At 48.6% G+C, this 60,948-nt stretch overlaps 1 protein-coding gene across 2 annotated transcripts; it reads left to right on the forward strand.

Moving 5' to 3' along the window:
* The first annotated feature begins 10,309 nt into the window (after positions 1 to 10,309).
* On the forward strand, positions 10,310 to 57,902 carry GFPT2 (glutamine-fructose-6-phosphate transaminase 2). 2 transcript variants are annotated; one of them, XM_042981869.1, is made up of 19 exons: positions 10,310 to 10,404; positions 26,152 to 26,259; positions 27,600 to 27,698; positions 28,232 to 28,357; positions 31,932 to 31,990; positions 32,633 to 32,767; positions 35,325 to 35,386; positions 38,083 to 38,162; positions 38,606 to 38,723; positions 43,233 to 43,396; positions 45,010 to 45,105; positions 45,186 to 45,283; positions 45,563 to 45,683; positions 47,876 to 48,033; positions 48,196 to 48,310; positions 51,825 to 51,952; positions 53,722 to 53,889; positions 54,985 to 55,146; positions 57,026 to 57,902. In XM_042981869.1, exons 1-19 carry the CDS (start codon positions 10,398 to 10,400, stop codon positions 57,068 to 57,070), a joined length of 2,049 nt encoding a protein of 682 aa, XP_042837803.1. In that variant the 5' UTR covers positions 10,310 to 10,397; the 3' UTR covers positions 57,071 to 57,902. The 2 variants fall into 2 exon arrangements, with proteins under 2 accessions (XP_042837803.1, XP_042837811.1); XM_042981877.1 differs by lacking the exon at positions 10,310 to 10,404 and adding an exon at positions 12,791 to 12,852.
* Positions 57,903 to 60,948: the final 3,046 nt, after the last annotated feature.

Genomic DNA, 60,948 nt, shown 5'->3' on the forward strand with positions numbered 1-60,948 from the left:
ACCCTCATGACCTCATCTAAATCTAATCACCTCATCTAAATCTAAGTCCCCACCTCCAAACACCATTACACTGGGAGTTAGGGTTTCAACACAGGAATTTTGAAGGGATGAAGACATTCAGTCAAATGGCCAGTTTGAGGTGCGTTCTTGGTCCAAGAACTGAACAGAGGCCTGAGGTCAGAACTGTGTGGGACTCCAGGCCAGCCTCGTGGCTGATTTAGGGTTTCAGGGGACAGAAGGCAGAAGACGGCCCGCCAAAGTCCTGTGCTCAGTGGAGATCTTGGAAGTCCCATCAAAATGGAGCCATTGAGTGGCCCCAGTCACAGGATTACAGGGATTTCTTTGATGGCAAATGAGAGAACACAGAGTCACATCCCCCAGTATCTTCATTGTGCCAGGTGTGAAAGACTGGTAAGGGCACCTGGGTGGCTCAGTCGGTTAAGTGCCCAACTTCAGCTCAAGTCATGATCTCACAGTTTGTAATTTTGAGCCCCAAGTGAGTTCTGTGCTGACAGCTTGGAGCCTGGAGTCTGTGTCAGATTCCGCGTCTCCCTCTTTCTCTGCCCCTCCCCCGCTCACACTCACACGCGCTCTCAAAAATAAATAAACATTAAAAAGTAATGATAAAAGAAAAGCACCTGGTATGAAGTCCCATGGTCAGCCAGCATCCCTGAAATGGGCAATCACGGTGACCTGCCTGTGTGTGTGTAGGGTTGGTGGGAGCCAAGGCAGGGCTTTCCTTCTGGGAAAGGCTTTTCTGTGCTTGCTTGTTAGCAGTATCTCTGCCATGATTCCATCTGTGCACATCGGCATGCCAGGCTGGAGGGCTAAGAGTCTGGATGTTGGCCTATTTTCAGTTATTTTTGCTCACCAACATCTGCAGACCCACGAGAAGATCCAAACTATTTCGCTCCATAGACTGAAATTGGTCAGCCTCGTGACATGGGACAATTTGCATCCCTGGAGGACACAGACAGCCTTGTTCTCCCTGCCCTGGCTTCTCCGCCACAGAGCAGGTCAGCCAGGCGGGCTGTGCCAAGAGGCCAGCCCCGCGTGTGCCTCCACAGCCTTTGGCCTCACAGGGCTGGCCGGGGCCTAAGTCACAGGCCTGCAACTGGTCACTTTGCAGGCATGACAGGAGGCCCGCACTATTCTTCCTGGGCTGGGGTGGGGCTGTCTGCTTCCCAGGAGCAGGAGGCCCTTTGGACAAGAAGCCTTTCCTGCCAGGCTTGAAAGCTTTTGATTTCTTCTTTACGGGAAGATGATGAAAATATTCTCCAATGGATTGCAGTGATGGTTGCACAGTTCTGAGAGTATACAAAACCATTTTACGCTGCGTGTCATTGGATTATATGCCAACAAAGCCGTTATCGTTATCAATACAACCAAATGCAGTGAGGAGTAGACACTACATAGTATCTTTGTAGCCCTTGTTTCCTCCCGAATCACACAGCCTGTGCTCACCCGATTCTCAGAGTTGCACAGCATTTCATGGTGGAATGAAATGTTCCACACTCTTCATGAAACCAGGCCTCTGTTGATACATATTGCCAAATTGGTCTCTGGAAGGCTGTACTAACTGACACTTTCTTAGTGTGTCCGATAAGCTGCTATCCTCCATTTTATGGAAGGGATGCTGTTTTGCTCAAGGCCATACCTAACAAGGCAGCACAGAGCCGGAGTGCAAACCTGCTTAGTCCGGCTCTGGGCCGGAGGTCTGCTCCCTGGTGTCCACATCTGCCCCCTCTGGGCCCTGGGGTTGTTGTTTTACCAGAAGTCTGTGGTCTGTACATCTGTCTGTGTCTGGAGGGGCGCCTGGGTGGCTCAGTCAGTGAAGCGCACACCTTTGGCTCAAGTCATGATCTCACGGCTTATGGGTTCGAGCCCCCATGTTGGACTCTCTGCTGTCAGTGCAGAGCCCTCTTCGGTTCCTCTTTTTCCCTCTCTCTCTGCCCCTCTTTCACTTGCTCTCTCTCAAAAATAAGTAAACATTTTTAAAAAACAAAACAAACCAAAAAACACTTGCTAATATCAGACCATCACATGTGGGGGAGGGAGGTTGTATATGCTGTTACAGATTATAAATTTAAAAGTCGGGGCGCCTGGGTGACTCAATCTGTTAAGTGTCCGACTTCGGCTCAGGTCATGATCTTGCCATTCAGAGTTCGAGCCCCATGTCGGGCTCTGTGCTGACAGCTCAGAGCCTGGAGCCAGTTTCGGATTCTGTGTCTCCCTGTCTCTCTCTCTGCCCTTCCCCTGCTCGCGCTCAGTCTCTCTCTCTCTCTCTCTCTCAAAACTAAACATTAAAAAAACTTTTGTTCAAAAAAAAAAAAGTCTTCAAGACATACCAACCAAAGGCAATGGGTAAATGGTGTTGGTATCCTGATTTAAACCAACAAGCTATAAAAAGACGCTTTTGAGACAATAGAAGAATATTGAATATACTCCAATACGTATCAATATTAAAGATGAGGTGAGTGTTAGATAATATTAATACATTGCTATTAATTTTGTGTGGTGTGATACTGCTATTACAGTCTTAAGAGCTTTACACATAATGAATTATTAATGAATCAAATCATAGCAGGATGTGTTCCAATAAAACAAAAACTGGAAAGAGAGTTAAGACAAAATCAGTTACACATCAATAATTGTTGACTCTGGGGAATGAGTATGAAGGGGTTCATTCGACTATTTTTGAAATTTTTCAGAACAAAAAAAGCACATGTGGACGTGTATGTCATTGCGTGGGGATACATATTTGCCGAGACCCAAAATATTTTCTGAAGATAATATTGCTAAGGTTAAAAACTGCACCCTCTGGTTTCCATTTACAAGAAAAGAAAGACGGTTTTTGGAGACAGGTCGAGTCATTCCAGAAAGTGTGCAAGACCTGGACGTGCTGGCAGAGTGGAGAAGCCCTGTGAGCTGGTAGATCCCCCCTTACCTCCCACACTCCACTGAAAGTCAAAGTGAGGGTGACCATTGGCTGTCAGGTTCTAGAAACAGGCGGTGGTACCACCCACATCCCAGGAGGAAGCTCAGGCAGTTCACAAAGATCAGTTCTTGGAGGACCACATCCCAGGAAGGACACGCCTCCACGGTGCATGGCACGTGAAAGTAATGAATGCAGTCTCAGTGACTGGGTGGGCCACCTGGGAGCCCCCAGACACAGCCGAGAGCAGAGTGACAGGGACCAGGGAGAGGGCAAGCATGCACAAGGGTCAACCTCCCCAGGTGAGCCAAGGCCCCCACCCACTCAAGGACAAAATGTGTGAGTGGTTCAGGCACACCTGCCTTCAGGCAGGGCTGGAGCCAACACAGATCTCCTTTCCTGTTTTATCTACACTCTTGGATTCTCCCCACTGGGGTGAAGCTGGCACAGGCAACACCCCCGTCCTATACCCTAATACCTGAGGGACTGGAAGAAAACTTTTTTCTGATGGTTCCGGCCAAACTCCTCCGGGATGACACTCACTGGTTGTTATCAGCCCAGGTCCAGTCCAGACTCCATCCCTATGTTCCCAGTGGTGCCCTCATTGTCCAGACCTGGGCCATGTGCCCACCACAGCAGCCAGGAGGGAAGGCAGCCCCCTGGGATCCAAGAGGCTAAGAGGAGAGAAGGGATAGTTCCACAGAGGAATCCAGGGTGTTGATCCCAGAGGGAAGGAAAACAGGCCCGAACTCCCCCACTGCCCATCAGTCGCTCCAGAAGTCGCTCCACTGCCTACGTGCCAAGTAAATGCCCAGGCAGACCCTCCCTGAAGCTAGAAGGGGCCAGGAGGTTCTTGCGTCCCCACTGCCTTAACAAACATGGAAACCAGGACACACATGACATAAGAATGGCTCTGGGTCTGCTCTGGGGCCCAGACGCGGCCTCATGGAGCTGGACGGACCCTTGTATAGGATGGTTTTCACTGCCCTATCTGCATGGCCCACCCGGAAATGCTCCTCTCCATCAGAGAGTGGAGAGGGATGCCAGAAGAGTCCTGGACCCCAAACCTTCACCCTCTGTCCCTGCCCCAGGCTCTAAAAATCATAGCCAAATGCCGCTGCTAGACTGGACAACATGGAGGTGACATTAGCCACCACACTCAAAGAGCCCCTCCTCTACCCACTCCCAGAATCTACAGGACATCAGCAGTGTATGGAATAGTCAGTTCAGCTGCCCATGGGGCCAGGCAGGAAATCAAGGCTAAAAGGACAGCCAGCACCCAGCCTGGAGGGAAGCACAGGGAGGACATGGAAGGCAAGCCCCTCTCAGGACACAGCCACACTCAAGCACTGGGAAACCATCACCAGAATTGCTAGCTCATCTGATTGGTGACGAGAAACTGGAAGCCCAGGACACCCCCTGGGCCCTTCTTAGTCTCATCTTAGTAGACAAAAAGTTAAGAAAGCAGGAATGCAGCATCAGAGTCGACATTAGTGGCCCTAGAGTGACCAATTGCCACCCCCGCCTGGCTCACCCAGGACTGAGGGGTTCCCTGGGGTGTGGGAACTTCAGTACTAACCCCAGGACGGTCCCAGTGAAACTCAGACAACTAGTCACCTTGGGTTACACCCTCAGACAGGATGACAGAGCATTTCCTAAAGGGAGTGGGGAGGGCTGGGTCAGCCTCAGAGGTGCCCAGCCAGAGCATTACCATTCTGAGACCTCAAGGGGCAGGATCCAGAGAGGGCAGTGTGGGAGAGGCCGCCAGACCCAAGCTGAGGCCTTAGGGAGAAGATTTCTATCCTGACCTCACCCCCTCCTTCTCCAGACCTCCTGCTGGCCAGAACCAACCAGAAGCCAGAGGGCCTGGGACCCCTGGGAAGGTCAGCCTCCCAGGGCACAGAGCGGGGGAGGGGTAAAGAAATGGATCTGGTGCCCTTTTGTCCCAGAGGAGATGCTTGCCTGAAGTGATGGGGCCAGAAAGAATTCACTGCTCGGAGTAGGCTGAGCTTCTGCTGCGCAGGTGTTACTATCACCAGCTCCTGCGTCCCCAGGGCCCGCACCTCCTGGGGTCAGCTGCTGCTCTCCGTACACCAATGCCAACAGCCAATGCGTGCAATCCCAGATTTCTGCTCGCCCGCAAGGACAGACCCCCACTGTCTCCTGGCTGGGCAGACCAGAGGCCCAGCTCTGCCTGGGTGCAATGGCACCGGAAGTGCGTTGACAGTGCTGGCATTTCTGGGCCACATTCGGGCTTCTTCACAGCACAATTCTTTCTTTCTCTTTTTCTTTCTTTCTGTCCCTCTTTCTTTCTTTCTCTCTCTCTTTTTCTTTCTTTCTTTCTTTCTTTCTTTCTTTCTTTCTTTCTTTCTTTCTTTCTTCTTTCTTTTTAATTTTTATATATCTAGGGGAGCCTGGGTGGCTCAGTCGGTTGGGTGTCAAACTTCAGCTCAGGTCATGGCCTTGCTGCTCTGTGCTGCAAGCTCAGAGCCTGGAGCCTGCTTCGGATTCTGTGTCTCCCTCTCTCTCTGCCCTCTTCTCTACTCATGCCTCTGTCTGTCTGTCTTTCTTTCTCTAAAATAAATAAACATTAAAAAATTTATTTTTAAGTTTTTATATATTTATTTTGAGAGAGAATCCCAAGCAGGCTCCATGCTGTCTGCAGAGGTGGATGTGGGGCTCAAACTCACGAACTGCTTGTGAGATCATAACCTGAGCCGAAATCAAGAGTCAGACGCCTAACTGACCAAGCCACCCAGGCGCCCCCACAATTCTTTCTAATCCAAAGATCAAACTCTGGCTACAAAACAGTATTTGTGGTATAACCATATTATTGTTTAAATAATGACTACCAATGCAAAGAATATTGTTTTGGGGCGGTCGTAAAAAAACTTGACAGGATTAACCCTTACAAGATTCTTTTTTATTTCCTTCCTAAAATGAATGTGTATCTTTCCTGGAAGAACAAAGTTATACAGATTTATAATTAACTTTGTTATTTTGTTAAATTAATTTCCAGTCATAAAAGAATATGGGAGCTCAGGCTTGTGACAGAACTCCTCCTCAGTCCCTGCAGAAGAGAGAAAGAAGTTGGAAAAAGTCCGTGGCTCCAAGGAACTCTTTAGGAAGGTCACCTCCGTGCTGAGCTGAAAGGGAAGGGAGGGCCTCTCTTGCCTCAATGCTGGCCTTGGGGCTGGGAGAGTGGGGGCAGCCATCTGGTGACCCAAAATGAGCCGGACAATGCTTCCCCTCTCCCATGCCCCGGCCAACCTCCTGAGACCTTACTCCCTCCAGGCCTACACTCAGGGCAGAATTCCTGCCTCAGTTTCCGATCCAGATCTCCATTGCTGGCTGTCCTCGAACCCTGGTCCTGGGGCCAGTCGTTAAAACCCTCCCTAGCCTTGCGCCTCTGCACCCCACCCCACCCCTATCCACTCCACCAGAACCCAACCCCATAGAAGAGAAAAGGGAGGAGTCTGGGGGGCATGGCTTCCTGCCCCAAGCCCAGGTCTGGCCTCATACCTCGCTCTGCTTGTGCTCCCCACCACAGATCTCAGCTGAGGATGAGCCACCCTGAGGCAAGGAACTCTACCCAGGTAGTCTCTGGCCTGGGTTCCCTGAACCTTGTCTGCCATGGGCACTATTCCAGGTTCCCTAAGAATCTCGTGCCCCAACCCCTGGAGGGAGTGATCCGATGCAGAGCTCCAGCTACACACCTCAGCACCCTGCCCCCCCCCCAGCTCCCTGGACCCTCTGCTGAAGCTTGGGAAGGCCTGCGCCGCATGGCTCTTGGCAGGGCTGGGTCCCTGGGACCTTCAGGAGCTGACATCGAGGTCTGCCTGGCATTTCTGCTTTCAGAGGGGAACAAGAAGATCAGGAGGAACCGGTGACTACCCTGGGCCACCCAGTGGCCACAGCCCAGCTGGGATAAGTGGAGACTGGTGGTGAGGGCCCCGATGACAGCATGGGAGCTGTTGAAAGCCCAGCTAGGAATCCCACAGGAGTTAGAGGGCAGCCCTCATCATAGCTGGAACCCTATAACCCACTCCAGGACCCAGTGGAAACGTTAAAGGAAAAAAAAAAGCATCTGAACAGACGCTGTGGCCCAAGGCTAGCAAGCACATTCCGTGTCTACCAGGACAGCCGTGGGACTTAGTGGACTATGTGGAAAGAGGAGAAGGAAGTAGATTTCTGGGTTTTTTGGGAGAAACCAGTCAGTGAACAAATTCCCCCAGTTATATAAAAGTTGACTTGAGATCTGAAAAAAATGGGCAGGTGAAGAAACCACATCTGTGGCTGCTCTTACCTAATCCAGCATGTGGTCTTATTCTGTTGGCCAGAATGGTCAAGGTCACTCCTGGAAAGTGAGGCCAGAGCCATCCATGGTGATCAGCCAGGCCCTGTGGGTTTCTGGCTCCAGCTCAATTCTCAGGCACAGAATTCTCCTGGGAGCACAGGTATGGAGCCAGGCTAGGCAAGGCATCTACCCATGGTCTTGTATCCTTCTTCTGAGAGGGGCCACGCCTGGGCCTCCTGATCCAGACCAGCCCCCTACTTCCTGGCTGTGTGACTTGGGGCAGATTGTTTAATCTTACTAAATCCCAGGGGCCTCCTGGGTTGTAACAAGACAGGTCCCTGACCAGGTTGAGGGCAGGAAGGGGCAGCACCTTATAGGTTGGGGCCACCAGCTGCGTAACTGCTTCCCTGAACCTCAGATCACAGTTCCAGGAGGTTGAAGCAATCAGGACTCAATTTGGTTGCGAATGACAGAAGTCACTTTGAAGTGCCTCCAGTGAAGATGGGAATCAGGACTCAATTTGGTTGCGAATGACAGAAGTCACTTTGAAGTGCCTCCAGTGAAGATGGGAACTTATTGAGCCTTGATACCAAGAATTCCAGGAATAAATCTGGCTTCAGCCCCAGCTAAACCCAGGGGCTCCAAAAAAATGTGCATCTTCAGGGCTCCTGATGGCCCAGTTAGTTGAGTGTCCTGATTCTAGATTTCAGCTCAGGTGATGATCTCAGGGTCATGGGATCAAGCTCCGTTGTCAGGCTCTATGTTCAGTGTGGAGCCTGCTTAAGATTCTCTGTGTCTCTCCCTTTCTCTCTTTCCCTCTTTCCCTCTGTTCCTTTCCCCTGCTCGTGCTGTGTGTCTCTCTCTCTCTCTCTCTCTCTCTCTCTCTCTCTCAAAAAACAAATGTGCACCTGTCTCCATCCTAGAGATCTGTTTTGCTCTGGATTGCCTCACTCTTGGACAGCTTCTCCCCACCCCACCCCAAAGTTGACAAGAGGGTCCCCAGCATCACCAGTCTACCTTCCAGACAGCTGTGCCATCAGACAGGGAAGAAGCTCATCTTTTCGGATCTCTCCCATGTCCCTGAGCAGGTTGTCAAGAGCTCAGCATGAGCCACATGCTGATTCCTGAACCAATGCCAGGGCCAGGGGGACCTAGTGGCTATGTGGTCCAGGTCACATAACTAGTCCCAAAGCAGGAGGGATAATGGGCTAGCAGATGCAGATACCTCCACAGGGGTCCTAGCATCCATGCCACTCCTCACTGGGGAGCTGGATGGGAGATAGATCTGGAAGCTGCTAGGATCCCAGGGCTCCTGGTGTCTTGGTGCTTGCAGAGGGCCTGATGACACCATGCTGTTCCCACCTCAGTTACATAGGGTGGGACTCGAGTTCCCATCTCTGGGCTGGGGCAGAACAGCCTCATCTCCAGACTCCAAACTCCAGCTATCATCGTCAGCAGTGGGACCTTTGCACATGCCTGAACTTCCCTTCTCCAGTCTGTTAACTTCCTCTGGCAAGCTGCCCTGGGTCTACACTGACCTGTACCAACTCCAGCCCCAGCCCAGTCCCAGGCAGAGTCTGGCCCCCTCCCCACCAACCTGCCCTGCCCCCTCCCTGTCTCCCAATCCCAACCTGGAATTTTCTTGTTCTCCTGGTGTCACTGGATTAATGTCTGCCTCCCACCACTCGGTAAGTGCCACATGAGTCCCTGGAATGGACTATTTCCACTCATCATTAAGTCCCATTAAGCATCAGGACAGGTATGAAGCAGCTGCTTAGGAATGAGGGAATGAATGGATGAACGAAATGAAAGTGACCCTGCAGAGTGAAGGGTGAAAGGCAAACACAGCTGCTCCAGAACCGGTTCCACTATTTCCCAGCAGGATGACTCAACCAAACCCCTTCCTTACTGTGGCTGAGCCTCAGTTTCCTCAACGGGCAAGTGGGTAAACCAAACACCTTCTCCCCCGTAGGACCTGCAGAGCCCTGGTGAAGCTACAGAGATTAATTACATCAGGAAAAATGCCAGAGACAAGACGCAAAAAGTTTCGTTTTGTGCTCTAACACGACTGGGGAGGATCTGTTTAGAATATCAAGATTTTTTTTTTTTTTTAAGTAAAATAAAAAACACCAGATGGCTTCAAAGTACGCCAGTGTTGGGCCAGTTCTCGTGACCTTCCTCGGGAGACCGAGGCCCGGAGCGCAGTGGGGAGGGGAGGAGACGGCCGGGAACCAGGGCGGAGGAGCTCAAGTCTCAGTGACTCACAGCTGGGCCCCATTCGGGCTCCAGGCGGGTGGGCGGAGAAGCCCCTGGCTTGTGCAGGCCAGTGCGCTGAGGACAGGTCCGCCAGCGCTGCTCCAGGAGGGGTTGGTTCCCTGGGTCGCCCCTGCTTGGCTCACGACCTGGGGGGAATCCTCATCTTGAAGCTCCGGCTCTCCAGGAAATCCCGGGTTCGAATTCTGCCACTGCCGGAATTTGTCAATTCCGGCTGCCCTGTTTTGGCAAAGTCCCTTTCCACCTCGGAGGGGGCCTCAGTTTTCTCATTTATCAATCAGGCTCTAGAGTTCTCTCCTTACAGAGAGGGGACCAGGCTTGAACACCTACAGTGTGCAGCGATTCTGGTGCCCTCGGAGAAGCCCGGCAAACAGAAGGGCGCACAGGGGAACACGTGCGTCACGCCCGCCATTGTGCTCTGCGTCTTAATCCTCATCAGGACCAGGCAGGTAGGTTCCATTGTCATCCCATTTTACAGACTGGGAAACTGAAGCACAAAGCGATTCAGTCCCCTGTCCAAGGTCCCACGCCTAGACCGAGCCTGAGTCTGGGTCTGAACTCAGACGGTCTCCACCCCCCCGGTCCATCTTCAGGACCCGACACCCAGGCGTTACAGACCGAACTTGCGCCTGGGAGCCGCCCCTCGCCCAGTTCCCTGACTCCTGGGGGCCCAGTCCCCACCGTTGTCACGACAACCGGGGACCAATGGGGAGCAGGCAGGCAGGAGGAGGCCCCGCCCCGGCCCCGCCTCTGGCGGAGGGCTCCGAGCTATAAGGTCCTGAGGCCGAGCGGCGGGAGTCCAGGCCCGCGGAGCGTCAGGCGCGCACGGAATTCCGAGTGTCCAGAGCGCGCAGAATCCCAGAGCCGCGAAGGGCGCAAGCAGCAGCCACGATGTGCGGTGAGTGTGGTGGCCGCGGGTTCCGGCTCCCCAGTCTCTCGGCGCCTGGGCCCGAGAGCCGGGCGCCGGGGACCCGGAGGTGGTGCGGGATGGGGGCATCGATCTGTCCAGGTCCGAGAAGGGGCTTTCACCGGCCGGGCCTGCCTCCTTCTGCCTCTTGTCTCCGAGTGGGTGTCCCAGGGAGGGGTGGGGGAGAAGGGTGCCCAACCCTGGTGTCGGACTTGAGGGCGACCCGGCCCGGCCGCCCACGGAGGGACGAAATTGGTCCTGTCCCGGGCCTGGACCCTCACAACACAGAGGTATCCTCCCTCCCTCCCCCCATGTCCAGTGAGAAAAGCACCCCAAGTCGCCCACAAAGGCGGCCACGCGCAAGCTCACGCATCTGGGGCGCGGGGTGCCCAGCACTGCTCTCAGCCCACCGCGCCCACCCAGGAGAGGCGACCCCACCTGCAACCTCCCGGCAGCCGGCCGGGCTCGCCCCGTGGCGTCGGGAGCTGCCCTCGTGCGCTCGGGAAGGGCCTGTGCGTTCTCCTCGCGTGCCAAAATGAACCTCTTGTCCCTAGAAGGGTCGATTCCATGTTGCCGCCTCTTTGCTGAAAGAGCTCTCGGCGAGGCTTGGGGGGAAAGGCAGCATGGACCGCCGAGCCTCGAGGCAAAGCTGGGAGAAGGAGTCCGGGACGAGGAGTGGGGCTGGGCTCCGGCGTCCTGAACACCGCGGCGCCTCGGCGCTGTCCCGGGAGACTGCTGGGCCATGGCGAGGGCTGCTGCGGCCCTGCGCGCACATCTGCAATTCCTTACTCTCCTGGCTGGGCCGCCTCCGCTGGCTGGGGAGAGGGCCGGGAACTTGTGCTGGGACAAAAGGTCACTGTGCCTTTTTTATTTTTTTTTTCCCTGAGTAGGATTCAGTTACCCATTCCAGCCTCCTGTGGCTGGAGGACCTGGTGGAACTTTTGAAGCCATGAAAGGCCTCTGTCTGACTTCGCCCAGGGCTGTGGGGCGGGATGTGCCAGCGGTGAGCCCTGGGCCAAGATCTGTACAGGCCTTGTTTCTGAGGCCAACGGCTCCTGAAAGTGTAAAAGAACCACTGACCAAGGAGCCCACAGCTCGCTTTGGGATGCAGACTCCCCCAGGCCAAGCGGGCATCAATTTAAATTCCTGAACTTTCAGCCAAAATCTCCGGGCTACAGGGCATCGTTAACAATGTATAGGGCTGCCTTGGATGTTTCCCGAGAGAGAGAGAGAGAGAGAGAGAGAGAGAGAGAGAGAGAGAAGAAGCAAAGGTGGCAGTTTTGCCAGAAGCCCTTTGGGTTCTAAACCCTTCAGTGTGGCATTCAAGGCCCTTGGCCAACTGGTGGCCTTAGAGCCAGACTAGTGCACTGACCAAGACCCTTGCTCTGCCTCTCCAGCACTGGCAATTTCCCTCCTTTCTCCTTTCAGGTGCCCTTCTGGGCCCGCCTCTCCCCCAGCCTGCCTTCCTGCTTCCAACTTGCATCTAGCTTTCTCTGTTGTCTCTCTGAGCCCATCTCTGCAAAGAGAGATGGGCTCAGACTCTCCAAATCTGGGGTCCAGTTCTGCTCTCTTAAAGGGCTGCACATGTCTTGTCCCCTAAGGAAAGGATGAGCTTTGGCCCTGTGACTACCTATATCCTTACATCAAGCCCCCCCACCCCAGCCTATCCCACCCACCTTGCAGCCCTTGGTTAAGTCAGGGAGTGATATCCAACGTGGGAAAGTTATTTCTTTTCACCTGGGTGCTAATGTGTCATTTACAGAGCCCCTCTCCCCCCCGCCCCACTGGCTGAGCACCCCTTGCATGGAGAAGGCCGTCCCAAGTCAAACCTGACAACAGCTGCTGTCGAGAATTAAACACGTTGTTCTCGTTTTTTGTTTGTTTGTTTCTGGATAATGGCCTGTGTGTGCATGACAAGTGATACTGGTTTTCCTTTTTATGGTTGTGTTCTTTTGTAGAGCATTTATGTCAGTTTTCAAACACTTGGTCAATTTTATAGAAAAATGTTAAGGCAATGATTGCGTACTTGGTACAAGGACAGGGCAGAAATTGTGAAGAAGCTCCTGGAATAAGTCCCTTACCCTCATCAACTTTCCATTTGGGGAACTGGAAGCCGAAGGGGTCTGCTCATGCCTCTGTCTGAGCAGGAGCAGTCTTAGGTCTTCTCTCTGGGCTGGCTGTGGCCCTGCTGTGATCTGCCACCTCGAATGCCACCTGTGATGTGGTCACATCTTCAGGGCTGTTCCGTCCATGGTCAGCAGGGGTTGAGCTGAGAGCCTTCCCTTCAGCTGCTAATGATCAGGCTTAGGTTGGCTCTTACTCCCCGTTGTCTACTCCACTTCTCCCGCAGAAACCTGGACCCAGTGCTAGCTGACCCTGCACACACTGAGAAGATGCCCCTCAGAGCTTCAGTGCACTGAGAGTTTAGCTGAGGGACAGGTAGGTTTTGTTGACATCTGAGAGACGCTGGCATGTTGCTGTCTGCCAATAGAAAGGTTACTATCTTCCCATTCCTCCTCTCCTTCCTTCTTTGCTCGGCCATTAGTGAAGTGCTGCTCCTGGAGAAGTCCTGTGTTTTCCAGGCCCTGGGGCCACATGGGCACGAGCCTCCCCTCAGAGAAGGGGCAAGGAGTTGGAGAGGCAGGTGGTCACCAAGCAGGGATGGGGTAGCTCACTAGGTAAAAGCTGCCACAGAGAGAAGACATCTGACACAAGCCACAGCCTGGTAACTCTGTGCCAAACCAGTCGGCAGACATCTTTCTGTGTGGTACACAGGGCTTAAACTTTATGTTTTAAAGTCTTCCATTACAAAATTGGGAGATTTCACATAAGTAGGGAGGATTTTCAAGTTCTCTTGAAAAAATCTGATGAGCAGCCTTGAGTTATATATATCTGAATATTGCACTGTGGCCCCTAGGATGATGGGTGCTAGCTCACCAGTCCTCCCGCCCAGCTGCCTCACTCACTGATGTTACCTGATGGCCCACACGCAGTCTTAGTTGAGACCCCAGCACTGCAGAGGCAGGGAGCACTAACTTTCCCAGGAACAGTGCTGCAAGAGCCTGGCCTCAAGTATGAGCTCCATAGAGAGAAGAGGGTGACAGGTGTGCCAGGCTGAGGGCACAGCATGTTCAAGGGTATGGCGGTGTGGACCACGCACGCATGAAAGTTTGGCAAAAAGGATTGCACTTACCATCCATGAATTTTTTTTTAATGTTTTATTTATTTTTGAGAGAGAGAGAGAGCATGCAAGGAGGGGAGGGGCAGAAAGAGGGGGGCAGAGAATCCGGAGCAGGCTCTGCACTGACAACAGGGACCCCAATGTGGGACTTGAACTCACAAACCATGAGATCATGAGCTGAGCTTATGTCAAGTCAGACGCTCAACCAAGTGAGCCACCCAGTTGCACCCCCATCCATGAATTCTTAAGTCTGCCCTATCCTTTACTCCTGCATTTAGTAATTTATGAGAGGGGTGGAAAAAAACTTGGCCATGGAAAATTAGCAAATTCTTAGATTTTGCTAGAAGGTAAAAAGACTTTGAAGCCGTTACCTTTTGTCTTAGTTGGTATATTAGTTTCCGCTGGCTGCTGTAACAAATTACCACAAACTTGTTGCTTTAAAACAACCTAAATTTATTTTCTCACAGTTTCGGAGGCTAGAAGTCCAAAACTCAGTTTTATGGGACTAAAATCAAGGTGTCAGCAGGGCCCCACTTCCTCTGGACACTCTAGGAAAGAATCTGTCCCTTGCCTCTTCCAGCTTTGGTGGCTGCCAGCATCCCTCAGCTTGCATCTCTTGATTCCAGTCTGTGCCTCTGTGGTCACCTCACCTTCTCTTCCATGTCAAATGTCCCTCTGCCTCCCTTTCATAACAATACTTGTGATTGCATTTAGGGCCCAACTGGATAATCCAGGAAAGTCTCCCATCTCAAGATCTTTAATTTAATCATATCTCCAAAGACCTTTTTGCATCAAGATATTTTTATAGCTTCCAGGGATTAGGACCCGATATCTTTGAGGGCCATTGTTTATTTATCCATTATCCAATAATTTTTAAAAACATTTTTAATGTTTATTTATTTCAAGAGAGAGAGAGAGTATGTGATCAGGGGAAGGGAAGAGAGAGAGGTAGACACAGAATCCAAAGCAGGCTCCAGGCTCTGAGCTGTCAGCACAGAGCCTGACCCAGGGCTTGAAGGCTTGAACTCATGAACTGTGAGATCATGACCTGAGCTGAAGGCAGACGCTTTACCGACTGAGACACCCAGCTTCCCCTATCCATTATCCAATAATTTATCCATTATTATTTGGGCTCTGGCTTTTAGGTGCCTTCCCCAAGAATAGTCCAGTGTTGCTAATCTCAGATGGTCAAGTCATGGCCACAGGGATGTTGGCCAGAGGCTACCAGTCTCCCCTCTATGTCTGACACACACATGGAAGTGCCCTGGTCCCAGAACTTGCAGACTGGACCCACCATAGTCAGAAGGTGAATGTAGGCATCAGTTAAAGACCCCATCCTTCACTGGCATGGTGCTACATACCCCATTTGACCAAATAGTTTCCAGTTTTTCTAGAAGTCAGGGCTTGTGTCCTGTAAATATGGCACTCACTCCATTTGGCCTCCATGCATGTAGATATTCTTCCTACTCATCTCTTCCCTGTGAGAAGCAGGTGTGGTTTCATTCCCCAGAATCAAAAGGGGCCAGGACACACACATACACACACACACACATCTATCTGCTTACACAGCAGTCTTTAGGAGAGCTTGTCATGTGCTTAGGGAGGTTGTCTCTCATTTCAGCTGAGGAAACAAAGTTCCAGGGAGTTTACAAGACACAGGGGAGAGCTCAGACTTCTTCTGGCTCTGGGAACCCTGTCATATCTAACACACTCCTTTCCTCCCTGTAATGGTTCAGTTCATGGAAGGGTACCTCAGAAGGGGCTGGACTGGAGTTCTTGGGGAACAGACTCTGGGGTCAGATTGCTTGCCTTGCTATGTCCCCAAGCCACAAGAGCCTCGCCAAACAGAGCCCCTGCTCAGGGATGTGCTGCTAAATGTTTGACCACTGGCTCACCATGGCTAATTTCAGGTCATCAATGTGAAGTCCCTCATGGTGGAGTTGAGAAGAGGTGCATATGGTTGGCTCACGGAAGCCAGTCCTAGAAGTTCCCGAACCCTGCTGGCATCCTGCCCACAAGACCACTGCATGCACTCTCAGACAGACGGCTTCCCAGAAACCATCTGGGGAGGGGCTCAGGGCTGGAAGTGATCTTCCCACCTCCTCCTCCCCTTCATCACGCCATTCCTCCATCAGTTGGTCTTATTCACTGGGGGTTTCCCAAGTTCACAGGAACCTTCTGGAAATTCGGTGATGTAACATTAGCAGACAGTGCTTTTACATTGAAGGATTATTTTCATATTTAGTGAAATTTGCTCGTAAAGGGAGATGGACTGGAGGTTACAAACACCCTTGGGAGAAAGTTCTGGAGATTGATGCAAAAAGAAGCAAGTTGATCTGATCGGCTGCCTCTTTCGTTTTCCAAGGGAGTATTTCACCAAAAAAAAGTTTGACTTTATTTTTACGGCCAAATTTTGGCAGTTTAAACAAGACTTCACACTTTCTTGAAAGCGTGTTTTAGTACAATTTAGAGTATATGTTGTTTCTCCCTTTGCTCTTTGTGAAATCCTGAAATGACAAGGACAACAAGAACTTTTTTCTTAAAAATAGAAATGCCTTGCCCACATTTACTGCAGGAAGTGGAGTCTCCTGTTATCACAAGGATTCCAGTGGTGTGGTAAACTTTAACCCATGGGGTCCCAGAGAAGCCAGAGGCAGGGTGAGGCCGTCCTCAGAAGATCCAGTTCCCTCCTGACCTTGAGCCAGGCTTTGGGGTCCCTGTGTCTTTGTGTGAGAACACTGCCGTGGGACCTCTCGTCCTCTTGGCACCTCTGCCTTTGGTCTTGTTTCTGCGAGGAGGCAGCAGGAATTGTAGTCCCCACGCATCAATATGGTGCTGCCCAGAGAGGTCACAGCCTCCACTGTGGTCTTCTTGGTTGGCCCAGTGGCCTCCCTGACCTGGGGGCCTCACCCAGGACAGTAGACCTGCTCCATAACTAGCACACCACATACAAATACCCAACAGTCAAACCCACACTCACAGCCACATGCACTCACACACACCCAACACTCAAACCCACACACACCCAACACTCAAACCCACACTCACACATATACACACTCACACTCATTCCACACTCAAACCCACACTCACACCCATACACACTCACACCCACCCAACACTCAAACACACACTCATATCCACACCCACCCAACACTCAAACACCCACTCACACCTATACACACCCAACATTCAAACACACACTCACACCCACACACACTCACACTCACTCCACACTCAAACCCACACTCACACCCATACACACACACACACCCAACACTCAAACCCACACTCACACCCACACACACTCACACTCAAACCCACACTCACACCCATACACACACACCCCCAACACTCAAACTCACACTCACACCCACACACACTCACACTCACTCCACACTCAAACCCACACTCACACCCATACACACACACCCCCAACACTCAAACTCACACTCACACCCATACACACACACACCCAACACTCAAACCCACACTCACACCTATACACACTCACACTCATTCCACACTCAAACCCACACTCACACCCATACACACTCAACCCACCCAACACTCAAACCCACACTCATATCCACACCCACCCAACACTCAAACTCACACTCAAACCCACACTCACACCCATACACACACACCTCCAACACTCAAACTCACACTCACACCCACACACACTCACACTCACTCCACACTCAAACCCACACTCACACCCATACACACACACCCCCAACACTCAAACTCACACTCACACCTATACACACACCCACCCAACACTCAAACCCACACTCACACCTATACACACTCACACTCATTCCACACTCAAACCCACACTCACACCCATACACACTCACACCCACCCAACACTCAAACCCACACTCATATCCACATCCACCCAACACTCAAACACACACTCACACCTATACACACCCAACACTCAAACTCACACTCACACCCATACACACACCCACCCAACACTCAAACCCACACTCATATCCACACCCACCCAACACTCAAACCCACACTCACACCCATATACTCACACACACAACAGCCAAACCCACACACACATACCTAACACTCAACCTATACTCACACCTATACATGCTCATACTCATACACACCCACAGACACCCAACACTCAAACCCACATTCACACCCACACATGCTCATACTCATGCACACTCACACCCAACACTCAAATACAAATTCACACATACACATGCACACTCATACTCTCACACACACCCAACACTCAAACACACATTCGCATCCACTCATATATATTCACACACCCCAACACGCTCACTCACACACATACACACCCTGATACTCAGACACTCACATGTATACACACACTCTCACAAACACACATGCTCAGGAATTTTGTGAGAAAGAAATCCAACCGGCATGTCTTCTGCCTGGGTGGAGAGTAAGCCGACTTGAGAACTGGACTAGTATCTAATCTGTACTAGGCTCGTGGACTAAGAAGGTCAGCCCCTTCAGTGCGGAGAAGCATGGGATGGTGGTGGAGAAAGCACCCTCAGTCCTGGGAGGGGGCGGGGGGGTGCCCAGCCCGGCTGGGTGGTAATGTGCACCCATGGAGTGAGCCCCTAACCCTTGGGGGATGCAGGCTGGATCTCTCCCTTGAACCGTCCACCCTCACTTACAGTGAGGGCAGGCCTTTCATTGGGAAGCTAATGCCTAGAGGGAAGGAAAGATTTTCCAAAACTAGTCACAGATTCATAATACAGACTCCAGCCTGCCCACTGTGAATTTGACCTCTTCCCTCATCCTCCAGGCCTCAAATAGCCCCTGCTCCTCTCCGCCACCCCAGGCATTCCAAGGGTTATAAAGAAGATTCTAGGAGTTTGGTGCTCTCAGTTTTGGCTATGTGTCCAGGGGACTTGGCCTCCCGATTTGATCATTGTCATCATCTGTCACTCCAAGGCTGAGAGTCCCCTGCCTGCATGGAAGGACCTCATTGTGGTGCCTTTCATCCTGAGTTCCAGTATGATCTTTCATGCTGTTTGCAGAGGTTGTGTTGGATCCCCCAAGACCCCAAGGTGAGCCAGGCAGAGGGGCCACTAGTCTCCATCCTGCCTTCATCTGGAGCTTTTCCTGGGGTTTAATTTGGCTTTTCTCCCTTTCACTCACTTTCCCCATGTGATTTAAGAGTAGGGCCCTGGGAAGCTGTTTGGAAGCTCTGGATGCCAGAGTGGGGTGTGGGCACGGGGCAGGTGCTGAGCTGGGATGGTTGGGCCAGAGTGGCCTCTGTCCCAGGGCTAGGCATTTCTTTAAGCCACCTCAGGAGGGATCTTACCGTCTTGGCTGTGCAAGGGAGGGAGGGACACAGGAGGAGCCAGACTTGCTGTAGTTGCCGTGACCCGGAGGGGCAGAGAAAGTGGAGTCAGAAGCAGGAATGTCTGGTGGGGACCAAGAAGGAGTCTCCCAGGGATCGAGAGAGGGCATGGCAGCATGGCCTGGACCCCACCAGGGGAGCTCAGAGGTTTTTTCATCAGGGTGGGCATCTCCCCCCAAAAACCAAGTCACCTCTATGGGAGCTATTTCTCACTCCTTGGGGTAGGACCGTAAGACAGGGCTTATGCTGACTTGGGGGGAGCACCAGGGAGACAACCTGCAGTCACTCAGATAGACCCGGCTATGACTCACTACAAGAGCCAGAGGTACTCTGTCTGTCCATGGGAACCACAGCCTTGGCACAGGACGTCATGAGGATCAGACAAGATAAGGTTCTGAAAGTATTGGCTTCCTGTGCATCCCCCGCATTTTCTACATGGGCACCTCACACTACCCAGAAGTGGGAACACCCCTGGGTGACCCTGAGCCCGCCCTTTTATACATGGGAAGGTGTGCTCAGGCAGAGTTTCCCCTCCTTGTGGCCATCGTTCTTCTGGGTGAGCGGGACTGGGGAGTCATGGAGAAGTCTGCAAAGTCAGACTGGGCTGGATGACAATCCCATACCTCCCAATATCTCATTCATAGAGCCGCACATGGTAAAATAGAATATATGGGCACGTGGCGAAATATTGTAACCTTACAAAGAGCACATGTGGAGTGGAAAGGAAGTTTCTGCCCTACATCCAGTCCCCTCCTCAGGGGCAACCACGGCCCCCACCCCCACCCAGGTCTCGGGTGCCCTTCCAGAAATACGTGTCTCCCCACCCCTCCTTGCATAATTTACTCCTGTTCTATGAGCTGCTTTCTCCCCTGACACATCTTGGAGATGTAGCTAGTTTTCCAGGAAAACACCGAGCTTCACTTCATTCTCTAGGGAAGGCCACTTGCCTATGGTCCCATAGGGGCCCCACCACATGGCTGTGCTGCCACTTCCCTGGTCCCTGCCACGCAGCAGGCTGTCCCCAGTCTCCAGCACTGAGCGACCATCCTCCTGCACTCATACATACCCCACTGCGGAGTTATCTGTTGGATACGTTCCTAGCAACAGCTCTGGCCAACAGATGTGTACATTTTTAATTTTGAAAGATTGCCAAATTGCCTCCCAAAAAGGGTGCACAAATTTAAACTCTTGCTTCTTGTCAAACTCTTGGATCTTTGCTGATCTCATAGGTGAAAAATGGATCCTCACTGCTGTTCTTTTTACAGATGCAAGGGATTCCAGACAGGAATTCTGACGTGCATGGCAAAAGAAATGCCTGAGAAAAGCAGCTTTATTCCATTTCTTAAATTAAAAAAAAAAAAAAAATCTTTTGGGCGCCTGGGTGGCTTGGTCGGTTGAGCGTCCGACTTCGGCTCAGGTCATGATCTCGCGGTTTGTGAGTTGGAGCCCCACATCAGGCTCTGTGCTGATAGCTCAGGGCCTGGCGCCTATTTCGGATTCTGTGTCTCCCTCACTCTCTGCCCCTCCCCCATTCACACCCTGTCTCTCTCTCCTTCAAAAATCAATAAACATTTAAAAAAATCTTTTTTTGATGTTTATTTATTTTTGAGAGAAAGAGACAGAGCACAAGCCGGGGGGGGGGGTGCAGGGCGGGGGCAGAGAGAGAGAGGGAGACACAGAATCCAAAGCAGGCTCCAGGCTCCGAGCTGTCAGCACAGAGCCTGACGCGGGGCTTGAACTCACGAACTGTGAGATCATGACCTGAGCCGAAGTCAGACGCTTGACCAACTGAGCCACCACCCAGGCGCCCCAAATTTTTTTAAAATAGTAAGAGCATGGTGTCAAGGCCGTTTTATTTACTTCATCTCAGTAGAGTGCAGGGAGAAGCCTGCCAAGAGGGAGAGCTGCAAGGGGAGAGAGATGGTGCTTAGTTTAATGAAAGAGCTTATTGAATAGATGTCAGCATGCAAGAGATTTTATGTTGAAATTAGATTTATGCCTTCTTGCGCAAAGACCTCGGAAACCACTCCTGGCAGCTGCTCCCCCGCCCCCCGCCCCCCCCAGAATATTCTCCCAAACTGTGCCCGAGTGGCTGGGTGTGGACACAGCTGGTGGTCCTCAGGACAAGGGCGCTTTAACCAGCCCAGCCGCCGCTGGGGCTCTGGCAGCAGCACCCCCACATTCCCACCAAGAAGGCTACTCTGGATCTGAGAGCCAGAGACACACTCGAAGAACATACATGCCTGACAGGAGTTCAGACTGTTGGCCGGCCCGGAGAAGGGGAGTTGCAGGAGACAGGTGGACAACAGAGGCCCTAGAGCACTCTCATGAAAGTGTCTCAGATTTAAAACCTTTCCAGAGTTTGTACAGGGGCCTTCAAGTCATCTGCAATGCCTGTCAGCTCCCCTTCGTGAGGCGCAGCTGTAATTCTAGAAGGATTCCCGGGATGCCAGGGAAGACTCCAAAAATGATCAGACAGAATTGTCTCACGTAGCTCTGTGGTCTTTACGGTGACTGGAATTTGACCACGTTCCCCTCCCCTCCCCCCCCCCCGAGAACTTTGATATTTTGCAGAATAATTAATATTATGAAAACTTTCACCCACACAGAGATTATAAAAATTAATGTTATGAAAAGTCTCACCTGGGGACACCTGGGTGGCTTAGTTGGTTGAGCGTCTGACTTCGGCTCAGGTCATGATGTCACAGTTCATGAGTTCAAGCCCTGCGTCGGGCTCACTGCTGTCAGCACAGAGCCCTGCTTTGGATCCTCTGTCTCTATCTCTGTCTCTGTCTCTCTCTCTGCCCCTCCCCCCTCTCAAAAAATAAATAAACAGCAAAAAAAAAAAAAAAAGAAAGAAAGAAAAGTTTCACCTGAACATAGATTGTAGTGATGGTTGAACAACTCTATGAACACAGAGTTGACCCTCGAACAGTTGGGGAGTTAGGGGCACCAACACTCCACACAGTCGAAAATCTCCAGATAACTTTTGACTCCCCCCAAACCCAGCTACTAATAACCTACTGTTGATCGGAAGCCTCACCAATAAGCAGTAACACATATTTTGTATGTTCTATGGAGTCTATACTGTGTTCTTACAATAAAGTGAGCTAGGGAAAAGAAAACGTTATGAAGAAAAGCATAAGGAAGAGAAAAAGATATTTACAGTACAGTACTGAAGTTATCAAAAAAAGTCCACCCGAGCACTTCAAACCGTGTTTTTCAATGATCAACTGTACTGAAAACCACTGAACTGTACACTTGAAATGGGAGAATATTAAAGCATGTGACTTATATCTGAATAGAACTGTTCAAAATTTTATAGTATTTCCATTAGAAGGTAACTATTCGGTTGTTTTTTTTTAATGAGCAAGGTGACAAAAATACATCATCTGCCCAGATGTGTTGAGGTCTGAAGTGTAGGGTAAAGTGTGAACTCCTGTGACCCAAACGCTCAGCAGCCCTGTGGGGACAGGCGCCTTCGCTGGGGAGGTGCCCCAACTATACACAAGGCCTTACACTCAACGCCTCTCACCTGATCTAGTGTCAGCCAGGAAGACAAAAATAGCTGACCACCAAAATTACCCTTAGCCATTTTAAAAAGAAAGCATCTGTAACTGCTCAGAAAGCACAGTGTTCATGTTTTTTATAGAGAAATTCTGGGAGCACGTGGGTGGCTTAGTCAGTTAAGCGTCCGACTTTGGCTCAGGTCATGATCTTGCAATTCACGGGTTGGAGACCCGCATTGGGCTCTGTGCTGACAGCTCGGAGCCTGGAGCCTGCTTTGGATTCTGTGTCTCTGTCTCTCTCTGCCCCTACCCCACTGTGCTCTGTCTCTCTCTCTCTCAAAAATAAATAATAAAAGAAATTATATAGAAATTCTGCACTTTAATACTTGTGTGCAAATATATACTGTGTATGGTAACGCACAGGACGTAAGAATGAAAAATAGCATTAAATTTTTTTTTAATGTTCATTTATTTTTGAAGGAAAGAGAGACAGAGCGTGAACAGGGGAGGGGCAGAGAGAGAGGGAGACACGGAATCTGAAGCAGGCTCCAGGCTCTGAGCTGTTAGCACAGAGCCCGACGCGGGGCTCGAACTCCTGAACCATGAGATCACGACCTGAGCTGAAGTCAGATGCTTAACCAACTGAGCCAGCCAGGTGCCCCTCAAATTACCATTTTTAGCACCTCTGAATTTCATCGCCTCTCTTTTGTCTACGTCTAGAAGAATGAATTTTAGCAAATTAAATGTTCATATAATGTGACCCCACTCACTGCTTAGGGATACAACATTCCTTTAATGGACATTTTGTCATTCATTCAGATACACTATACTGATTTGAACCTAATCTTCTTAATGACTGGAGATATTACGGGAGGTTTTGTGTATAATTGTGGTCAGCCCTCAGGCAGGTTGTCCTCTCTGTGGTTCATCTTTGGCATTTCCCCCTTCCCCCCCCCCCAGTTTTATTGAGATATAATTGACATGTAACACTGTAAAAGTTTTAGGTGTACTCAATGCTTTGCTATATGTATATATTGTGAAATGATCACCACAATAAGGTTAAACAACCATCACTTCACACAGTTAACATTTTCTCCTCCTGATGAGAACTTTTTTTTTAAGTTTATTTATTTATATTTGAGAGAGAGAGAGAGAGAGCACGGAAGGGGCAGAGAGGGAGAGAGGAAATCCCAAGCAGGCTCCACACTGTCAGCACAGAGCCCCATGCGGGGCTCAAACTCATGAACCGTGAGATCATGACCTGAGCCCAAGTCGGACACTTAACCAACACTGAGCTACCTAGATGCCCCCCTCCTGATGAGAACTTTAAGGAGCTACTCTTTTTGCATCTTTCAGATGTACAATACAGTATTGTTAACTATAGTCAGCATGTTGTACATTACATCCTCAGGACTTACTTATTTTATAACTGGAAGTTTATACCTTTTGACCATCTTTGCCTAATTCTCCCATCTCCTACTCCTCCACTTCTGGCAGCCACCAATCTGATCTCTGTATCAATGAGTTTGGTTTTTTTCAGATTCCACATATGAGATCATACAGTATTTGTCTTTCTTCTGTCTGATTTATTTCATGCAGCATAATGCCCTCAAGTGCCATCCATGTTGTTGCAAATGGCAGATTTTCTTCTTTTTTATGGCCAAATGATATTCCATTGTAAATATTTATCCATCCATCTGTGGATGGACACTTGGGTTGTTTCTACGTGTTGGTTATTGTAAATAATGCTGCAATGAACGTGGGGGTGCAGATATCTGGCAAATTTTTAATCCTGGTCAGACCTTTCCAGCATCCCAGAAAAACAGTAGGAAAATTAAAAAATCAAATCATTGGGTGCCTGAGTGACTCAGTCAGTTAAGCGTCCAACTTTAGCTCAGGTCATGATGTCACAGTTCGTGAGTTTGAGCCCCGCGTCCAGGCTCTGTGATGAAAGCTCATAGCCTGGAGCCTATTTCAGTTTCTGTGTCTCCCTCGCCCTCTGTCCCTCCCCTGCTTGTGCTCTCTCTCTCTCAAAAATAACATGAAAAAAAATTTTTTTTAATCAAATCATTAAAATTTGGAAAATAAACCTTTTAACTCCATTCATCCCTGAGGAAGCCCTGCCTGGTGGTTAGGAGCATTTAAGTCCTAAGGTCAGGTCTCCTTGGTTCTCAGTCACAGCCTCCCAAGCTTCTGTTCTAGAAAGTAAAGGGAGGTAATGGTAAATACAGCCTCTGAACTTTGATTGACACCTGTATGGGAATGGTTGGCCCAGTGCCTGGCACATAGTGAGTTCTCAATAAGATGAGTTACTATGGGGTACCCTGGGTGGCTCAGTTGGTTAAGCGTCTGACTCTTGGTTTTGGCTCAGGTCATGATCTCACAGTTCGTGGGTTCGAGCCCCATGTCGGGCTCTGTGGTGATAGTGCAAAGCCTGCTTAGGATCTCTCCCTCTCTCTCTCTCTCTCTCTCTCTCTCTCTCTCTCTCTCTCTCTCTCTCTCCCTACCCCCCCATCTCACTCTCTCTCTCTCAAAATAAATAAACTTAAAAAAAAAAAGATGAGTTATAAATATTCCTGAAGGCCAGTATTGTTCATGATCCATACTCTTGCTTCCCTGATTAATGCAGATTTACAGTCGTTCTATTCCACATGCATTTATTGAATAAGGACGGTATGCCAAGACACAGTGAGAAATGAAAAAATAGAAGTGCCAGCCTGTGTCCTTGTTGGCGGATGTAGATGTCTCAGGATGCAAGAGCACTGGGGTGGCCCAAAACCGGGGAGGCTGGGGCCTGAACAAGCCTGCTGGGGGGGGGGGGCGGGATCAGAGCTGAGCTTTGAGGACGGCAGGTTTTCCCAAGTGGAGCAGGGAGGACAGAAGGACAGAGGGACGTCAGGGTAGGGAACTCGCAGGGCAGGACAGAGACAGACCAAGGGTCCATAGTCTTAATCAGGGAGGGAGTGGAGCAGCTTAGAGAGAGCCAGTGTGATGGCTGTTACTTCCTATTTAGGAAAATGTTATTTCGAAATACAAATATGGAGAATAAAGCCAAATAAAATCTTGGAGTGCAGGCCTCCCTTGAAGGTAGGGATTCTCCAGGGGCCAAGAGATGATTTTGGTTTTGCTGTTGCGAAAGTAGCATTTATTGATGCTAAAGCTCCAGGCAACAGGGCTGAGCAGGAAGGAGTAAAGGCCTCAGCCCCTGTCTTCACCTGCTGCAGCCTCCTTCACCTGCTGTGACCTCCTTAGGACCCTTCCCGGGCATATTCTGTGCAAATCAAGGAATCCACATGGGTTGGGACCTCGAGATGTCCCTAGGTGGTTGGGTGGTTTAGCTGATCTTTGCTGTTATAAATGTTGCCATGGTGAAAGCCAGGTCACGTGACTGCGTCCGTAGGATAAATTCTCTGCGGTGAAATCGCAAGGCCAAGGCGTACGCATTCGTTCTTCACATGCTACGCGAGACTTCTCATCCCTGGCTGGGCTGCTTGCTGGGCTGTCCTTCCGGAAGCAGAGGGGAGCACATCGTTCTTCGGCTATGTCAGGGGAAGGCCACGCACGCAGCCGGCAAGGCCTCCCGGGATGCCAGCTGGGTGGGCGTCCCCAGAAGTATTTTTTTCCCTCAACACCAACCGAGTGATTTACAAACATGTTGGTTCCCCCTCTGTCAACAGGAATCTTCGCCTACATGAACTACAGAGTCCCCCGGACGAGGAAGGAGATTTTCGAAACCCTCATCAAGGGCCTGCAGAGGCTTGAGTACAGAGGCTATGACTCGGCAGGTAGGCCCCGCAGACTGCCCTCATAGATACAACGCTTGTTCCTGTCACTTGAGAACTAGAGAAAAGGAGGGGCGCCTGGGTGGCTCAGTGGGTTAAGTGCCCAACTTCGGCTCAGGTCATGATCTCATGGTTGGTGAGTTCAAACCCCACGTTGGGCTCTGTGCTGACAGCTTGGAGCCTGGAACCTGCTTTGAATTCTGTCTCCCTCTTTCTGCCCTTCCCCCACTCATGCTCCATTTCTGTCTGTCAAAAATACATTAAAAAACATTAAAAGTTTTTTTAAAAAATAAGGAAACTAGAGAACAGGAGAAAGAAGAAATAACGGTAAAAAAAAAAATCTCTACCAAAGCTCTCGCATTAATATCTTTGTGTCCCTCCTCTGGTCATTGCTGTGCGTATGTTGGGGTGGTATGGGGATGTGGGGGTGTCACACGTAGCTACTTTTTGTTTTTAACCTGATCGTAACTATAGAATTATAATTTTATGTCCTGTTTTCATTTATCTCCCACATCTCCCGTTACCCTAAACTCTTCCTAAGGATCTTGCTCAGTGGCTGTATAATCCTCCCCTGGGTGACTATCTCAGAGCTTACCTCTTCATCCATCTGACTGGTGGATATTTAGTCCACTTCCCATTTTTAATTAAGCAGCCTTAGGAGAAAGGGGGAGCCAGATATTTTCATATCCCTGTTAATTCTTTTTTTTTTTTTTTTTGTATAGTTTATCTGGAGAGAGACAGAAACAGCACGAGTGGGGGAGGAGCAGAGAGGGAGGGAGACAGAATCCAGAGCAGGTTCCACCCTGTCAGCACAGAGCCCTGCTCAGGGTTGGAACTCACTAACTGAGAGATCACGACCTGAGTCAAAACCAAGAGTCAGATGCTTAACCGACTGAACCACCCAGGCTCCCCTCCCTGTTCATTCTTAACGGAAAGCATGTCAGATGTAGGATCTTAGGAACACTAATGCAGTAGGGATGTCAGCACAGGGCATGGCACCATCAGTGCCCTCAAGCGAGCCCGCCACCTTCAGTGGTGGGCGTGGAGGAACCTCCCTCACAGGCAGGCTCCCGGGGATGCACCCTGGTTCAAAGCCAGGTGAGGCGGCCACAGCCCAGGTCCCAGGTGCGCCTCCCCTGTTTGCTGCCACATCATAATCTTGCTGAATCAACATCCTGAACGCTGTGTAGTTCTCTTCCAGGCTGCAAGCCTGGCCAACGGGAACGGACAAATCCACAGCACTGTGCAGCCCTCACCCTGGGTTGTACTCTGTAACAAAGTGCAGGAGACCAAACAAATCCCAATGCAAAAAAAAAGGAAAAAAAATCATGTGTGTCCCACAGGTGTGGCAATCGATGGAAATAATAACGAAGTCAAAGAAAGACATATCCAGCTGGTCAAGAAAAGAGGAAATGTCAAGGCTCTTGATGAAGAACTTTACAGTAAGTGGGACACATGCCCATTCAAAGCAGCATGGGTCAGTTTAAAGTCTTTTATTCCAATAGCATTCGAGACTAAAAATATTCACTATCCAAGCATGGATAAATAGAAGGAGAGTTAAGCCTACATCGTAAAACTGTGTTTCTCAGAGTGTAGGATTTGTTTTTGTTTTTGTTTTGTTTGGGGGAAGGTTGGTTTTCTGGGGTTTTTTGTTTTTCTAGGAGGTGGTGCATGAGAATTTTTTTTAATATTTAGTACGTATGTATTTATTTTAATTTTTCTGGCAAATGATACTATTTTTCCATTTATAGTTATGATCTATAATATTCTTTTTAAAGTAAGCTCATTTTGGCTGGTGACTTAGGTTACTGATAAGCACTAAGTAAACTACAGCAGGGATCTGGCAGAAATCCCCAGGGTAGGGCCTTTGCAGTCCAAGGTGGGATGTGCTTTTGACGTGGCTGAGGTGTGTCCATGTAATCATGCCACCTCACCATAACAGTAATGTGTCAATGATTATTTTTCTTGCTTCTAGAACAAGACAGCATGGACTTGAAGGTGGAGTTTGAGACCCACTTTGGCATTGCCCACACGCGCTGGGCTACCCATGGGGTCCCCAATGCTGTCAACAGCCATCCACAGCGCTCAGACAAAGGCAACGGTATGTAGCGTGGCCCTGCGTCCCCTTCCTGAAGGTTCTGCCTGGCTTTGACCTGTGCCACTGTGGATCCACACCCACTGCCAACTGGCATGCTTCTCTCCCTGCCTCATCTTCCCCGAGGATCCAAACAGATAGCACTGGGCCTTAGACAGGAGGTGAACTCAGCCTGGCTCCTGGGCAGGGCTGACCCCTACCCAGGCCTCTACAGGAAAACAGTGGCGACTTCCCATGACTGCTCCCAGCTTCTGAGACCCAGCCTGAGTGCGACTTGGCAGCATGAGAGGTCTAAGAGTCGGGCACTGTTCTGCAAGGGACTGTGTTGTTCTGGAGGGCTGGGTGCCCGAGGGAGGGATGGGTTTCATTTCCCCAGAGGAGAGTGGTCTTGAGCCAGGGTAGTGCTGATCTCGGTTAATGTCTGAAGTGCCTGCTCCAATCCTGGGCCCTGCCATGAGGCCTCAGCTGCCAAAGGCTTGAGGTTTGGAGAAGCAGAGATTGTAGCAGGCAGCCCAGGGCCTCCCTCCAAGCAGCAGAGCCCTCTGCTTGGCTTGTGTCATGTTTTTTAAATATGAGAATTACCAAACCTGAAAGTCCAGACTTTTGTTATTCCTTGAAAAACTAGAAGATATGGTAACTGGGCTCACAGTACCTTGGAGTTCCACTGAAAAAGCAGTGGTCTAGGGTCACAGAGAGTGACCCCACAGAGAGTGGGGACATGGTGACTGCTCAGGGCAGTCACGGGGATACCAGGCCCTCTTTGGTGAGCTGCAGGATCCCTGGTTCTCCCAAATGCCCCAGCTCGTGGGTCCATGTCCCATGCCCGGGCCCACAGGATAGTTCTCTTCAGTGACACCCCCAGGCCCTCTCATCAGAGAAGGGCTGGTAGGTCTGGAGATTCCAGTGGGTCTCCTTTCTAGGTTAGGCCTGATTAGGTCAGAAGCCCCCAGTGACCCACCCCTGGGCATGATGGGGGAGGGTGACCGGCAGAGAGAATGACCTCTGGAGTCCCTTGGGCCCCCCACCCCAAGACATTCCCTGGCATAGTGTCAGTTTTTACCAAGCCCCATAGTAAAGTAGAAATCAGATCCACCAGAGTCGTTGAGGAGTGCTTATTGGCAGGAAACTTTAGCTAAACACTTGGCAAGAGTCACTGCAGTTCATCGTCGTGGAAGTTGGGCCATAGGAGAGACTGGCACCTCTCTGCTCAATGTCCCTTACTCCTGGGAACACTGGCTCATCCTGCCCAATTTGGAAGGGAAGGACTCCTCTGGAGAATGGAAGGAGAGCCCCATACCTCCTGCTTGGCAGAACAGCTGGAGAGAACCCTGGGGGCTGGGCTACACGTGCATCCACGTGGTCGGGGTCTTGGGTAGTGAGGACAGATCCTTGGATCTGGTCCATGCCTTGAACCATAGGGCATCCCACTTCCGGGGTCAGTGCCCCACATCCAGGAGGGGGACAGCAGACCCCATGGTGCTGAGGACCTAGAATGTTATTCCAGCCAAATCCCAAGCCAGATACAGAGGTTGACCCCCGGAGCAGTGGGGCTGGTGGGAAAAACTGTACCAAGACCATGTACCCTGAGAGGTTGCCACCCTAGGTGATAAAGTGAAGCCTCACTTCAGTGTAGTCGGGGATTCTGTGTCCCCAAAGCAGGGAGGCTCCAAGCAGATCCCCCTGCCCCACACCCAAACTTGAAAATGCCTGCCCTGACTCAGGGTGAGTAATTGAAAAGAAAAACACGAGAAGTAAGCAGAGATTCGTAGAATTTCTTTAGCAACTCATCAGGGATAACCGAAGAGCACATTTTTGAGGAACACTTACACCCAGGAACAGCGTTGCACAAGAAAATTACACAAAGAAGCATTCGTAAAGAAAACACAGATTCTAGGAAGCCAACTACCGATGAGAAGACAATTAAATGAAAAAATGGGACAAGGTTAAGAAAATAAAGCAACTGTGTCACAGTCAATATGAAAACTATTGGAGAGGTGGATGAATATGGAGACAGTGAATAGAGATCCAATAGGTGAGTTACTGGTGTCCCCTAAGAAGAGAACAACACAAGTGAAATGGTAAAAATAAAATAAGATAAAATAAAATAAAATAATAATAATAGGTAAAGCCGTAAATGAGTTCAGCTGTGCCCAGCACACTTGTCGAAAATGGCTTTTCTATTCAAGCCCTTCCAGTCTGTGTGTGACTTCACAAGTATAACAATAGGCTGTAAAAAAGAGGGAGAGAGAGAGAGAGAGGAAATTATGATAAAAACAAAGAAAAACAGTAAAGGACTAGCCTGTACTGACCAAAAACTGAATTAGAGATCCAGAGTTTCACTGAACAGTAATCTTTATGAAGAACACCCACCTTCTAGATGCATCCTGGTGGAATTACTGAATGCCAAGGATGATAAAGGGTCTATCATCTAGGCTCAGGAGGAAAGGGAATTCCTTACCCAGAAAAACTCTCAGGCTGCTTTTAGACCTTCATGTTATCCATCAGCTATTTATTGAGGAAATGCAGTGGTGACTGAGGCATATCCCTCTTCCAGGGTTGGCCAGGGGGTCCCCTCCCCCCGCCAGCTGGGGGCAAGGAACCCTACTGGTGCTCAGAGAGCAGGGAGGAGCCACAGCAGGCAGACCCTGTAGAGAGAAATGCTCATGGCCATACAGGAATGGGGGTGAGCCCAAAGATGCCAGAATTTCTGGGGTCACCCAGAAATTTTTAAGTTTATTTATTTAGAGAGAGAGAATGGGGGAGGGGCAGAGAGAGAGGATCCCAAGCAGGCTCTGCACTGACAACAGAGTGCCCGACCTGGGGCTCAAACTCACGAACCGTGAGATCATGACCTGAGCTGAAGTCAGACCCTTAACTGATGGAGCCACGCAGGCACCTGAAAATCAGGATTCAAAATTTCAAACTTCACTCTTTTCACAATGTGGTGTGGATCAAATGGAACACGTGTGGATTGCTAGCTTGTGGCCTCATTGAGCCTAAAGCCATTTCAGAATGCCTGAACTAGTTTCTGGATGCCAAAACACATTTGACGATACTGTAGGCCACAGGTCAGAGGTCTGTGCGTAGTCAGGTTGGTAGGTGCTTTTAACCCAAAGAGAGCAGTGTATTTCCTCAGGTTTAAATTGTAGTCATAGGGGCACCTGGGTGGCTCAGTCAGTTAAGTGTCCGACTTCGGCTCAGGTCATGATCTTACGGTTCGTGAGTTCAAGCCCCGCATCGGGCTCTGTGCTGACAGCTCGGAGCCTGGAGCCTGCTTTGCATTCTGTGTCTCCCTCTCTGTCTGCCCCTCCCCCACTTGCGTGCACGTGCTCTCTCTCTTTCAATCAAAAATAAATAAATGTTTAAAAAAATAGTTTAAAAAAATTAAATAAATAAAAAATAACTTGTAGTAGATGGTAACACGTCCACTCTCATCACCGCTAAGTGATGTTTGCTCACAGGAGTCTCTGTGGGAGGAAAGCTTGTAGAGAGTTTCAGACTGTCAAATCGTTGTCCTTCACTTCCGAATTGAACTTCACCTTTTCATGGCATTTCTCTCTTCACCAAACTTTTCTTCCAGAATTCGTTGTCATCCATAATGGGATCATCACAAATTACAAAGACCTAAGGAAATTTCTGGTAAGCTACTTCCCCTGGGTTAACATGTAAGTCAGATGGTGTCTATCTTCCCCAGAACTTTCCAACCAGCTCATTTCCCTCTGGAAGCAAAAGCAGGAGCTGAGTAACACCCATGTCACCACATTGGACATAAACCTCATCCTGGCTCCGCCACCTTTCCAGATCTTGCAGGAGAAGATAGCAGGGCATTTGCATGTCCCTCAGGGACCACCGCAGATTCACATAATCAAAAGAACATGAACTTCCTTTTATTAAAGTATCTGCACTGCCTAACATATCGACTCATACACCACATGGAATGTGGGGTGAGAAGACAGACAGTGTTTGTCTCACATATGAAAATGTTGCGGTGTTGGTTGGGATGTGGGTGGGTTTGACTCAACATATTTGATCATTTTGACTGCTGTTATTTTGCAATGTCCAGATTAATGGCGAGGACAGGCTTCTGAGGCAGGATGATCTCAGGGAATACTGGAATGACTCAGCTTGCTATGTGATTCTGGCCGACATTTCTTACCCCCCGTTTTCCTTGTTCTTATCTTAAGTCACTGTGAGGGTGGATCATAAGGGAGGAGAGGGAGCTGGCCGGGCAACATTATGCAATGACCGTTATCTAACACTCTGTCCAACGAAATATTCCAGGAAAGCAAAGGCTATGAGTTTGAGTCAGAAACAGACACAGAGACCATCGCCAAGCTGATTAAATACGTGTTTGACAACAGAGAAACTGAGGACATTACGTTTTCAACACTGGTCGAAAGAGTCATTCAGCAGCTGGTGAGTTACCAGGCCCACCTGTGTACATAAATCGCCCTTTCATTCCTTCACTTTTCAGTAGCATTTATGAGCCGAATTTGTGCAAAGTACCTGAGGATTAAAGATGGCTTGACTACAGTGGTGCCTGGATGGCTTAGTTGGCTAAGTATCTGACTCTTGATTTTAGCTCAGGTCTTAATCTCGGGGTCATGAGTTCAGCCTCGCATTGGGCTCTGTGCTGGGCGTGAAGTTACTAAAAACAAAAAAAGTCTACGATGTCTGGCCTTAAGATGTTACATCATGGAGAACTGAGAGAAATCCTGAGGTTTTGGTAGTAAATATCGAGTAAGAAGTGGCTTGTTCCATCTTAACCCCTCTGAGTCCGTGATCAGAACTTCCCATCATTGGTTCCTCATGATGGCGCATTGCACGCGGGACCTTTGTCATCTTGTCCACTGTGTGTGCCATTAGTTATATACCCAGGGTGCATTGAACTGATGTTGGAGACTCAGAATTGTAGTTTTTCCTCCAGTTTCAGTGAAGTGATTGTTCATCAAGGGGCAGAAATACCCACATATCCTTACTGAGCAGAGTTGGAAGGAAAAGGAAGTAAAAGCAGGTGTGAACTTTTGAGAAGTTTGATTCTAGAAAAAGAGTGTCAGGAAATGGCCCAGTGGTGGTGGGAGAGGCTTGCAGTTCTGAGGGAAGACTGTTTTTTGTGATAGGAGATACCAGATCAGGTTTGTGTGCTTATCCAGGAAGAGAGAGAGAGATTGGTGATGTCCCAGAGGGCTGGACCCACAAAACTAAGCCCCAAGAAGGGGCACATGCTGGGGCAAGGGCGGGGTAGAGAGGGAGTTGTCCACAAGGATGAGGCACAACAGACTCAGGCCGTGTATGAGATGGTAGGGGGAGGAGGAGTGGTCTCCAGATTTCCCAGAGTCCATCCTCCTGGGCATCCCTGCCATCCAGGAGCTCCTCCAACACAGGGGCAGCCTGGAGACAGCATTTGGGGCCAGGAATCTGGAATATCCAGGGTCAGAGGGTACAACACTATGGTTTAAAATATATCACCCTCTGGTATTTTCAGAGCCTTTTTCATAAATAAGTCTACTGTCAAACACTTTGCTCCCATTTTTGGAAGTCATAATTTAGAAGACATTTATAGACAAGAGCCTGTCCTATACGTAATACATAGTATAATTACTATGTAATTTACAGTAAACCAGTTTGGTTTTGCTGCACAGTATCTTCTCATTTCCATTTGTAATTTTAAATTTTGGAAATACCTCCCCAGTGATGACAGGTGTAAATTTCAGTGATTTCTCTTAGCTGAAGCAATGAGGGGCTCTTTGGGGCTCTTTGGGACTGGGAAGTGTTTTTCTGTTCAGTACCACGTTATTGTTTACAGAACTGGCAGGGTAAACATCAGGCTTCTGGGCAGTTTGAAAGGCCCCTAGAGGCCTGGGGATGCTGACTCTGGGTCCCTCTGGCTGTGTGACTGAGTTGGCAAACTGGCCAAGGCTGCGTGGGGCCTTGGGTCTGCCCAGGATTCCAAAACATGGGGCATTTCACATGAAAATCCAGACTTCTAGCTGGTTATACATAACCCCAGTCTACTAGGGGCATGGTAAAATTAGTACAGGGTGGTCAGAATGTAGGAGAGAATTTTGCACCAGGGATTTAAATAGAGCATTTGGAGTCTTGAGTTAGGAGAACTAGGTTTGTTCTGGTTTGCACAACGCAACAGAGGGTGAATGACAGTCATTGCTAAAGAAATAATAGAAACACTAATAACAACCCATGCCACTGTTGGGTTTTTCATATGGCAGGCCACTGTTCAGAGCACTTAAAGTGCATGAGCTCACATGGGGCACCTGGGTGGCTCAGTTGGTTGAGCGTCTGACTTGGGCTCAGGTCATGATCTCACGTTGGTGAGTTCAAGCCCCAACTCAGGCTCACCGCTGTCAGCACAAAGCCCACTTTAGGTCCTCTGTCCTCTTCTCTCTCTGCCCCTCCCTGCTCACACACTCTCTCTCAAAAATGAGCAACAAAAGTACATGAGCTCACAGAAGCCATGCAAGGTAGAACTATTCTCATTTCCATTCACCACGAGGCACAAACTAGGCAATTGCTCAATTAAGGGGTGGAGACAGGGTTTGAACCCAGGCTCTACTGTGTGTCATGGAGTAATCCCTTTCGTTCTCACAGTTCCAGGGCAGGACCCCTGGCCACAGTTCTCATTTCCTGAGGCTCTAACTGCCCCCATCCACCCAGATCATCACAGAGCGGGGAATCGCTCCTTGTGGCCCTGAGCAGGGGTGGGTTCTGCTGAGCACCATGAAATCCACAAGTTCTGGTCTTTGGTTTTTCCTCGTGGTACAGACTGTGTCACTTTCTTCTCCTGACATCACTCTGAAAGAGCTGTCCTGCATTCAGCACCCTGAGGAAGGAAACCCAGGACCACCCACCATGAAGAGTGACCCCCCTGTGGGGTGGTGGACCAGGCTGCAACAGCCCTGGCAGCTCAGGTGGGGCCAGAGCACATGTGGCTCACTCTTATTTGCTGTGTTTACAGGAAGGTGCATTCGCGTTGGTTTTCAAGAGCATCCACTACCCGGGAGAAGCTGTTGCCACCAGGTGAGGCAAAACACATTGACATTTCAAGAACAAATAAATAAAATAAGATTGCTTAGCTTGAGACAACAGGGGAGAAGTGAGACCGTGGCTTATGCACCCTACCATCTCTGTGGCTGGGCTTCTGATTTTTAAAAGAGAAAGCAAAAAGTTGATTTTTTATTTGAAATCTCCAGATTTTCAGAAGTTGACAACAAATTCAAAGTAAAAATAAAACTGTATAACAAGGGACAGATCCAGGTTGCAGGTCAGTTTTGGAGATGCCTTCTGGAAAAAGCTTGCAAAATTATGAACGTGAAACTAGGAACAAGTGAAAATTAATTTGAATCCAGTAAGAAGAGGCCTTGAAGGCCCCACACTCAAGCTTCATCACCTACACACCAGAGGTCCTAGAGGGCCAGCCGACATGTCCCTCTGGACAGAGGGACAGAGCCACATGGCCCCCAGTGATGTGTGGATTCACACAAGTGGGAGCATGAGTGCCATCCTGTTATTTTATATTCAGATGAACTGATTATCCATCTGTCCATCTGCCATCAGTCTGACCATCCATCTACACATCTACCTGTCCATCTGTCCTTCCCTCCCTCCATCCATCCAACTGATATTTGTTGAGCACTTAGTCTATACTGGGTCCTAGGGATCTATTAACACCTGACCTAGTCCTGTCTTTAAGGACTGGACATTTGTGCAGGAGGACAGAGCAGGGCAGAGGGTGTTGATACTCCGTGTTGGGGGCTGGGAGGCAATGCATTGGGGAGCCTGAGGGGGTTCAAATGTCAGCCTTTGGGAGGTAGCCAGAAGCACCAGTGTGAGCAAAAGGAAGGGGCCTAGAGTGAGCTCAGCATCTGGGGCTCTGACCCAGAGCAGCTTGAGTCCCCTTCAGAAAAAAAATAGAAAAGACCCTGGTTGAGGGCACAGATGGGGTCACCAGGGACACGCCAACCCTTGCTCTTCAAAGGAGCCCCTGGAATGTGGCCCAGATTCTATAATGAAAGCAGTGGCTATTTCCAAGACACTTTGTAAGCTCGTTCCTCATGGTAGCAGTCATGGGGGGACTTTCTGCTCTTTCAGAAAGACAGACTGACACCTGCTATGTACCAGGCATTGGAGACAGCAGTGAGCAAGGTCGTGCACACTCTGCCCCTCTAGCTCCAAGGGCTGGTGGGGAGTGAGGATGTTGGCAGAAGCCCTGCTCTGCAGGGTCTCAGGTGCACTGTGGACTGAAAGTTTCATTCTGAAGCCTCTGAGGAGCCATGGAGAATGCACCTGTGGCCTGGAAGACACAGAGAGAACGAGGCAGTCCCTCACAGACAGTCATATTCTCTAGGCAGGAAATGATGGGAATGTATCATGATTTAATTTTTGTTCAGGATAGGAAGGAATTTACCGCTTGGCATTCAATTTCTTCAATCATAGAATTATAACAGACCGCTTGTCCCTATTAAATTTAGAAACCCTGGGGCACTTGGGTGGCTCAGTCAGTTAAGCAGCCGACTTCAGCTCAGGTCATGACCTCACGGTTCATGAGTTCGAGCCCCGCATCAGATTCTGTGCTGACAGGTCAGAGGCTGGAGCCTGCTTCAGATTCTGTGTCTCCCTCTCTCTCTCAAATATAAATAAACATTAAAAAAAATTAGAAACCCCTTTTAAAACTTGATACTATCATGGTATTACTATTTTAAATGAATGCAAAAGAAGGCCATGTGAAGAAGCAATAAAGCTTTATATTTCTAAATTGTCCATAACCTGCCGGCTCTGTAACCTCCTGGGCAATCTTTGGGATGCCTCGGGAGCATTATCTGAGGCGAAGTTCAGAGAAATCATAGAGCTCTATCTACAACAATAAAATCTGGGGGAGACGTTTGCCAAGAAAATTAGGTAACCACAGTACTTTCTCATTGTCAATGTTATAAAGGCCATTCGAGCTGGCTCTCCATTGTACCAGAGCCGTGTCTCCTCTGCTTCAGATATGATAAAAGATGGTCCAGATTATTCAAGGTGCTCACAGCACTTTCTTCAAAGCCACGTACTTTGTCCCCCCACTTGGGGAAGTCGGATGCGGGGCTGGGAGAGGAAACCTGAGTTTGAGGCTGCAGGAACTCCCACAGAGGAAACATCACTGTCCCCTCTGTGACAGAGTCCAGCTCGTGCAGGTCAAGGAATTGAAACTTCTCCCAGGAGGTGACACTCAGAGACAAAACCACCCTTGAAAGTGTGTTAAGTGGCCCACAAAGTTGAGCAGATCCAAAGCCAGTCATCAGAATGCCCCCCCAAAGCTGGAGAACAGCTGAGCTAAGCAAAAGGGGCGGGGAAGGGGGAGGGAAGAGAGTCTTCGGGCAGGTCATGGGCGTCCAGGGCTCCTGCTTTAAAGATGGCAGTAAATAGCAGCAAGCTGGAGCCACGAAGTGAGGGCCTACTGATGCCTCAGCCACAGTGATCTAACCATGTGGGGATTCACTGGGCAGGTGGGTGGCACCATGAAAGCGAGCCAGAATTCTGCCAGTCGGTTGGTCCCTGCCCCAAGCCCTGGGAGCATCTTCCTGTGGCTCAGGAGTCTGTCCTGTAGGATCTCAACAGGACACTTTCCCCTGTTGGAAGGGCTAGATGCGGGGACCCCTCCTCAGTGCTAAGAGGCCATCCAGCCCTGCCTGGGGTGTTGAGACAATGAGCAACTCGACTCCCTGTTGTCTCTACAGGAGAGGCAGCCCCCTGCTCATTGGAGTGCGCAGCAAATACAAGCTTTCCACGGAACAGATCCCCATCTTGTACAGGACACGTAAGTTTTTCGAGAAGGCCTTGAACAGGGCAGGGGGCTCTCGTGCAGGCAGATGTCTTCTGTCTTCCGGGGCCAGTCCGCATACGGCTCCAGGTCAAAAAGGCTTTCATGCAACTGAGACTTGGGTCCCTTTTTGCAAAAGCTTTTTATTATAGATATTTTCAAACACATACACAAGTCCAGGGGAAGGCATGCAGCTCCATTACATAAAGGCATCCACGCTCTGGTATGAGTGTTGATTTGCTTTGTTTTGTTCACAGCCATTCAAAAAGCTCTTGCAGTGGCACCGTGCTATTTGGGGATCATTTTCACGATTTGGCTGACGCAGCCAAAGCTAAAAATTGCAGATTTCTCCCACACATATTCAAAGGGGAAGCTGGCGCCTTGCTTCATGTTATTCAAACAAAATAGTTTAATGTCACTTGCAATCCTTCCTTCACCAGGCAATTTCGAGAACGTAAAGAAGATCTGCAAAACAAGAATGAAGAGGCTGGACAGCTCAACCTGCCTTCATGCCGTGGGCGATAAAGCAGTGGAATTCTTCTTTGCTTCTGACGCAAGGTAGCTAAAGCTTGTTTCCTTTCTTTGCTAGGATTATGTAACCAAAAATGACTGGCCAGACACCACCATTTTTCATTTATCCCCGCTTTTCAGCTGTTTTCTTACAGCAAGGGGCAGGGATGATGGCAGATTTCAGTTCTCTGTGACCCTTCTCCGAGAACCTCAGAGAACCACTGAGAGCACCTCATGACCAAGGGCAGGATTCACTGACCTCCACAATGTTTTGGGGCCTGCACAGAATAATTGAATTATTTGCCAACATTTTAAAAGGGGGGAGATTTCACATAAAATTCTGGGTTTCTAGCTTCTCTGGAAAATCAGCAGATCTGAGTACCCTGGGTTGTGCTCCCTCTGGCCCAGGATGTCTGGGGCCACTCAAAGGCTATGCTCCCTTTAGCTAGCTGAGGCAGGTGTCTTCAGACCTTTGGTCCTTCTCTCACCCCACCTGACTCTGCCTGAGTCTGAGCACTCATGATGAGAGGGCCAAGACCTAGGAGTGTGGTCCAAGTCATTTCTAAGTCCATGTTCTCATTAACAGACAATACTTCTGAAATTTGAGGAAGTCTGCTTCATATCCATTTTAGTACAAAAAATTTATACACATCCATATACACATACTCAGAAAAGACCAAAACACTTTCCTGGTAGTTGAAATAGAAAACACTACCATAAGGGTGCCTGGGTGGCTCAGTCAGTTAAGCGTCTGACTCTTGATTTGGGCTCAGGTCACGATCTCACGGTTTGTGAGTTCGAGCCCTGCATTGGGTTCTGCACTGGCTGCTTGGGGCCTGCTTGGATTCGCTCTCTCACTCCCTCTCTGCCCCTCCCCGCTTGGGCTCTCTCTCTCTCTCTCTCTCTCTCTCTCAAAAACAAATAAACATTTAAAAAAAATTTTTTTAAATCCAACTGAAAGCCTGTTAGAACTAATCCTAGAGGCTAGTCAGAGAATGAAGATGTGGAAATCAGACATCCCAGCAGTTCGGCTATCAGCTGAACAAGGCTGCAGAACCATATCCACCCCGTTTGCTCTTGTGCTTCCTCACATGACTGGCACAGTAAACCCTCAGCAAGCCTTTCTTGAACAAAAACCAAAAAAAAAAAAAAAAAAAGTAATCTATTTACCCGAGCTAGAAAAACTATTTTAATCCCTTAGGATAAATCTTAATAAAAATAGTCCAGAGTCTCTCCAGAGAAGACTACAAAAGTCAGCAATGAGAAACAAGACCAGATTTGAATAAAGGGAGAGAGTCCACACTCCTTGGTAAAAAGGCTTAATATTATTTAAAAAAAAACTAATTGGTTTAAAGTTATTTTAATAATTAAAAATTGTTTTTTAAAGATAACTGACTCTCCTTAATCTGCAAATTTGATGCTATAATTAAAAATCCTCACGATTTCTTTGCTTATTTAGGATTTGGAACTTGGAAAGATGATTTTACAGTGTATGGTGTGTAGACCAGATATGGGTGACCCTCCCAGATACGGAGGCACACTGTAGAACCCGCAGGGCAACAGTAGCCAGTGCTGAGGGCTTTGCCAGGATGGTCTCATTTAATAAACACAACCAGGGCACCTGTGTGACTCAACTGGTTAAGCGTCTGACTGTTGATTTCGGTTCAGGTCATAATCTCGCAGTTCGTGGGTTTGAGCCCCGAGTCAGACACTGTCAGCACAGAGCCTGCTTGGGATTTTCTCTGTCTCCCTCTGCCTCTCCTGTACACTCTCTCTTTCTCTCTCTCTCAAAATAAATAAGCATGAAAAAAAGCAAACACAACAAACTTCTAGTGAAGGCACAGTGATCATCTCCCATTTTACAAATGAGGAATTTGACATAGGGGCTCAGAGGGGTCATATCTGGGCTGCTTGAGGGCACAATGCTGGTAACAGACAGAAATAAGGATACCATATTGGGTCTGTCTAACTCCTGGGCCAGTAGTCTTTTTTTTTTTTCCTTTTTTTTTTTTTTTACATTTATTTTTGAGAGAGAGAGAGAGAGAGAGAGAGACAGAGTGTGAGCAGGGGAGGGGCAGAGGGGGAGGGAGACACAGAATCAGAAGCAGGCTCCAGACTCTGAGCTGTCAGCACAGAGCCCAACGCAGGGCTCAAACCCAGGAATCGTGAGATCATGACCTGAGCCGGCGTTGGATGTTTAACCGACTGAGCCACCCAGGCACCTCTGGGCCAGTAGTCTTAATGATGGATTATACCACCATCCATTTTGTAAATAAAAATAATTATATTTAAACGTGCAGGGGCGCCTGAGTAGCTCAGTCAACTAAGCATCCAACTTCAGCTGAGGTCATGATCTCATGGTTTGTGGGTTCGAGCCCCACACAGGGATCTGTGCTGATAGTTTGGAGCCTGGAGCCTGCTTCAGATTCTGTGTCTCCCTCTCTCGCTGCCCCTCCCCCACTCATTCTCAGTCTCTCTCTCAAAAATAAATAAAATATTTTAAAAAATAAAAAATAAATAAATTAACATGCAGACACACACGCACACGTAAATGCAAACACACGTGTATTTAGCACTGCCTGGAGAGCAATACAATATAAGTGGTGTTTCTCTCTTGGAGATGGGATCAGGCCATTTTCTTCCTCTTATTATTCTGTGTTTTCTACTGTTTAAACAATGCATGTATACTGTTCAAAGTATTTTTTTTCCAGTGCGGTGGTTTCCCATCCTTCTTTAGAAGTCTGTCTTCCAGGCTCTGGGCTGATGGCTCGGAGCCTGGAGCCTGTTTCCGATTCTGTGTCTCCCTCTCTCTCTGCCCCTCCCCCGTTCATGCTCTGTCTCTCTCTGTCCCAAAAATAAATAAAAAAATGTTGAAAAAAAAAAATTAAAAAAAAAAAAAAAAAAAAAGAAGTCTGTCTTCCTGAGCATCTGTTTAGAGACACCTTTCTTAGGGCCATGGAATGTGGCCACTTCTTTCTTTAACTTTACATCAGGAATTATAAATGTTCATTTTTTGGCACAGGGCAGGTGTGGGTGTGGCACTTGGTGGAATGAGGATTTTTTTCTCCCATGGTCTTACAAGTGCCACCTTCATGGTTTTGTTTTTTATTTGTTTTTTATTTTTGACCATAACTATGTACCACTTGTGCTATTGATTAGTTTGCTTTTTCACCTACCAACTTTTCTAACGCCATTTATTTTTAAAAGAAACTTTGTATTGCCATTTTGCAAGACAAAAATTATCATTACTTTCCATACAAAGTTATTATAAAAATAAGCACAATGGGGCACCTGGGTGGCTTAGTCAGTTAAGCATCCAACTCTTTATTTCAGCTCAGGTCATGATCTCACAGTTCATGAGTTCCAGTCCTGCCTTGGGCTCTATGCTGACAGCACGCAGCCTGCTTGGGATTCTCTCTTTCTCCCTCTTTCTTTGCCCCTGCCCTCCTCCTGCACTCTCTCTCTCAAAAAAAAAAAAAAAAAATAAGCATAATGACTCCACATTTCATTGGTGGACGTATTTTTTACTTTGCTTTTAAACTATCCCTTTTTCCTTGCAGGGAGTGTGTGTGTGCGTGTGTGTGTGTGTGTGTGTTATGAAACTGAGTCATTTGTCCTCATGACTTTCCCACTGTCTGGATTTTGCTGAGAGAACCCCCCATGGTGTCATTTAACACGTTTCCTGCCCACTGCATTTCCCGCGCACTGGCGTTCACAGGTGTCTACAAACTTGATCTCCTTCTGGTTTGATTTTTTGGCAAGACGGCTTCATAGATGGTGGTGTGTCCTTCTATCAGGAAGCATATATGTTTATTGTCTGTCTTTTTATGCTGTTAAGATTGATCAGGGGGTTCACGCGCCAGACAGCCTCACCCATCCATTGTAAAGCTGCTCTCTGCTTTTCACCTCTTGGTTTCAGCAGAGCACTTCATGGTCCTTACTTAGAACTATTAGTAATTAGGAGTCCATAAATTGACTATTCTGATGCTGTCATTCCTTATTTATTAGCTGTAGTCCATCCATAAATTTGCCTTCATGAACAATGTGGTTATTCTGAAAGATCAGATCAGTTTAAAAAGCAAGATAAATGTTTCATTCTTTCCTGTTCTGATTTAGAGTAATGTGTTGGTTCCCAAGCATTCTCCAAAGGTGACACTGTCTGGATTATGATTTGAAGAAAGCGGTCATAAAAGGCCATCTGTGAGATTACTGGGGAAATCTGAACATACTGGATATTTGATGATATGAAAGAATAACTACTAATTTTAGATGTGATAATGGTATTGTGGGTTTAAAATTTTTCCTTCTCTTTTAGAGATAGAAGGTAAAATGTTTACAGATGAAATGATGTGATGTCTGAGACTGGATTCAAAACAATTCTGGGGGGAAGGAGGAAGGTGTGAATTGATGTGTATAGTGTAGTGTCCCTGTCCCTCCTAAAATGCCATCTGATGCTACTGATGGGGACCCATACTGGGGAGGCAAGTGAGTGACTGCCTTGTAGCTGTCAAGCACGTGCAGGCCCCGTCTGTGATGCCCGTGTTTCCCTTGCTCCAGTGCTATCATAGAACACACCAACCGAGTCATCTTCCTCGAGGATGACGACATCGCCGCAGTGGCTGATGGGAAGCTCTCTATTCACCGGGTCAAGCGTTCAGCTAGTGATGACCCATCTCGAGCCATCCAGACCTTGCAGATGGAACTGCAGCAAATCATGAAAGGCAGGTGTCCTCTGAGGGTCCGTGTGCAGCGGCCTTGGGGAGGGGGGGCAGGTGCTCGATGGGGGAGCTCCTGAGACTCTCTGTCCTACCCTGAATAGGTGCCACAGCCCTCCTACCTGCCATGGCCATTAGGGTGGCATTGCAGGTGCTCTGTGGCTTGCCCAGCCCAGGGGATGCGGGGAGCCTTGTCCTGCTCCCCCAGCAGGAGTTCCTGACTATATAAAGGCACTAGGTCTCCCTGCTTGATCTGACCAGTCCATCCACTGCCTCCCTTTACTAACTCTCTGGGACACATTCTTCTACCCAGACATTTCTTCTCTGGGTCAGAGGCCTGCAATAACAGGGGTCTGTGGACTATTTCCTCCTTGCGAGGAGAGCCTGTCTCCCTACACCCCCTTCTCCACAGGGCAGCCTGGGTAAACATTCAGGAATGTGAATCAGACCTTTTTATCCAGCTGCTTAAAGCCCTCCAATGGCCACCCACTGTTCTGAGAATAAAATCCACACTTCCTGCCACAGCCCACAATACCCCATGCCCAACCTGGCCCCACCTCACTCTACCCTTTTCCCACTATGCCCTGCCCCCTCTCCAACCACCTCACTGTTACTTAGGCAGGCCAAGTGCTTACTCACCTGAGGGTCATTGTACTTGACTGACTACTTTTGGTCATTCTACCTTGATCATCGCCCAGTCAGAGAGCTCTTCCCTGACCCTCCTCACTTGTCTTGTTTGCTTTATGGCACCCTCTATCAAGTCCCCAGCTAAAGGTGGCAGACAGGAAACACTGCAGTGTTTGGAACATTCCCACCCTGTCTGTGAATACTTCCAAAGCTTGAGGCACAACACCTGTCAGGGGCCTTAACCCGTTGCGGCCAGATCATCCCTTTGATGTCATCCAGTTCCATTCAAATCAGAGCCCTGGAAATGCATGTGTTGGCTGAAAAGGTTTTTATTTAATACAGAAGCTCGGAGGGCATCTGTTGAAAAGAAGATTGCCAGGGCACCTGGGTTGTTCAGTCGGTGAAGCGTCCGACTTCGGCTCAGGTCATGGTCTCGCAGTTTGTGGGTTTGAGCCCCACGTCAGGTTCTGTGCTGACAGCTTGGAGCCTAGAACCTGCGTCAGATTCTGTGGCTCCCTCTCTCTCTGCCCCTCCCCCTCTCACACTCTGTCTCTCTCTCAAAAATAAATGTTTAAAAAAATTAAAAAAATAAAATAAAATTGCCTATTTCTCAGGGCTTACTTCTTTTGTACTTCCCTAAGTAGGTTCGTTTTTGGAAGTGAAGCATTTTCCTTTCCTCTGCCCCTGCTGAGAGGAGTATTGCCCCAGAAAGACCAGCCACATATTTGTTGCTTACTTCTTTTGCTCCTTCAAGCTGCAGGGTCTGATACGCACACTGGAGATAGTAATCTTATCTGACCTGTTTGCCTCTCACTTGTTACCGGGAGAATCAGGTGGGACGGCCCCTGGGACGCCTTTGGTAATGTGCAGTGGCCTTCCCATGTGTCACTGACACTAAACTGCATATCAGCTTTCCATCTTGATTGGAAGTTAAGCAGTGGTAAAACAACTGAATTAAAATTGACCTGCTTTTTTGGTGTTTATTTGACCAGGTAACTTCAGTGCATTTATGCAGAAGGAGATCTTCGAACAGCCAGAATCAGTTTTCAATACTATGAGAGGTCGGGTGAATTTTGAGACCAACACAGGTAATCCCCCATCCATGCCCTAGGTCGAGGCGCGTCCCCGTGTGGGGTTAGCACTAATGCCCCCTGCATGTGCCCCACAGTGCTCCTGGGCGGCTTGAAGGATCACCTGAAGGAGATTCGACGATGCCGACGGCTCATCGTGATTGGCTGTGGAACCAGTTACCACGCCGCAGTGGCTGTAAGTCCAAGGCGCTGGGCCCTCGATAGCGCTGGGGAGGGAGCAGCAGCCCAGGACAAGATGTGTCTTAAATGCCATCATGTGTTTGACCTCCCAAATTTGGTGCCCACAAGCCAACATGAGAGCCTTTCTCCTGCAGTGTGGCCTGTGCATGTCTGAAATTCCCTTCACCACCAGGACCCAGAGGTGCCACTTCATAAAACTGTCCCCAGAAGCCCAGCTGCCTGTGTCTCTGTAGTGTCTGTGACTGACTTTGGTCCCCATTCTTGTTGGCTTCAGACACGGCAAGTTTTGGAGGAACTGACTGAGCTCCCTGTGATGGTTGAACTCGCCAGTGATTTTCTGGACAGGAACACACCTGTGTTCAGGGATGACGTTTGCTTTTTCATAAGCCAGTCAGGTAAGGAATACGGGTTCACGTGAGTTCATCTCAGGGCTCTGTCCTCTTGGTAACACACCATGTATCTCCTTCCCTCCTTCATCCAGTAGAGTTCTCTGCACACTGAGCATGTGCCAAACTCTCTTCTCAGTTGACCCTCAGAACCATCAGTCACTGTCTCATTTTAGGGGGGAGCCATGCGACCGAGAATTCTCCCTCCTCCTGCCATTCCAAGTCCAGAACTTAAGGGACCACTCACCAAAGTGCTTATACATAGGTGCTAGGTTTATTTCAAAGAGAGAAAGTTCTTCAAAATTCTGCTGGTTGAGTGTCACTTCAAGAACTATGTGGATGCTTTGCAGTTCCCATGCTGTCCAGCAGGGGATGCATTGAGAGACATTGCTCAGGTGTAGGCCCAGCACACCCTCAGTAAACCCTGCCTGGGTGCCATCCTAACTCTAAACGTGGGCACCTGCTCCAGTCAGGCTGGGCAGAGAGTCAGGGAGGTGATTCATGGCCACATGCTTGGACTTTCTATGACCTCCAGAAGGATTTTTAAAACATTTTAATTATGGAAAATTCCAAATCTCTGTAAAAGTAGAGAGATTTACATAAGGAACTGCCTATTCTCAGCAACGATCAGCTGAGCAGAGTTTGTGTCATCCAGATCCACATTAACCTGTCCCCTCCCCTGGGTTATTTTGAAGTCAATCCCAGACATCATGTTGCTCCACAAATACTTCAGAATGGATCTCTAAATGGTAAAAGAAAAAAAAAAAACATAACCATTATGTCATTATCACAATTAAAACATTAACAGCAATGCTCTAATATCCACTGGGACTTCGAATATTGCTTCCAGTTTGAATTTTGAAGACCCATTTCCATTTCCATGACAAACTAAGAAAAACGAATACAGACACACTCACCCTCCGGCTGACAACCTGTAGCCATGTGCTGCTGTGTGACTTCATTTTGTTTGTTTGTTTGTTTATTTATTTTGAGAGAGAGGGAGCCCATGCATGCACAAGTGGGGGAGGGGCAGAGAGAGAGGGAGAGAGGGAGAATCCCAACAGGCGCAGACCCCGAAATGGGGCTCGAGCCCATGAACCAATGAGATCATGACCTGAGCTGAAATGAAGAGTCAGACACTTAACCAACTGAGCCACCCAGGAACCCCTTGATGGGTTTAATTTTATGATCGGACCGTATTTAATTTAGTTCGAGGTTTCAAGGCTTACAAATACAGGGTGCTTGTGCTGGCTTATTTGTGAATCTATTTAAGTAGCTTAGTTATAAAAATAATTTTGAGTTCCCACTGGCAGGCTGCAGAAGTGTTTTGCTTTAAAGCAATGTTAGATCTATTGGAGAAATGCCATTTAGTGGCATTCTTGCTTTTTTTCAATTTTATTTATTTACTTAATCTCTATACCCAGTGTGGGGCTGGAACTCATCACCCCGAGACCAAGAGTCACATGCTCTTCTGACTGAGCCAGCCAGGCACCTTGCATTCTTGCTTTTTATTTGTATTTATTTATTTATTTTAAATATTTATTCATTTTTGAGAGAGAGCAAGCACAAGCAGGGGAGGGACAGAGAGAGAGAGGCAGAGAGTCTGAAGTGGGCTCTGTGCTGATAGCAGCAAGCCTCATGCAAGGCTTGAACTCACAAACCATGAGATCATGAACCATGAGATCATGACCTGAGCTGAAGTTGGATGCTCAACCGTTCAACCGACTCAGCCAGCCAAGCGCCTCACATTCTTGCTTTTTAAATGTTAAATCTCAGCACATTCTGAAGAAGGCAGCTTAAAGTCCTAGAAAGGATGCTGGGCACCTGGCTCACCTGGGTTGGCACCAGTCTGTCGCCCACAGCTGCGTGGCCCTGAAGGAGCAAGGCTTTGGTTTCTTCCATCTCTGGGGATCTCATCCTCATGGGGAGAATGGGGTCAATGGCCCCATGGGGTTGCCAGGAGAGTTCCATGACATAGCGGATGAGAAAGTGCTTCCCACATAAATAGCAGCCGAACCTTGAATCCAAGAATCCACCGGAAACATGGTTGAGAAAAACATTTTCCTTTCTGAGCACACGCGGGCTGCCTGTGGGCTCTGATTTCTGCATAAAAGAGTAAATGAGTTGGGGGACAGGGGGTTCGAGCTGGCAGAGCCACGCTCCTGAGAACACATGGCTGAAAGGTGGGGCCCGTGTGGCAGGTGAGACCGCAGATACCCTCCTGGCATTGCGCTACTGTAAGGACCGTGGGGCCCTGACCGTGGGCGTCACCAACACCGTGGGCAGTTCCATCTCCCGAGAGACCGACTGCGGTGTCCACATCAACGCAGGACCAGAGATCGGCGTGGCCAGCACCAAGGTAGTCACCTCATGCATGTGTCCTGAGGGAGGGCTTCGGCCAGATGGGTGGACAGGAGGCTGCGGGTTGGGGAGGGGGCGCTCCCAACAATCTGTCTCCTCCTGCATGGTTCACATGCGCACATTCGCCCCTGCTCTGCCAGAGTCACCGTTTTATCCACAGGCTTATACCAGTCAGTTCATCTCCCTGGTGATGTTTGGTTTGATGATGTCGGAAGACCGCATTTCACTGCAAAACAGAAGGCGAGAGATCATCCATGGTTTACAGTCTTTACCTGGTATGTTTCAGAATGAAACTTTCCTTATTTTGAAATCCAGTAGACTGTCCTTAGTTGCTTTCTCTTTTGACTCTTTCCCATAAACAATGCTGTTAATCACTTCCTCCTCTTCAAAACTTCCTACTCACCACTAAATGCCTCCAGAAGCTCCCACTGGGCCAAGATTAAAGTCCTCACTCCTCACCGGGTCCTTGAACACTGCACACTGGACCCCTGCCACCTCTGACCTCATCCCACTCTCCTTCCCCTCCCTGGGCTCCTTCATTGACCTTCTGATCCTCAGCAATACCAAGCTGTCTACCACAGGACGTTTGCACTGACCCTTTCCTTTATAGGAGCCCTCTTCCTCCAGCTCTCCATACAACTGATGGCTTCTCATTATTCAAGTCTCAGTTCAGATGTCACCTCCTGGAACCCTTCCTTGCTATCCTAACTAACCCCCTGCCCCAGCTGTGAAATGTTAGCCCATTTCTTTTCTTTATAGCGTGTGCCATGGTATGAAATTACCTGTCCTCCAGTGTGCTGGCTTGTCTCCCAATGAGTATGTCAGCCCAGTGAGCATATAACCCTAACTGTCAGGGTCACTGCTGATATCCAGCCAGGGCAGGCATGGAGTAGGTGCTCAGGAAAAATCTGAGAAGGAGCAGATGGCCCTGAGCCTTTTCCTGAACCAGAGTGCTCCTTCAGTCTCCCCAAACTTCCCTCTTTGGCTGGGTCCCTCCCATCTATTGTAGTCGGTGAGATGCAGTGTTTATCATACTGAATCTCAAGCTTTGGGGGGGATAATGGTTTCCATCATTCGCCCACTGGTGTGCCCTGTCCCGTGTGCCATCCTGAGGGCCAAGGAGATAACAGCTCCTTTCCTTCAGACACTTGCTCTCCAGGGAAGGAGAGAGACCTATTGGGTTTTCTTTGTGCAGCCCTGAGATTGCAAAATGAAACAGACCTCACCCCTTGGCTGACATGAAATGCCGGGGGCAGGATGGTCACAAGGCTGTGGGACAGCCCCTTCCAGAGATGGGGTAGGCACTGGGTCCATCCTGGGAGCCAGGGGCAAACCCCAGAGAAGGCAGTGAGGGAAAGCCACCATCTAATCATACAAAGCCTAGAGATCTGAATCTGGCCCACACAACATGCTGAAAATTTACTGACAAAAAACTGATCTTCACCTTCAGCCAGGTACCAACAGTGCGAAAACAGGACTCTATCCTGATGTCTAAGTCAGCCGTTCTCAAGATGTGGTCTGCAGGTCTTACTACTGTTTTCACATTAAACACGCTATTTATAACAAATAAGATGTGTTTGCCTTTTTTGCCGTGTGGACATTTGCAAAGGCAGCGGTGGCTACCGCTGGCACCTTAGCACATGCCTCCACACACCCCACTTCACTCAAGGACTTCTTCACGAGGCAGTAAAATGCATTAGTCTTAGTAAATCGCAACACTCTTTAGTATTCTGTTTCCAAGAAAAGCATCCTGGGATTGTTTGAGTAACAAGCTGATTAGAGTACTTGGCAGATGTTTTCTCAAAAATGAACAAAGTTAGCCCGCCACTCTAAAGAAGAAAAACTGACAGTATTTGTTGCCAGTGATAAACTTCAAGCTCTCCAGTGAAATTTAGGATTTGGGAAAACTTGTAGCTGCCAGCATGAGCTCGACCACTTCCCACACTTAAACACAACTCTGATGAAGCCACGGTGACTTTAGCATATGTGATTTCTAAAAAATATTTTATGATGAAGTGTGTCCATTTTTAGAAGATTTGCATAACTCAGTCAACCTATGTTTTCCAGATGGTCAATGCATGATGTGACAAAATTATACACCATGTAAAACATCCATTTAAATAGATGCAAGATTGGGGCACTGGGTGGCTCAGCCGGTTAAGCATCTGACTTCGGCTCAGGTCGTGATCTTGTGGTTTGTGAATTCAAGCCCTATGTTGGGCTCTGTGCTGATGGCTCAGAGCCTGGAGCCTGCTTCTGATTCTGTGTCTCCCTCTCTGCTTGTCCCTCCCCAGTCATGCTCTGTCTCTCTCTCTCTCTCTCAAAAATAAAACATTAAAAAAAATTAAATAGATGCAATAGGGGTGCCTGGGTGGCTCGGTCGGTTAAGTGTCAGACTCTTGATCTTGGCTCAGGTCATGATCTCACAGTTGGTGAGTTCAAGCCCCATTTTGGGCTCCGCACTGACAGTGTGGAGCCTGCTTGGGATTCTGTCTGTCTCTCCTCTCTCTCACAGTAAATAAACTTAAAAAAAATAAAAGTTTTAATGTAACAAGGTAGGAAAAGCTTATTGAGATGATTTCAAATTCTACATTTGCAACTACTCTTTTAAGAAATTACTGTTTCTCCGGACTGGCTGATTCAGTCACTAGAGTATGTGACTCTTGATCTCGGGGTCATGTGTTTAAGCCTGCAGAGATTACTTAATTAACTAATTAAAAAAAAAAAAGAAATGACCATTTCTTGAGTTTCATGTAATATCAGAGAAGAACATTCACAATTTTTTGAAAAAGTTATTTAAATACTCCTCCCTTGTCCAACTACAAATCTGTGTGAGGCTGGATTTTCTTCCTATACTTCAACCAAAAAAAATGTATCATGAGAGTTTGAATGAGGAAACAGATATGAGAATCTGTCTTTGTTAAAAAGTCAGACATTTAAAAAATCTCCAAAAATTTAAAACTACTATTCTCACTAATTTTTAAAAATGTATAATAGGTTTATTGTTACTTTTAAATGAATGAATACAAATATCTTTACTTTTCTCAGTTTCTAATCTGGTAAACATTGAGAGACAGAACCAACAAAAATAATGGCTCTTAAGGATTCACAGTAATTTTTAAGAGTAAAGAAGTCCTGAGAACAAAAAGTCTGGGAAACACTGGTCCATCTTACACTGGGCATTGTCTCTAGATTTAGCATGTGGCCTGGATTGGGGGGCGGGGGGGCATTAATTTGGAGTGTCAGCTCTGTGGCTTTCCACCTGGTGACTTAGCCTCTCTGAGCCTCAGTTGCCTTACCTGTAAAATGGAGCTAGAAATAACACCTCACTGCTTATCTTACATGCTCAAGAAAGTATGAACATAAATATGAATTGCCATCCAACAAAACCCAGGCAAATCCCGCAAGTTACTGCCCACAATCTACATTTAACTTTTTTTAATGTTTATTTTTGAGAGAAAGAGAGAGAGGGAGACAGAGTGGGGGAGAAGCAGAGAGAGAGGGAGACACAGAATCCTAAGCAGGCTCCAGGCTCATCAACACAGAGCCCAACATGGGGCTTGAACCCACGAACTGTGAGATCATGACCTGAGCTGAAGTCAGATGCTTAACCGACTGAGCCACCCAGGTGCTCTTACATTTAAAATCCTTTTTAAACCAAGGCAAGGAAGCCAAGTGTATTAAGTGGTGTGAATTCCAAAACTATGTCTTATACACCATGATTTTTCTTTGTGAATCTTGCTGTAAAATCTGTGTGACTCACAACCCCTCACTGTGTTTGCGGCTTAGGGCTGATTAAGGAAGTGCTGTCGCTGGACGAGAAGATTCATGACCTGGCCCTGGAGCTCTACACCCAGAGGTCACTCCTGGTCATGGGACGGGGCTATAACTATGCCACATGCCTGGAAGGAGCCCTGGTGAGCCTCCTTTGCCCACCCCCCACCTCCACCAGCCTGGGCATGAGGGCAGACATGGGAGACACCCCGAGACACCAGCGGGAAGGGGGGAAGGGTGCTGGGCTAGGGGAGGGGAGCGCTTGGGGACTTGCTGCCACCTGTGTGAGGCTGCATCAAGCACCAGCTCATGACCTGTTCGGGCCCTGGGGATCCTGAGGTGGACGCTGCCAATCTCCTGAGGAGAAAGGGGCAGGGCACCCTTGGGTGAGCCCCTGAGGTGTCAACCTGCACCAGGCTCCATCTGGGATGGTCCATTCGTTCCTCATGAGCGTCTTCTGAGAGGCTGGCAGTTATTGTCCACATTTCACCTAGGAGGGAACTGGACCCCCAAAGGTTCATCTTGCTCAGGAGGGAGTGATTGGTCTGAGATTCAAACTCAGGTCCATGTGGCCTTGGGTTATTTCCACGACCACAAGCAGACTGTGCGGGAGGATTCAGGCCGATGAGAATTGCGGGGCAGGCTCTCTGTGGAGTTTCCCTGTTACCCCTCAAACTTCCAAGGGGATGCAGAGATCCTGAAGGAGTGAGCTCTGAAGGCCCTGCTTTTGTTAAACTTTTAACTGGCTGTTTTGTCTCACTGCGGCAGTAAAGAGCCAAACCTGAGTAAGAGAGCTGGGTAAGGGGCAGGTTCCAGGACCACAGAGAGGGTGAGACAGTGCTGTCCAGGGGGCTGAGCCTACACTCACTGTCTGCTTGCTGCTTGTGGATGGGACTGCCCAACCAAAGAAAACGGGAGACAGGGTCACAGGTGAGGCAGCCATTGGTACCCGGGCAAGGGCATCCTTCCTGACCTAGCTTGGCTCCCCTCCTCTTAGTAGGGAGCAGGTCGCTGCAGGGGGCTGGGTGGAGTACACTTTCAACTCCCCCCATGCCTCTGCCGCCTGGTGCAGGGGGTAGGGGGGGCTCATCTGCAGTGTCCCCAGCGCACTGCTGAAAGATGCGTATTCAACTGCAGCTCCCAGTCAGTCCTGGGGGGAAAGAAAGAAGCTTTGACGCTGCTCCTGGCACACATCAATGGTCCCTCTGTGGTCTCCTGGGGGCCAGCACTCCAGCTGTCTGTGGCATTCAGGGCGGAGTCACCCACACTCCTGACAGTGTCCTGCCCCCCCCCCAAATAAATAGTTCTAGGGGAGCTGAGAAATATTTTACTAGACACTCACCAGTTCAGTGACGTAGGGTTAATGGGAACTGAATAGAAATGGATCTCCTGAACATAGGGGGAAGTTCTAGTAACGTCCTGATGCGTGTTATTTTGCCTCATAAGTAAATTGGAGCATCCCTTTGGAAGTTATTAATGGTCTAGATTCGGGGGGATGATCTATCGGATAATTGAAGAAAGGTATTTCTAGATAGAATACAGTGCCATCATTACAATTTATAAATGTGGGGAGGCCACGGGTTAGTCACACAGCAGAAGGGAGAGCCAGATCGACATTGACTTGTCTATCCAAGGGTGGTGGCTGTGCTGGGGGGCTGGTCTGGGGGACACAGGCTGCGTGCTGGGCCTTGTGCGTGCTCTGGACAGCAGCCAGCCCTCTCCCTTGGGCCTGGCATTGCCAGCAGCCCTCAGTGCTGTTGACCACCTAATGCATTCATCCACCTTGCAGCCCTCAGCTCCCTGCCTTCTGGATTCATCCCTCCCACAGCTCCCCTTCCTCCCCTCTCTGACTGATCTCCTCCAGCCCCCTGTCTGTCCAGTGTCACACTGACCCCGCCTTGTGTTTCCCTAGAAAATTAAAGAGATAACCTACATGCACTCAGAAGGCATCCTGGCGGGGGAGCTGAAGCACGGACCCTTGGCACTGATTGACAAGCAGATGCCCGTCATCATGGTCATCATGAAGGACCCTTGCTTTGCCAAATGCCAGAATGCCCTGCAGCAGGTCACAGCCCGCCAGGTGAGAGCTCTCAGCTGGGCCAGGGTCCCCTTCTCTCCTGTCCTCTCCCACACAAGCCCACCTCACCCACTGTCGGCCAGCACTGGTTATGAGCAGCCCTACCACTGAGCAGGTGCGATCACGTGCTCTCTCCTAGGCCCCCCCCTCCTGAGGGGCACACACATTCAGAAATGACTGGCCAGCCTGTGGCCACGTGCACAATGGCTCTTCAGTGAGACCTTGTGACCCAGACTGCCCCGAGCTGCCCCAGATTCCAGGCGTGGAGCTGCCCTGAGATGGGAGTGCAAAGCCCCCACAGATCCATCCTGGGAGGGTTCATGAAGTTATAGGGAGGTGAAGTCCAACAATGCCCTTGAGCCAGTGGCCGCCATGCCTGGCTCGGCACAGTGGCCAGAGAGAAGGTATAAAACACAAATCACTTCACTGCCTTGCTTAAAACCTCCCGGTGGCTTCCCATAAAACAAGAGTGACCACAAGCCGGTATTATGTGGCCCCTTCCTTCTGTGTCCCAAGCTGAAGGAGCCCAGCTGATTTCTGCCTCTGAACCTCTGCTCTGGCTATTCCCTCTGACCTGAATGTGCTTTCCACCACTTTCAGAGAATTGGCCTGTGGTTATTCACGTCTTAGTCCAAACATCCCCTTTTAAGAGAGGGCTTCCCAGACCTCACCAGCGTCTCCCAATCACATTACCATGTTTTATTGCCTTTCTGGCATTCATCTGGAATTCATCGTTACTCATTGGGTGGCTTGTTTACATTTTTATTTTCTACCACTCAGCTATGAGCCCCCTCAGAGTGAGGAGTGGGCATGCCCTGCCCTTGGCAAGGCACATTGAAGCCACTCAACAAATGGGTGCTGGATGAATGGCTCAGAATGGCAGTCATCCTACCACGGAAGGGAGAGGAACTCACCAAACAGCATCAAACACCTTGCCCCTCACACTGGTCGTGCACATCACCTCACACATAATTCCACAAAAGCAAAAGAGGACTGTTATCCCCTCAATAAGATTGACCTCAGAAACTGCTGGTATGTGAGGGGGGTTGCTGCTTTCAGAGACCACCTGCACATTGTGATCCTATTTTCCCGCTCTAGGGTCGGCCGATCATACTGTGCTCCAGGGACGACACTGAGAGTTCCAAGTTTGCGTATAAAACGATCGAGCTGCCCCACACAGTGGACTGCCTCCAGGGTATCCTGAGTGTGATTCCGCTGCAGCTCCTGTCCTTCCACCTGGCTGTTCTCCGAGGATATGACGTATGTCTAAAATCGCACCGAATCCCCCAGAGGGGAAAAGCATAACCCCAGAGTCTGACTTTGTTCTTTTTTTTTTTTTTAAGTTTATTTACTTATTTTGAGAGAGGGACAGGGGATCCCAAGCCGGCTCCGCAAAGCCCGACATGGGGCTGTGAGATCCTGACCTGAGCCAAAATCAACAGTCAGACCCTTAACCACCTGAGCCACCCAGGCGCTCCTGATTTTGTTCTTAAATGCTTATTTGGTGTAAATATTCATAGGAAAGGTAATTTCATTTAAAACAACTCTGTTTTTAAAGTAACTTCTATCCCTTGGAAACAATTTGGGACTGCAAGATTACGAAGACCATATCATTAAACTCATCACTCAGAGAGGCAATGTTAATTAGCAAATTTAATCATTTATTCCAGTCTTTTCCTTGTGCATGTGGATTTTTTAACATTTTTGACAGTATATCAAGGATGACATTTTACACTTTCCTTTTGAGTGTATTTACAAGTATTTTCTTACATCTTGAGTTTCATGTAAGCAACATTTAATCATTGCACAATATCCCAACATAGTCTTATAACATGGATTATAACAGTGACTTAGCCGGTCTTCTATTATTTAAACTGTTGCTGATTTGGGAGAATATCTGCATAAATCACAATTGCAGTGAACATCTTTGCATGTACATCTTCCTCCCACATTTAAGATATCTCCTCAGTCTAGCAAATGATTCAACATTTTGAGACTCCTTTTTTAAATTTTTTTTTAATGTTTCTTTTTGAAAGAGAGAAAGAGAGAGTGCAATCCAGGGAGGGGCAGAGAGAGAAAGGGAGACATAGAATCTGAAGCAGGCTCCAGGCTCTGAGCTGTCAGCACAGAGCCCAACGCAGGGCTCGAACTCACAGACCATGAGATCATGACCTGAGCCGAAGTCAGATGCTTAACCGACTGAGCCACCCAGGTGCCCCTTGAGACTCCAAACATATATCATCAATTTATGTTCCAGAAAAGAACCACCAACAAGTATGGAAGAACCTACAATTCACTGCATATAGAAATAGAAGTTTTACTACAATTGTATTTTGAGAAGCTTTTGAAGATACATAACCTTACAGAAAACAATGTAACAAGTACCTGGTGGTATACAAATCCAGAACTGCCACGGCTAACATTTTGTCCTATTTGTTTCTCTTTTAAAAACAAGAGCCAAATAAGGGGTGCCTGGGTGGCTCAGTCGGTTAAGCATCCCACTTCGGCTCAGGTCATGATCTCACGGCTCATGGGTTTGAGCCCCGCGTCAGGCTCTGTGCTGACAGCTCAGAGCCTGGAGCCTGCTTCGGATTCTGTGTCTCCCTTTCTTTCTGCCCCTCCCTCACTTGTGTTCTTTCTCTCTCTCTGTCTCTCTGTCTCTCAAAATGAAATAAACATTAAAAAAATTAAAATTAAAATAACTAAGCAATATAAGACACTGCAGATAAAGTTGAAGCCTACCATATCAACCATCTCCCGTCACATTTTCCTTCCAGCCTCCACCCTGAACTAATGAGCCTCATGGATTTAGTGTGTCTCCTTCCAAGAAACGTGAACAGGACAAGCTGAGTTAGCGTTTTAATAGCATGCATCATATCCTTTTAATAGGGTTAACACAGCATGACACATGTCAGGTGCACAATAAATGTATATTGAACAAACTAAACCTTCTATAGTTGAGTGAAGTTCCTGGAGTAAGGAACGCTTCCAAGATGCAGATCTCCAGGGGCTCATGGTCAAAGGTGACCAGGAACACCCATCACCTCATCTTCAAGTACCCCGATAATAGGCTTTGTAATACAGCATGTTGCTGGGATCTGTGGGGTCCTGAGCAGCTCCTTTCTATGTATCGTTGCAGGTCGACTTCCCCAGAAATCTGGCCAAGTCTGTAACAGTGGAATAGAGAACAAGAGCCCGAGAAGGCCACTGCCACCTGCAGTGTGGTTCAAGGCCTGTCCCGGTGACATCAAGTGAGAAGAACAGCAGGCGTTCTGTGTGTTCCAAGTAGATCCCAGTAGAACTTGACAAGCTTTCACGTGCCTTGTACCCAAGTGCTTTGCTCACAGCAGATACTGTTTCTCTGTGTCCTGAAGTCGCCAGAGGAGAAGGGAATCATTGTTTACACATGGGGATCAGAGCGGACTTTTCCACTACTGTGCAATAGAGACACAGCTCTCTTCAGAGTAACTGTGAACCTTTTTGTAACCAACGCTAGTTAGTTTTGAAAGACAAAATATTTATAATGATGATTGTATAGCTTTTAAGTTATTTTTCTAGTATGTGGCTGTCTGTAGCCAACATAATGCCCAGACCATGCACCCCAGCCTCCTGGCAGAGGGCATTCATCTCAGATTTGAGCACAAGGCATTGCCTCCCTGCACTCCTCTCTCCTCTCCTGTCCTCTCTTGGCTGCCCCTGAATCCCAGTCCCCTGACGTCAGGGAAGCCCTCCCACCATTTCCCTGTGCCTCCTGTAAATCCTTTCAAAATCTCAATGTCCTTTGACAGATTCTTCTCCTATAAATCCCTCTGACTCTCCAACTTCTGTTAAATTTGATCATGGTTCTTTTTAAGCCCAGGCAGCATTTTTGGTCCCTGCTTCTACCTATAGTAAAACAGCTTGAAATATCCCGTGCAAGAAAGTAGTTTTCAAGTGGGCTATCTTGCCCTCTGTTTAAAAGCGTGCACAATCAAGATACTATGCAATTTTAAGACAATAAAGACAGTACAATTCTTTTTTGGCTTGTGCATTTGGATTTTTGTTATTCTCATTCTTTTTGTGTACTTGGATTGTGAGGGTTTCTCAAAACAGGAACTCAGCAGTGTCTGGTGGGAATGAGCCCCGTTTGTTTGTTTGTTTGTTTGTTTGTTTCTTTCTTTCTTTCTTTCTTTCCTTCCTTCTTTCTTTCTTTCTTTCTTTCTTTTGAAGTTTATTTATTTTGAGAAAAAGAGAAAGCATGAGTGGGGGAGGGGCAGAGAGAGAGAGGAGAGAGAGAGAATCTCAAGCAGGCTCTGCACTGTCAGTGCAGAGCCCGATTTAGGGCTCGAACCCACGAACCATGAGACCACAACCTGGGCCAAAGTCAGACACTTAAACGACTCAGCCACCCAGGCGCCCCAAGCCCTGTTTCTTGGTAGCCCGTGGCTCTGTGCCCACACTTGTGACCTGCGTCCTTCTTGTATGAAAATGAAGACTGTTTATTTTACACGATGAAACAAAATGCAGGATGTTTGAGACTCTTCGTTGAGTCCACTGAAGAGCTGTTGGAAGGGGCTGGACCACGTGATGCTGTTTCAGATGGCTTCCCAGAACCTGAAAGCATCATGCAGGCATGTGAAACTCTCTAATGTATACTTTTTTATTTCCATGAGTCTATCTTGGTCACCGATTTTATTGATATAATCAGGCAGGAAGATCAGAAGCTAGAGATAGGGTTCTGAAGGCTTGTGGGGTCTGACTTTAGGCTCCCAATGAAAGTGGCTCTCCCAGAGGCTTGTCCTCATGACCGCTATGTCCTCATGACCACTGGTCGGTTTGAGTAGCTCTAGTATAGCATCAGACCTTTGTTCAGAATTATCTGTGGGCTACTCGTTAACTTTTCCATCCTCTTCTATGCTGTCCCCTGTATCACAAGACTTGGAAACCTGGGAATTACATTTCCAGGTTAAATTCCACCAGTAAGAAGCATCATGGAAGATTTGGAAGATACTTTAGAAGTCATATTGTTTTTGAGAAATCATGTTGTTTATTTCTCCCCTGGCAGAAGCAGACAGAAGTGTGACTTCAGCAGATAGGAGGTCCTGCCATGGCCCTTAGCCCCAAAGCACTCGCCATGGCAATATTGCCTAAAACTCACCTACCCCACAGTGGGGGCCACTAGCAAAGGCTTCCTGCAACTACAGCAGCATCCTGCTTTTTAAAAAAATTTTTTTTCAATGTTTATTCTTGAGAGACAGAGACAGAGCAGAGCAGGGGAGGGGCAGAGAGAGAAGGAGAATCTGTAGAACAGAATCTGAAGAACAGAATCTGAAGCAGGCTCCAGGCTCTGAGCTGTCAGTACAGAGCCTGACGTGGGGCTCGAACCCACGAATCATGAGATCATGACCTCAGGGGAAGTTGAATGCTTAACCGACTAAGCCACCCAGGCGCCCCCAGAATCCCGCTTCTGAAGAGCTGGCAGGAGCCCAGGAGCCACAGCGGCATTCTCCAACCCACATCCACCAGCCCTTCCCACAGATTAACCAGGGCATAAGTCCTGCTGGAAATACTACTAGTGTTGGTTTCTGCCTTTTTAACCAGACTGTGGTCATTACAATTTCAGGGGTTAGGAGACTTTATGAACTAGCCAGAACATTTTTATCTGGACAAGACCTAGAGAGATGCATTTCATTTTTACACCCAAGAGGCAATGACCATTCTGACTTTTGTACAAATCAGTCTCTTGCTTTTCATTATAGTTCTACCTGTGTATCTCTCCCCAAGTCATATACCACCTAGTCTCAAAAACAGAAGGCAAGCACACAGGAGCTATGCAAGGAGAGGGCATCACTGCCCCCGCTGGACAGAAGCTCCAGGAGTGAGGTGAGGAGAGCACTCTCCCGGGTCCGGGGGCTGACTTCCCCTTCACTGGGAGCTAACAAGGCCCCTTCTGGGGAAGTGGCAAGCAAGCTCACAAGTGACTCTGGGGAAACACAGGGCTCTCCACAGCTGGGCGCCTGGCAAGGCTGAGGTGTGCACCGGGTACCCAACAGAAGTACGGTCAGAAGGAATGGGCTGCCCTGTACTTTCCACTTCCGAGCCCGCCATGGCCCTCTGGCTCTCAGGGAAAAGCTGAGAACTTCCGGGAGTGATATGTGTGTCTTCAGCAGAGCATGAGGGGAGATACCCTCAGCAGCACACGGTCACAACAAGCCAAGTCCTGGTGAGAATCTGGGCCAAGCTCTCCTGGGTGATCTGTCCTTGGGTTAGGAGAATGGTCCAATGGAAGTGGTGGGGGGAGTCTTCGTGATGACCAGCTGTCTGCCTCTCAGGTCACACTGAGGCAGGACAGCTCAGCTGCCCTCCACATCTGGAGCAGAGCTGCTGTCCCGGGATCATTCCATCATCCTCCGAGGGATTCCCTTGTCCTCTTGCTTCCCATATCTCATGTCTTCCTTCTTAGTTTCCTTTTTTCATTTTGGTGGAATACATCCTTCTTGAGTAAAGGAGCCTGGGAGGTAAACTTTTGAGACGTTGAGAAATAAATGACATTATTCCTCACATGTGACTGGGGGTTTAGTTACACATAGAATTCTAGGTCACCAAAAAAATGTTTTCGTCAGAATTGTAAACGTGATGCTCTGTTATCTTGTTCACAGTTTAAGAACTTCAAAGTCACTCTGATACAGGGGACCTTTTTATTTCCTTCTTTGTCTCCCCCTGTGTTCTGAAATATCACAGCAAGGGGTCTTGGGTATCTTCCTACTTAGTGTTGACTTCAGGCTTGTACCTCCTGCCCCTCCATTCTGGGAACTTTCCTTGAATTACTTTTTGGTGGATTTCTTTCTGTGTGTCTGGCCTCTCTTATTTCAGAGGTTGGAGCTACTAGACTAGCCTCTCCTTTCTTATGTTTTTTACTGGGCATCTTATCTTTTTTGCTCTTACTAAATAGGAGATTTAATTTATTCTCCCAACCTGTTTACTACTAAGAGTTTTCATTTCTGCCAATACAATTTAATTTCCAAAAGTTCTTTTATTTATTTATCTTTTGCTTTGGACATATATACTTTTAATACATATTTT

Source organism: Panthera tigris, chromosome A1, assembly GCF_018350195.1.
Source record: "Panthera tigris isolate Pti1 chromosome A1, P.tigris_Pti1_mat1.1, whole genome shotgun sequence".
In the NCBI taxonomy this organism is placed as follows: Eukaryota; Metazoa; Chordata; class Mammalia; order Carnivora; family Felidae; genus Panthera; species Panthera tigris.

Coding starts and splice junctions, on each gene's coding strand:
- GFPT2 (XM_042981869.1), top strand. Junction 45,284..45,562: donor GTTACCACGCCGCAGTGGCT/GTAAGTCCAAGG, acceptor TGTTGGCTTCAG/ACACGGCAAGTTTTGGAGGA. Junction 53,890..54,984: donor AGCAGGTCACAGCCCGCCAG/GTGAGAGCTCTC, acceptor TTCCCGCTCTAG/GGTCGGCCGATCATACTGTG.